This window comes from Camelus dromedarius, chromosome 11 (assembly GCF_036321535.1).
Source record: "Camelus dromedarius isolate mCamDro1 chromosome 11, mCamDro1.pat, whole genome shotgun sequence".
NCBI classification, from domain to species: Eukaryota; Metazoa; Chordata; class Mammalia; order Artiodactyla; family Camelidae; genus Camelus; species Camelus dromedarius.
This window is the reverse complement of record NC_087446.1, coordinates 8,000,812-8,061,416: the sequence shown is the minus strand read 5'-3', so window position 1 is coordinate 8,061,416 and position 60,605 is coordinate 8,000,812. Positions and strand designations below refer to the sequence as shown.

The window sequence follows — 60,605 nt, the reverse complement described above, 5'->3', positions numbered from 1 at the left end:
ACCACCTAGCTGGACCCCTAAGGCCCTGAGAGGGCAGATCCCTTGTTTCAGAGTCCTCCCATGTACCTCTACTCAGAGAGAGACACACTCGCTCAGGCAGTCATGGACACAAGCCCCTGGGCCCTGGGACCGACTGCAGGAAGCACTCAGCTGCCCAAGACTTTTTCACTTCAGCTTTTCCTAAATTTGTTTTGAGGAAGTTGCTGTTGCCTTGGAGCTCTCCCCTCTCTCTCACGCGCTCCAGACCACACCCTTCCCACCCAACTTCTCTGGAAGACTAGAGAACAGGGAGTGGGGAAGACAAACCATAAACATGGTGAATAAGTCCATTCTACAGAGGGTAGCAAGTGACAGGCTGTGGAAAAGAGAAAGGTGAGACCCACGGGGCATCAGGAGTGCTGGGGGAGAAGGCTGCAGCTGCAACCAGGGTGATCTCCATAGCAAGAAAGCAGCACCTCTGTGGATTTCTAGGGGAGGGGCGTTCCAGGAAGCAGGGAGAGCCAGTGCAAAGGTCCTGAAGCAGGACTGAGTCTGCCATGTTATAGGAACAGAGAGGAGGCCAGTGTGGCCTTGGGTGAAGATGAGTGTGGGGAGACAAAGGGAGGTGAGGTCGGGGAGATGGGGGATCCTGGCCCACTGGGATGACCTGAGCTTTAACTCTGGTGACTGGGCATCCGAGGGGAGCTATGCAGAGTCTGAAGCAGAGGAGGGATGACAGTGTGTGTGTGTGTGTGTGTGTGTGTGTGTGTGTGTGTGTCTCTGTGTATCTGTATTAAAGTATCTATAACATAAAACATACCATCCTACCCATTTTTTTCGTTCTTTGTTGTTGTTGTTTGTTATGGTTCCTCCTACCCATTTTTAAGTGCACAGTTCAGTGGTATATTAAATACATTCACCTTGTGCAGCCATCACCACCATCCATCCCTGCCACTCTTCTCATCTTGCAAAACTGAACCTCTATACAGAGGGATGCAACCTGACTTGAGTTTGAACAGGGTCACTCTGGCTGCTGGGTGGAGATCACACAAGAATCTCCAGACAGAAGCAGGGAAACAAGACAGAAGGCGAAAGACAGGACCCCTGATGCCACCAGGGCCACGCTGCCCTGACCACCTGGTGAAATCAGGCAAATCATTTCATTCATTCGGAAGTGTGTTTATTCATGCCTTTGGTCAGTGAGCCTTTCAACAAATATTCATTGACTGCCTACTATGTGCCCAGCACCACACTGGGTGCAGAGGGCACAAGAAGAAGAGGGCAGAGGCAGCCCCTGACTCAAGGAGGTTGCCATCTAGCTGGGAAGATGGACACGGAGCCAAAAGCAGCAAACATGATAGTACAGTGATAGTCCTGGTGGTGGTGTGAGGGAGAAGCAGAGAGAGAGCGTCAGAGGATCCCAGTGCCAGTGGAGGCTGGGGAGGCTTCCAAGAGGATGGGACATTGGAGCCAAGCCCAGAAGGGCAAGTTGGGGTTAGCCACTGCAGGAGAGAGGGAAAAGCATTCCCGGTAGGAGGAACAGCCCATGCAGAAGCTCTGAGGCTTTGGCTTCCTGCTTCTACAAGAGGCTTCCTCTCCTTTCCCTCCTCTAGATCAAAGGGGCCAGAGGAGCCTGAGGGTCAAGCCCAGATTCCTCTTCTGCAAACTGGGAGACCTCGCAGTGCCTGCCGCCCCTAGATGTGAGGAGTAAATGATCCAATGCAGGGCAAGCTCCAGACACACAGCACGTGGACAGGCTATGAGGTCAGCCGCCCTACCCCCACCCACCTCAGCCTGGCCTGGAGAAGTGGGCCCCCTGTGGTGAAAAACAAAGGAAGGTCTCAGGGAAGACCTCCCACAGCCCATCCCCAGATCTCTCCCCAGCTTACTTCCTGCCATGCCTGAATGTCTCTATTACAAATTCACTCCTTTGAACTGTGCTTTCCCACTCACGCTTCCAGAACCATCCATTCCTATTCAGGTTAGCCCTGGGCTGGGGATTGCTCAGCCCTCACAGCTCAGCTCAAGCCTCCCTCTTTCAGGAAGTCTTCCCTGGTTGCTGCTGCCCATGGAGTCTCTGTCTCTCTCTCCTGCCCTCTGCCCTCCCTGCCTCCCTCCCTCTCTCCTCACTCTGCACTGGCCTTTGGCCCTCACAGTCCCTTGGAGTTGAAAGGGGCCTGAGAAATTGTCCAGCACAGCCCTCCAAGTCCCCACACTTCAGATGAGGAACACGAGGCCCAGACACTGAGTCCTCAGGGCAGCTGGTCACTCTCCAATATGCCATGCCGACAGCACAGGTTGGACTTACCATTTGTGTTTTTAAATGAATTATGAACTATTCCACACCTGCCAAAGGCACAGCGGAGGCCGCCCCCCTGTGCAGGTTCATGTGCGGCTGGGGCCGCTTTGTCGGCATGCGCAGGGGACCTCCCCGGGCTGAGGGTCCACGTTCCTTTAGCGACTCTCTGCTCATTGCTTCCAGCTTTGCGCTATCGATCAGGTTTTAGAGATAAAAGCAAAGCTATGAAGCTCTCTCGGATGGCCAAACCGATCATAGTCGTGGGCTGGGCTGGCCCTTGGGCTGCCAACTGCTGCCTCTGGCTCAGTGGGCTTTTTTGCCAGACCAGGCAGAGCCACATGCCGGCTGTGTGAGCCTGGGCGAGTTGGCTGCCTTCTCTGAGCCCTGGTTTTGCCACCTGTGAAACGGAAGTGATCCTGCCTCCTCACGGGGCTGTCCACACACTCAGTGTTCGCTGATGGAGAGTGAGGGCCGGATGCCGAGTGAGGACTCCACGGCAGGGACACATCCTAGGCAGGATCCCACTGAATCCTCCCTACAGCCTCCGAGGGCTGTCGTGGTGCTGGGAAGAGACTGAGCCAGGATCTAGCCCTGAACAGCTCTTTCCCACTCTCCACACTGTGTCACCACAGCACAGCCAGGAGGCCTGGGTGGGACATCGATGGAGGTCCCACGTGACTGAAGCAGGCTCGGGCTAAGTATGAGGAGTCTTGAAGGTGCCTGATGCATTGTGCTTAATAAATGTTATTGATATGTGCACAGATGCATGTACAGTAGGGAGCCATGGAAAGCTCTTGAGCAGGGGCGGGCCCTGCCTTGGATGGTTATGTCTATGTGGGGTGCTGAGGATAATGGCTTTCCCCGAGGAAGCAAGGGCAGAGTTGTGCCGGATCACCGTGCCGGTCCCTCCAGAGCCTACCTCCACCCTTTCACCCCCTGCTCAGTGCCCCAGGACACTGACATCTAGGGACCACGTCAACCAACTCCTCTGCTGGCTTCTAGCTGGGTTCAGTCTTTAGATCTGAAGGCTGAGGCCGATGGTGTGCTGGTCAATGTTTAACAACCAACTCTTCAAGAAAGTGTAGTGTTCACCGATTTCCCTTGTGTAAGTGCCTCCACGCAGGTGGAGATGGATCCATAGACGGATGGGTGAAGTCATGGTGTCTTCAAGGGCCTGCATGTGGCCATACTAGTGTGTTCACAGGCGCCAGTCGTGATGGAAATAGTGTGGTTGTGTCAATGTGGAGGGGTGTTTGTGGTGTGTGAATGGGCTGCTGTGTTCCTGGGAGCAGGTGCCCCTCTGCTAAGGCTCCCCTCCCCCGTAAAACAGGGGTGATATTAAGGCTCCTCTCTTGTCAGGGGAACTCCATGAATGGGACAAGACATGTCCCTGCCCAGCCTGGTGCCCAGAGGGTGGGGAGTCTTCAAGATATCATGACCATTGCCTGGGGCCCTGTGTGGTGCCCCAAGCTGGGTGACCAGGCTCTGAGGAGTGGCTGCTGTGGGGCGGGGGCCTGCTGGAGAAGCCCACGGGGGACGAGGTGGTGGCCAGTGAGGATGGGGAAGTCGGCCAGTTGGCTATCTTTAGCGCCTTCTCTCACAGCCCTTTTCCTCCGCCTGGCTGCATGGGGCTGGGGCAGGGAGCTGGCGGGGAGGGCCCACTTCTCCATAGTCACATGAAGCCCGGTGACCTGGAGGCCAGCTGTGGGGTCAGGGCAGGAGGAGTTGGGGCCGCTTGAGGTCCCTGGCTCCCCTAACCCCACCTGTCTGCTGGCATGCTCCCCCACCTCTCAAGCAAGCATGGGCCCCAGATGTAAGCCTACAAGGGGAGATGGGCAAAGGAACACTGGTGCTGAGGTGGCCGCTGGGGTGTGGTGTCCCTCCCACTCCTCTCCAGGACCCTGCAGGCCCTACTCGGTGAGGGAAGTGCGGTGCAGTGGTTGGCGCTGAGCTTCTGGCGCCCAGATTTGAATCCCTGCTTCAGCACTCCTGAGAGTCTGACCTGAGTGAGGGGCCCTTGCTTCACCTCGCCATGCATCAGTGTCCTCATCGTGACGACAGGAGTGACACCAGGAACATAGACTCACGACTCACGGGGCTGTTACGATCACTCAGTGAGACACGGCATCTAAGATGCCCAGCGGAGCAACACCTTCTAGCTCTGTGACCTGGGGGGATTCTCTGAATCTCTCTGGGCCCCACTTTCCCCATCTGAAAATTGGGAACAGTGGTTGCAAGGATTAAATGAGGTAACTTCAAAAAAGTCTAGCACAAGGCTTGGCATACAGCAGATCTTCAACAAATAGGCACCTGACTCCTCTCTTGAGCCAAAATATGTTTTCCAGGCCCCTAGTAGCATAGGGTCAGGGTGAAGAGATGCCTGGGCTCAAATCCTGGCCCTAATAGATATGAGTGTGTGCCCTTGGGCAAGTTGCTCTTTCTGAGCCTCAGTTTCTTATCTGTGAAATGGGATAATAATAGAAGCTGCCTCAAGGTGTGACCCTGAATATTAAGTCTGTGTATCTAAAGTGCTTAGGACAGTGCCAGATATGTGTCAAGTATTCATAATTATTAACAGCTGCCAGGCCGGGCACTGCCCTCTGGAGGCATTCAAAATCAGTGTGAATGCTGGTTATCAATGGCCGGGGGCAGTGAGGTCAGGCCCTGGGCAGCATCGTGGCTCCAGGGATTTAATAGTTCTGACGTGGTATTAGGCCCTGGAAGCTTCCTGGATGCCACCTCCCTCACTCCTGGGCATGTGGATGTTGCCTTCCTGCTTCCTATGAAGTTTGGGGCAGGCCTGTCTCCTCTCAGGGGTCCAGCCCAGGCTTCTGAGACTGCTGCTGAAAGAACAGGGAGAGCTCTTTGGGCTCCGGGGAGCAGCCCAGGCATCTGGACCCCAGGAGGTGCATGGTGCTGGACAGGTCAGCAGGCCTGGAATGCCAGCCTGAGCAACAGAACGTCGCCCGGAGGGCAGGCGACCCATTGAAGCTTCAGACAAGTAGCTGCATGCTGGGAGCCGATGGAAGGAGGGTGAGGCTGCTGGAAGCCAGGGCTGGGCACCCAGGGCCGGGGGTCTGGGCTGGGGGTGTCGAGGGATGAGGACAGAGGGCCGAGCAGCACAGCCCGCACTAAGGAGGCTGTCAGTGAGGATCCGGGGAGAGCACCTTAGGGTAAGCCCACAAGATGGCAGCTGGCTGTCCACCCCTCCACCCTCCAAGGCCATCCCCAGGTGAGCTCAACGAAGTCACTGGTTCTGCCTTTTAAGGCGATGGTGGCTCCTGCCACCTCCCTGTTCCCACTTGCTCAGAAATTCCCAGCAGGTATTTTCTTTTCTTTTTCCCTTTTTTTTTTTTTTTTTTCCAGGAGGAATGGAATGAGACTTCTTGTTCTGTCACCGCAGGATTCCAGAGAGGCCTGTCTGGGGCTTCTGGTGACAGGAAGCGCACACCGACAGGCACTCCGACACGCACAGGCACAGACTACAGGAGGCAGAGACTGCTGCCCCACCCACTGCAGGCCTGCAGAAATGCCTGGGGTCCCCCATCTGGGACACCCAGACACAAGCGCTGGGGAGTCCCAGAGATTTGGGGAACAACATTTATTGAGCACCTACTATATGTCAGGCCCTGGCTATGGAGGCAGGGGGATCCGGTCCCGCCTGCATGGAGTTCATGCTGACTTTCCCCTGAGGAGCTGCCTCCCTTGGGAGTTGAGATCTGCGCCCAAAAGCCTCTTTCCTACCTCAGGGCCTTTGCACCTGCTATTAGGGTGTTCTTCCTTCAGGTCTCAGAAAGGCCTCCCTGGTCTCACCCCGCCCCTCTGTATCCCAATGGCCTGTTTCATTTCTTCACAGCATTCATAACTTCCGAAATTCTTGTTCACCTGTGTTTCCTACCTGCCCACCCCAACTAGACTACAAGCTCATTGAGAGACAGGCATTTTGAGTTCAGCACTGCTTCCCCAGCACCCAAAGGAGGGCTATGTCCACAGCAGGCACCCAGGACTTCTTGAGAGTGAAGGGGATCCCCCACACGTGTGGGTGAGCCTTCCACTGCCCCCGGGAAGCCCTATTACTCGTCCTGCCCACAGCTTCAACCCATGTGCTGGGGCAGCCTTCTGCATTCGGTCCCACAACCAGTGCCAAGGTAGTGAGTCACCAACCAGATGAAGTTCAGGCTCAGAACTGTTCTGGGATGTGCCAGGGTCACTCCCTGGCCAGGGGCAAGGCAGAAACAAGGATGGGGACATGAGGATGGTCAAGACAAGGACTCAGCCCTTGTCAAGCACAACTGAAAAGGCTTTCTGTGCATGTCACACACGTGGAGACACACAAGATGTGGCTTATCTGCAGTGTTGGGTGCTTGTGTGCATGCCCTCAGCTTGTCCTTCGGACCCCACGTCCCCAGTCATCCTGACCATACCTATAACTGGGCAGTGCCCTGGAAAGGGAGTGAGGCCCAGCCATGACGACCAGCAAAGCCTCTCCTGCCTGGGCTGAATGGGCAGCAGGGCTCCAGGGCTGGTGTAAGGGTGGGGGGAAGCCCCAAGACTGAGGCCAAGGGTAACTGGCATGGGTGAGGGGACGAGGTGGGGTCGCTGCCCAGCTCATCAGCCTCCCAGGAACGACTGGAAAGAAACTCCTGCAGTGACAGAGCCCAGACTGAGGACCAGAAGCCTTGCCATCATGCCTGGCTGTCAGGTGTCTGGTGGCCTTGGGGCAGGTCCTGACGCCCTCTGGCTGTCGACTTGATTCTGGGGTTGCTGGGGATCTGAAGAGACCCCTCTGGTTGGGGAGAGGACTCTACCCGCTCCAAAGCCCAGAACAAGGTCCTCCCGCAAGGTTGTCCCAACAGGGTGCTGCCCACCCTCGCCCCCTGGTGACTCCAGCCTGAAGTGCAGCTCCAGCCAGTCGGCCAATCCTGAGCAGACAGGTGCTGCAGGGGGGTTGCAAACCAGCCCAGAAGTTGGCTTTGAGGCCCACAGTCCCATGTTCAGAAGGGGCTCTAGAAATGCTGGGCAGACATTTGAGGGTCCCAGGCTAAGGACTCTTACTCAGCACACTCCAGCTCAGTCTGCCTCTGCCTCAGAACCCAGATTCCAGCATCCTGTGCTTGACTTTGGATATTCCGTGTTTTGTCTAAACACTCAGTAAGGATGCCATGCTTATTGAGAACTAGAAACACCTTAGGCCATTTCCAAGTCTTTTTGAGACAGCACCATAAACGTGAGCCCCTTCCACCCACAATCACTATGCCTTTCAAATGAGAAAACCAGGGGTCAGGAAGACACTAGAACCCAGGTGAAGAGTGGCTGCAACTAGTTCTCTGCTTAGGTGGGGCTGAGGCAACGCCTGCAACACAGGCACATGTTTTGGGGAGCAGCAATGGTTGGGAAGGGAAAAGTGGGGGAAACTGGCGCACTGGTCACTCCAAAGGGCGGGCCAGACATCACAGGTCTGGGTGTTGGACTCTAGCAGATAAGCTGCTCCCACCCTAGATGGCAGGTGCTCAGCGGAACCAGTACAGCACAGGGACACCTGCAGGGGGTGGGGACTGAGTCAAGTCGCCAGGTCAGACCTAGACTCAAATGGGAATTGGGGTTGACCTCCCCAGCTGGGTGAGCCTTGGCAAAGCATGTAACACCTGCATGCCCAAGTTGTCACTTGCCTAACATTTAAATCAGGGCTTTCCTTGTAAACCCGAGTGCCGGGTGCTGTGCAGGGTTCCATATGACACTCTCAGCTGCCCCCTCCCAGGACCAGACCTTGGCTGCTAGCTACAAAATATCAACAAGCCCTAACTGGAACCCCTCCTGCATGTTGTATACACTCAGCAGACGCAGGGTCTGCCCTGCCCCACCCCACTATGAGCAACATGAACACCAGGTCCTCACCACTCCCTCCCATCTCCCTGGCGGGGGCTGCCACCACCCAAGCTGTGCAAACAACTTCTACAGTGGAGCCCAGCTCCCTGGCCCCAGTGAGGGAAACATTTGCGCAAAGCTCACTCCCCAGGCTGGCCATAACAGTCCAGGCTCAATAGTCCACTTAAATCCAGTCTGCTCCAGACCCCCTTGGCAGGAAGCGGTAGGACAAAGAGACAACCAGGTGTAGGTAAGCGGGGCAGGGGAGGGCAGCATGCCCCAGGAGCTATCAGCCCAGACGGGGAAGGTTAAATCAGAAGCAGATGTCACTGGAAAATAACTTTATTGAGCTTCCACCAGCTGTACAATCTGTTCTGACATTAGGCCCCTTCTTCCTTGGCAATTCGGTCTTTCTTAAGTGGTCCCTGTGGAGAGATGCAGCAGGCTCGGTTAGAGGTGGAAGGCAGTAAGAACATCCCTCAACCCCAGCAGGATCCGGTTCCGGGCTGGTCTCCCCAGTCCCTGTACAGGCACTAGGCGGCCCCTTCTCAGGACCCCGGAGCCAGCCCAGCTGCACTGGCAGTAGATGTGCAGGAGAGCAGCTGAAACACACCCCAACCCCAGTCTGAGGGCAGCAAGGTGGACACTCACCATGAATGCTTTCTTCTCCTCCATTGTCTGGAAGCGGCCATGGCCAAATTTGGAGGTAGTGTCAATAAACTTGAGATCAATCTTCTCCAAGGCCCGCCGTTTGGTCTGCACCAGCAAGGACTGTCGGCCAAGAGGGGAAGATTAGCCAAGCCTTTCTCTGCACCATCTCAGTTCACAGGCCCCTCACCTTAGAGGGCAGAGGTCAACTCAATCTGAACCAACTGTGGAGTTGGGAACCATCCTCCAAATCCCAAACACCTACACAGCCCAGCCATTACCAAAGCGTTTCCTTCTGTGCCAGGCAGAAGGAGGATACACAGAAGCAAACAGCTGGGCCAGGCCAGACAGGGAATTTCCTCCTCCCAGAACTTCAAAGTCAAGGAGCAGCAGCCTCTCCCCCCTTTTCCTTTCAACTCTCCTAACAAAGCTCAGCCCTTCCCCCACCTTTAAAAGCCTCCCCTCCTGCCACAGCCTCACCTTGCGCAGCGTGAGCACTCGCTTCTTGGTTCCCACCACACAACCTTTGAGCATGACAAAGTCATTGGTCACTTCACCGTAGTGGACAAAACCACCCTGGGAAAGAGCAAGGCCCTTTGGTCAGCACAGATCAAGCATGGGGCTGGAGACAGGTCGGACAGCTTGCATGACCCCCACCCCAGGCACTGGTGATCCCAGCCACCGGACCACAACTGTCAGAAGGCAGGCAGCGAGACAGTGACATACAGTGCCCGGTGCTCACTCCAGTGCCTGAGCCTACCCGAGACCCCACTTGTCACCGGCCAGCCCCAACCGTTTACAAGGACTGGATGCTGTGCAGATGTGAACTGTCAACAGGCCTCCCCGCCTGCAGGGGGGCCCATGGGACTGTTTCACTCGAGGAAATCCCCTGCCAGACCAGACATCGAGGCTTATGCAAGGGCAGCTCCCATTACTCACCAGAGGGTTGATACTCTTGTCAGACAGATCGTAATCAGTAGAGGCATTGTTCTTGATCAGTTTGCCATCCTTTATGAGGTAGCCCTGGCCAATCTTATAAATCTGGAGGGGAGATGAGCATAGTTAAGCAGGAAAAAACCAGACAGGAAGACAGCTCAGGGGCCTCTGGTGCCCCTAGATACAGCAGACTGGAGGAAGGGTACGATGATAGCCATCAGGACAAATGACCCCCCAACCTGTGCGTGTGCTAGCCTGCAAAGGATTCTGGGAAAGCAGCTGTGACCTCGGGCCTAGTAATGAGGCACCCATCACGAAGAAAAGCTGGCTGAACCAAAACTAAAGACACTGCTACCCAATGAGATGGATGAGGCCTCTCCAAACCTCATAGGGCAGGAGAGGATAGACACGGCTCCTATCCTTGGCCACTGCACCAGAACCTTCAAGGATGGCACTTTACAAATCACGACACCTGACACCCAAGTGTCAGAACTGTGCCAACCAGACACAAGCAGCTCAGGCACAAGCAGCTAAGTCCATGTGATGCTCCACTACCAGTGGACCAATCAATGGTAAGAGGGACTGGAAACCCCCAACTCAAAACTGGACCACCTTTCCCCTTTGTAGGATTTAAGCCTCCACAAGGCCCTCTCCAAGCACCTCACCTTCTTGTTGATCTCAGTGCGGTGATGGTAGCCCTTCTGCCCAGCCCGAGCCACAGAGAAGGCCACCCGGGCAGGATGCCATGCCCCAATACAGGCAACCTTGCGCAGCCCTCTGTGGGTCTTCCGGGGCAGCTTCTTGGTATGCCAACGGCTGGTGACCCCTGGAATAGATGCATACTGTTGCTCAGGTGCCTGGCACCCATGCCGCTGGCCCTTTGTCCACACAACACCCCAATGACTGAGTAAACCTGAGAGCTTGATCTGCTCGTTACTCTGATCCCCATGATCTCTACCTTCTCATACTTCCACCCAAGTTGAATACCTGCCTAGATGTAAAACTTAGAAATCTGCAAACAGAACAGCCTTGGAGAATTAGCCCTGTTTTAGAACATCACTGTGTGTACTTTAAAGCACTCATGAAGTCCTCCTTTGCATTCTGCAATTGAGCAGATCTTTCCTCTGTCCCCCATACTATCCCCAGCCACCTGACCACAGGGCTGTTCTCAGAAGGAAGGCAGCAAGGAATATTTCCGCAGTCTGACTCGGGCGCTGTGCCCAGCGCTCATTCCAGAGCCTCATCACCGAACAGCTGGGCCTGACACCCACCCCTCTCCCAGGGGCAAACCACAGAAACTGGCCCACTGCAAAGCTCACCTTTGTAGCCTTTGCCCTTGGTCACCCCAATGACATCGATCATCTCATCCTGCCCAAACACTTGGTTCACAGGGACCTGCTGCTCTAGCCTCTCACGGGCCCAGTCCAGTTTCTCGGCCACAGTGCCTCCGTTCACCTGGATCTCCATGAGGTGGGCCTTCTTCTGGCGTAAAGGAAGCAGGCGCATCTAGAAGGGAATGAATCCTTCAAGGTGAGAGGAACTCAGGCTGTGGCACATCAGGCCAACACTTCAGCACATTCACCTTTCAATTCTGGTGCCTAAATCAGGTCAGAACAAGCTGATCTTTACCTTAAGACAGTACAACTTAATGACATCCTGGAACCACTAGCCCAATGTTCCCGATTACTGTCCTCTTGGCCAGTCCCTTTGGGGTACCCTGCCCTGGTTTCCCCTGGCCATCTACCTTGTTCTACTAGGCAACAATACACCACTTATATTTGAGAGCAGAGTAGCAAAGCAAGAATACAAACCGCAAAGGAGATGAATCTAACAAAGCTTTTACAAGCTGCCCAGTGTCACCCTACTCAACTTCATCTTCAGCAACAGACAAGCCACCGATCTCTGGTAACGCGGTTCTCAGTAACCACACAGGACTACTGATCATTTAGGAATCATGGGTATGTACCAGGGATAACAGTCCAGAATGACTTCAAAGGCACCTACTTAAACCCAGCCAAGGGCTCAAGCGCCAACAACAGCCAGCATTATCAACACCATTTCCAGTCAGGAACTTGACAATATTAGCTCCTACCAGTTCCTTCAACCAGTTTTCCTAAAATGGGCTATGGTTTCCCATGAGAACCATTTAGGGACACAGTGCCCTCTGCCGGCAACAAAAACCAACCCTAAGTGTGGGGACACCGGATGTCTTTTTCAGGCCAACTGTCTAATCTGGCTCCAGGAATCCAGGCCTCTAGGCAGAACGTTGGTATTTTTAACAACCCTCACCTCCACTAGAAACGATGTTTAAGGAAGCTGAGTCTTACCACTCTAAAACCCTGTGGCTTGGCACAAATAACTGAGATAACTGAGCCCCCCAAAAGGCACACGTGATCGTGTAGTCATCACTCCAGAGACCAGCAGCAGCGGGGACTGGCCAGTGCTCACCTGGGTGTGGGCAATGACACGGATGACCTGGCAGTACTTCTTCATGCTGCTGAAGTCCCTCTCCAGCTGCTTCTTGCCATCTTCGTCCTGCCACTTCTTGCAGTATTTGGTGAAGGCCTTCTTCTTAGATTTATGCCTTCAGGAGCAGAGCAGAGTTGGGGAGGGGGCCAGGTGCCAGCCTTCATCACCCCTCCAAGGAGTGAGCGGAAGGCACACCGACACCGTGTGGGGATGGGGCTCATTGCCGGCTTCTAAGGAGCCTTTTCCACCGGCAAGCGGAGCCTGGATGGAGCTCATCGGGCAGAGCCGAGCGGAGCTAAGCAGAGGTCCACAAGATTAATGCAAGTCACAACATTCAAATACACAAATTCTTGCTCCAAGTTAGCCATTAACCAGAACACACACCTGGGGGTGTTACTGCTCTAGCTTCTAAGGGGACTCTCAATACTTCCCAACAACCAAGAGGATACTGAACTGAGTCCTCAAGGTGGCACCCACTAAGCTTAACGTTGGAATAAAATGTCTCAAGGTGATGCTCCCAGCCTGGGAAGGTCTGTCAAAAATTACTCTGCTCAAGAGGCAACTGAACCTGCCACCAGAGCAGCTCCGCCCCCTGCTATGGAGCTAAGGCCCTACCTAGCACACTGCTCCTTCTCCCCAGCCTAAACCAGGGTGAGCAGCCTCTGTTCCCTTACCAGTTCTTATAGAAGCGCCTTTTGCACTCATCACTGATATGCTCAGCAAAGATGGTCTTGAAGGTACGGAGGCCTCGAGGAGTTTCCACATAGCCCACAATGCCCACAATCACCATGGGGGGGGTCTCCACGATGGTCACAGCCTCCACAACTTCCTTCTTGTTCACCTCTGCAAAGCAAGCAGACTGTCAGACTTGAGTGGGCTAACTGCAAGTCCCCAGCAAGAGGCGGTCAGTGTTTGGTAGAAAAATAAGTAAAATAGCCAAGTAATAATGTGGCTTCAATTGTGGTCTATCACAATAATCTCCAGACGAGTTCTTTACTATCTAAATAATACAGAGCACTATGTATACCGGGATAGTAATACCTGAGCCCGGGACAGACAATGTTAATTGCTTAACATTATCAACTGTGGTTCAATAACCAGTGCTGTGTCCTGCTGGGTGACTTCTACTTCAACCTCCACAGCCAGCAACATGGGCAGTATTCAAGCTTTGAGGTGAAGCTCAGTTTAGTCCTGCCGCTAAAATGTAAGTGGAGTTTCTATTCGACCCTTACCAACTGCCATCTCCCAAGTTAACATTCTTCTCTATGCTGTGGCTTTGACAAATTTACTCGGCACGTTCCCTGACTTCATTACATCCCTCTGCCTAAAGCAAGCAGTGCCAGCCACCTGTACCGAGAACACTCATCAATCCTAAAACCCGTTACTTCCAACCTGATACTAAGGCTCTATTGATCTCTCCAGTCTGCCCTCTTCTGAGGGCTTGGCCCATCCAGTCAGTTCCCACCAACTCCTACCCTGTCCCCACCAGCTGGGAGGATGCCGTGTGTACTTACTGGACCCTGGCCTATCCACCTCCCTCACAATGTGGGTCATGCCAGCCTTGTAGCCAAGGAAGGCTGTGAGGTGCACGGGCTTAGAGGAGTCATCCTTAGGGAAGCTCTTCACCTTCCCGCGGTGCCGACTGCTGCGCTTCCGAGGCAGGAAGCCCAGGGATCCATGCCTGGGAGCGGAGAACTTCCTGTGAGACTAGGAGAAAATGATCAGCGTTAGCACCTTATAAGTAGCCCTCACTTCAATTCCAGCTGCCTAGGTTCTAAGAGGATTCTCAACAATATTGAATCCAGGCCAGCAACCCAGGTAATCAGCTTACGTGCTGGATTAAGCTGACTTTCTGCAGGATCCCACATCAATTATTCAGGCAACTTTGTGTTGAACATTTATCTCAAACCCTCACTTTAAAAAAAAACCATCCACTTTTTCCTCTAAAGAGAACAAAAGTACACCAAGTACTGGCATTAAAATTCGCGTAACGGGTAGCTTTATTGGCAAGTAAGATCTTGACCACAATGAGAACTGGTCAAATGGCTGGGCAGCAGATAAAGGCACTAAACGTTCCTCGTGCTCCGAACCAGAGCTAAACTGCAAAATGTAGGCCACTAGAACTCGACAGAGCCAAATCAGAACTTGACAATCAGCACAGAGTCTCTGTCCGCCCGTCAATAAGTTCATCACCTCTGGTTTCTGAGAACTCTAGAGGCCCAAATTGTTGTACCAACCGTCCCAGATATTTCACAACGAGGCCTCAACAACTCTGGCCTAGTCTCCCCTGACGCCTACTGCCTGAATTTCTACACCTCCCAGTTTAATAGTGCCAAGCGCTTCCCCTTCGGACCCTCCTAACCAAAGTGCTCATGACTCCAATCTTGTTTGATGACGTCAAGACCCAGATACAATTCGGACAAGATTACTGGGCCTGGGCCCGGGCCCGGGCCCGGACCAGCTGACCGGCAGGCTCAAGGCCGACCTCAGGCCACGGATGTTTTCAAAAAATGGACCCGAATGCGGACCCCGCTGAATCCCCAGTGCTCCTAAAGCAGGCACCCAGCGCCAGGCGAGCCGAGATGGCGGGGATGCGCCGAGGATTCAGGCATGCCGCCGCGGCAAATAAGCAGAAAGCCGCCATAACGATACGTACCATCACGCAGATCTAACGCTGCCCGTAGAGGTCGGAGGACGCCCCGCGCGAGGTATATAAACCCCAGTCTGGCTCCGCCCCTTCCTGCGTGCGAGCGCGCGCCCGCGGCGCACGTCGGGTCGGGGGGCGGGTACTTGGCCCCATTTCCACGTACGCTCGTCCTCGCCTTGCGTTTGCTCCGACCCGGACGTCACCTTCGTAGGCAAGAGATAGAGGCTCTACGGCGAGCGGCTGAGCTCGAACTTAGTGAAAAGCTTCTGAATAGCTGACAGAGAATTGGAGTGCAGCAGCCCTACGGCGTTGGGCAGCAGCCAAACTTGATGAAGCGCGCCGTTACGCTGAAGGAAAATGGCTGCGTCTCTTCTTTTCATCTGAAATGCCGTCACCTCTGGAATTGAGTAATCCTGCTGGGGCTTCAGCTGCAATGCTCTTTCAAACGTGGTATCCCATTTCCATCCCACACAGTAGATCAGCGTTTTTGCTGTGTTGTAGGCATACTGATGTGGGACGAGTTACACCGCTTCCACTGGCTCCATGTTGGAGAGAAAAGACTGAAACCCTGGTTTCCTGGCTCCCAACCTAGGGCCGCTTCCCTATACCAACTTGCCTTTAATGCGTCCTGGTTTCAGGTCCCTCTCCCTCAATCCCTATCTCGGCCATTCGTACCAGTATCGGGCTGCGGGGGCCCGCGCTTGGTTCTGAAGGTCTGAGGCGGCAAAAACATCTTACGACCTGGGGTCACGAGTCCAGCCGCCCGGCCTCACAAAGCCTTCTAGACCCTCGGTATAAAAGACCCTCGCTAAGAATCAAATCTCTTGTTTCTTCTCGTGCCCGGCCCCGGCCCCCCACACCCCAATGCTTCCTGGGGATTAAGCCTTGACTCCTGAGGCTGTCAGCCAAGAACCTGCCCTAACTAGATAGTCCAGCTTCTTCGCTGCAAGCACACACACTCTTTCATTAATCACCTTCCGCCTCCATCCCACCCAGTCATGTTCTTTGATTCTGGGTCTGGCCATTGCTCACACCGTTGTTAAAAAACATTCATTTAACCCTCACACCATCCCCGAGTGGCAGCAATGATAGTCCTCAACCCCTTATTGGAAATCTTTGGGGCCAGATGTGTTTCCAAATTCAGCATTTCTCGTGTTTTAGATAATATTGTGCAATATGGTGCACATACTGTATATTATGCAATCCTCCCTAAGCTCTTTAATAAAATACATTAAATTAATTCTGGAAAGAAGCATGAATATTCCCATGGAGTGGGATAAGTATATAAATAGCCTCACAGCTCAAAGCTAACTTAGCTGCCTCAAAAATTCAGTTTAATTTGGTTTCTTGCCACCAAATGACTTAAGAAGTGTTTTTTCAATTCAGAATTGCAATTTTTACAGAGAAAAGTTTCAGGCAAAAAGGATATAATTTGACAAAAGTCACACAATTAGTGAAGGACAGAGCTCAAGTCTGACTGACTCTGGGTTGGGTTTTCATGACATCAGACTCAGGGTTCAATAGTCCCCCTCCCTGGAAAAGGAGCTCTGGGGTCCGGAGTCACTTATTCACTCAATAAGAAATTCTTGGCGGGGAGGGTATAGCTCAGTGGTAGAGTGCATGCTTAGCTTGCACGAGGTCTGGGTTCAATCCCCACTACCCTAAAAAACAAACAAACAAACAAACCTAAGTATCTCCCCTTACAAAAAAGAAAAAAAAGAAAAATTCTTAATGAAGTTCTGCTCTGGGCTTGGGGGAATGCGGAGGGGAACTAGAGGGCAACTCTCACAGGCCAATTAAGACTAAAATTGTGATGAGGGTGAAAAAGACAACAATGTTACCTAAGATCCTGGACAAATTTGTCCCCTAAAAGGAATTCCCTCTTTGCAGTCAAGGGGAAAAGGAGAGTATCAACAGATCTGCACAGTCATGACAGTTCTGCACATGGTTCACTGGGATATTGCCTTAGGCCTCAGTTTCCCCATCTGTCAAAAGAGGGGTTCATTCATTCATTCAACAAATATGTACTGAGCCTTCTCTGCCTAAGAATGACATTAAAGGGCCAACTAAAGGTGGGGTTAAGGTAGAAGGGCTTTCACTAGTCCATGCAAGCCATCAGGGTGGGTGACCCGGGAAAGGGCTCTGAAGCTGGACATGAGGATGTAGAATCAGGAGATATTTAGGATGGACAGGATCTGGAGACTATATTTGTATGAGTCATCATGGGTGGGGGCAGGGAGGGGCAGCAGAGAGGGCAGGAGTCAAGATCTCCATTTTGGAATATTGGGTAGATAGTGTTACTTTCAGAAAAGGATCGATTATATAGAGATTTGGATTTATTTACAGGGTTAACGATATCCTTTCTCCTTCTAAGAACACGTCAAAGACCCAGCAAGATGTATGCGACTCAACAAGAAAAAAGTAAGGAAGCGAGTGAGGGGAAATAAGATGAAGCCAGAAAGGGATCACACCCAAACACACATTATAGAACTCTGTTTAGGCCAGCATAGTCTTCCCTTTTGGTTTCAAGCCTCTGTGCAGCCAAATAAAAAAGATAAATATGATCAGTAACATGATTCACAATAGCTACAGGATAAAAAACAAACCAGTGGCCAAAGGAATCCACTGTGCCTGAAATAAGGCTTGAAAGAAATGTCGCTGGGGAGACGGGGTTCTCCTAAAGGGGCCAAAATGGGAGGCAGCTGATGACACCCTGAACATCAGGACGCCGTGAACACACAGTGGCTGTGCACCTTCAGTGCAGACCAATGAACTCATGGCAACACACCAAGCTGATCTGTGCGAACTGTTTACAAGAGGTCAAAACAAAGGGGTTGCATTACCCAATTCCAGATTGCTGGTTTAATCCAAGGATAAAATCCAGAGTCTGGAAAGAAATGGATTGACTTTATTTACAAATGGTCTTTCATCAATACTATTTTTCAAAATGGAACTTCTAGGAAGGAATGGAAAAGGATCCAAGGTTTTGCTCAAATCCCTGAAGGGCAGATGCTCTCAGCCGCCAGGGAAAACCTGAGATGTGGACTGACCATGGCATTTCAATGTCCTTCTCTCTTACCGGACTGGAATATCATGGCAGCAGAGACTGTGTCCCACTCCCACAAGGTCAGCATCCCGTGTGGGGCCCAGCACAGGAAAGGCTCTGGCTCAGGTGTGTCAGATGCGGGCATGAACACAGCTGGCCCAAACCAGAACATCACAGTTTCACTTTCAGAGGCTGCCTCCCTTGCCCATTGAAGCAATAATGCCCCCACCTTTGACACGAGCTCACATCCTGATCTTTTGTGCTGTCACTGATTGTTGCAAATGACAAGACATTTGGGCCAAAGGGTCAGTTAATATGAGCTTGTGGCATGAGTGTAGCCCTGTGCCCCCAGAGCGGGAGGCTGGGCACAGAGCCTCTGGGTCATGAAGGCCCCCCTTCCCTGCTCCTCCACCACCAGCTGCCAAGGTGATCCCCCGAAGAATAAGAGCCGGCTGGCCCGAGGCACCTGGCAGCTCCTGCTCCTGCTCCTATGCGGGCCCAGCCTGGTGAAATTCCATGTACCTGTGCTGGGACTGCAGGCCACCATGGCAAGTATGGCTTCCCACTGCCTCTCCGTCTATGTTCTGGGCCTCTGCATCCTGTGGTGCAGGAGTCTGCAGGTGGGTGGGGGGCTCCCGCTCATCCTGGCCCAGAAGCTGTGCGTGGAGCTACTGCTGCCCGTCCAACAGGCCTTGGGGCAACTGCTGACCGTTGCGCGGGGCTGGGGCCTCCAGCTGCTCACCACCCTGATCCACGGAGCCTGCCGCTGCATTCTGTTGTTCCGGCAGCACTTAAGATGGGAGATCAACCTAGCCCTGCTCTCCATGGCCCAGTGAGCCTACGACAGCCTGGTCGACTTCCACCGCGAGAACAGCAAGGCTTTGGAGCTGCTGCTGGGGACTGTGCTGCAGCAGGTGGCTGCGTCTCTGCTGGTCCGCTGCCTGGACAGGCTGTGGGTGGCCATGAGACAGGTGACCCGGGCCATGCGGGGCAGTGGCCTGCAGTCCCTGGGTAAGGCTGGGCTGTGCCCGGCAGCCTCCAAAGACCTGGATGCAGTCACCACCATCCTTCCAGCTCCCACCATCCCTCTTAGCCAGTGCTTCCCTGGACCTGACCCGGCCACCCTGAGCAGGCTCACGCCAGCCTCCATCAACCTGTGCCTAGTGGCTGGAGACAAGGATGCCAGTGAGGGACAAGGAGGCTGCGGTCTGGGGGTTACCAAGGTGCCCATTAGCACCAGGTTCCGGAGCTGTAGAACAGGCAAGATGGCCTTCAGCTCTTCACCCAAGCAGGCCCTCACACAGCAAGTCAAGGCGATCTGTGTTCTCATCATCCTGCTGTATATCTATGCCGCGTGTCTCTTTGTGCAGATCTTAAAATAAATGACAAAATGTAAACCAGCCTCGTATATCCATGGCTTGCTTTGTCAACAAGGGATTGAATGGAGAGACCTGTCCACCCAAGCCTTTACTTGGCTACGGTCAGGGGTGGATGGTACTCAGTATGCAAGCCACGTTGCATAACAGGGGCTGGGCTGGGAGACCTGGTCTCAGCTCCATCACTTCTGTGTGTCTTTGGGGAAGTTCCTTCACCCTCTTGGGCCTCAGTTCCCTTTTCTGTAAAATGTAGATAATAGAGCTCCAGGGAAAAGGGATATAGAAAAACGAGCCATTGGTAAATTGTAGAGTACTCTTCGCACTCAATTATCCTAGCAGAGTGTACAAGGCTTCCTTGGAGAACACTTTTATGTTCTATTAAAGGACATAAAAAGACCTGAATAAAGAGGGACATAGTCAATTCATGGGTGTACTGACCTAATGCCTTAAAAAAGTCAGTTGTCTCCAAATTAATTTATAAAGTCTCTAGGATTCCAACCAAAATCTGAAGGGATTTGGAGGTTGAGGGGATGGGGCGGGACTCATAAACTGATTCTAAGACGTCCATGGAAGATCAAAGTCCTTAAAATTTTAAGGCATTTTTGAAAAAACAGAGCCAAGGTCGAGGACTTTCTCTACCAAATATTAAGACATTACAAAATCACAGTAGTAAAAACAGTGTGGCAGAAAAGCCAGGCAGGTGAATGGAATAAACGGCAGAGCCCAGACACAGCTGGCTGCAAACTGGAACTTGATGCATGAAAAAGGTGGCATCACAAACCAGTGGGGAGAGCAGGAATATTTGGTAGATGGAGTCGGAGAAATTGGTTCACTACGTGAAAGAGTAAATATGGCTCTTCTAGTTGGTTGAATGGTGGTCCCCCAAAGATATGACCACCTAAAGCCTGTGAATGTGGCCTTATTTGGGGGAAGGGTCTTTGCAAAAGAAACTTTGAACTGAGGATCTTGAGATTAGGTAATCCTGGAGTAGGATGGGCCCTAAACCCAAAGACAGGTGACTTTATAAGAGAAGCCAAGGGGAAGAGAAACACAGAAAAGACCACGTGAAGAGGGAAATGGATTAGCCAAGGAATGCCAAGGGTTGCCAGTAGCCACCAGAAGCTAGGAGGGAGGCATGGGACAGTTTCTCCCTTAGAGCCTCCAGAAGGAACAAACCCTGATTTCAGACTTTTGGTCTCCAGAACTGTGGGAGAGTAAATTTCTGTTGTTTTAAGCCACCAAGCTTTTGGTCATTTGTTGCAGCAGCCACAGGAAACTAATACAGATCCCTGCCTTGTATCTCAACTCTATACCTAAGGTCCAAAAGCATTTGCAGCACTGTATCTGTGCAGAGGTTATCTTAATGTGCTGGAGGCAATTACTCTTCTTTGGGAAATTAGCTGCCATTGATTGAAGACAGAACAATCTTTTATTTCATTCGATCATCCAATCAACCCTTTGAGGAAAGCACTCTTTTATCATCTCCATTTTATAGCTAAGGAAACTGTCTCAAATGAAATAAGTAACTTGCTGAGATCACACCTCGGAGCTCATGCCTTCAGCCACAAGATTCTGTGCCCCCGCTCGGGCTTTCCACGTCACCACCGCCTTCACTCCCCGCACTAGCACGTTAGGGGTCTTGAAGATGGGCTCTGCTGAGTTCCCTGCTGTGTTCCCAGGCCTAGGGCGTTTATCCTATGAATGAAATCAGACTCAGTGTCCGCTCTAAGACTCTCCTGCGCCATCCCTACTTGTTTCTGGTTCAGCACACACTTCTGCCTCCTCAACCTTCAACCCACTAAGTCCAGGCCACAGTCTCCTCCCACCTGGATCGCTGAACCAATCTCCAGTGCATCCCCTTGGTCCCCCTCCTGCCCCTAAAATCCATTCTCCACCCAGCAACCAGGTAGATCTTACACTGAGAATCAGACCATTATCCCACCAATTAAGACCCTCCAGCGGCTTCCCATACTATGAGGCCTCCGGGGACTGCCAGCTGGTCCCAGCACATCCCCTGGTTCCTGGGGCCGCCCCTCACGCTGACTTCTCCCATTCCACATGCAGCCCTCTCTGCAGCAGAGCCTTTGTCCCTGCTTCTCTCTCTGCCTGGAACATGGGCTGACTTCTATTCTAGTTAAAGCATAAATGTTAAAATATGATAAAAATCACACTTGTACAGATACAAAATGAACATATGTCAAAGATTTTTATTTAGTTCTTAATTAAGGAGGGAGCCAGGCAGATGCTGTAAGTGGTTCAAAGGAGAAGACCCAGAACCACGTAGTTATATGGAGTAAAGAAATGTAGAAATGAATTTACAAATGGACATAAAACTGGCTTTTTCTACTGGGTCGAGGGGGTGGGGGAGAGGTGTCCTTCCACTGGACAGGATGTATTTGCATGTGTATAGATAAGGATTATTTGCATTGCTGTCCTTTATCTACAGTGTACAGAGCTGCAGAACACTTTAAGGGCAAAGAAGAACCTTTAAACTACGAAGAACTAGATAATCTCTCAGGCTCCAGCTTGATTAAAAGGATAGCCAGTGGTCTCTTTTGCTCATTCCAAAAATCTTTAAATGTTCCTGCATTCTTCAGATCTTACCTTCTTTGTTATTTCTTTGAGAGCCTTCCTCAATCACCTGATCTCTCCCGTCCTCAGACCTTATCCCCCCTCAGAGATGAGGCTATCTCTGTTTTTCCAACACCAAGCCACAGAGGCAGGCTGCATAAATATTTGTGGATAAATGCAAGGGTGAGCCTGTGTGTTTGGGGGAAATGGAAGTATTGTCAGTGGATCCTCAAGCTTGGACCTCCTGGGTCTCTAACAAAAACACATTTCTCTTCCCTGGGGAGTATGAAAATGAGAATATCTATATTCTTCCAGAATATCCAAAAATGCAGTTGTGTGTCTTGGCCTTTATGCCTCTGGAACCTTCCTTTCTTGCCATTCTCCCAAACAACATGCCCATTGCTCCCAGCATTTTACTAGTTTGGCTGGCTGACCTAACAGCCAACTGAGCCATTGTTTCCTCAGGTATAAAATGGGAACAATCACATCTGAATCAAGGGGTTATTCATTCATTCGATCAATGAACACCTAAAGAGTGCCTGTTAGCAGGTACTGTTATTCCCATTACATACAATTCATCATATAATTATAATATTCATTACCTCAATTGGTCTTCAAAATCCCCTGAAACAGTGCTTTTCAAATTTTAACATGCAAACAAATCACCAGGCAGCTTGTTAGAATGTGGGTTCTGATTCAGGAGGACTGGGTGCCAAGGGTGCTAGTCTATGGAGCACGCTTTAAGTAACAAGGTCCTAAGTACATCTTATTCATCATCCCCTTTTACCACCCGGATTACTGAGTCTCAGAGTGGTTGAGGGTCCCACAGCCAGCAGAGGTTGGGAGGGGTTTCGGGGACAGATTAAAGCAGAGATTCTTTAACATTGGCTGTACATTAGAATCACCCAGGAGGATTTTAGAAATTCTGATTCCCAGGCTGAATCTCAGAGCAACAAATGACAATTTCTAAGGGTGAGACCCAGGAAGCAGACATTTTGAAAAAGCTCTCCAAGATGACTCCAAAGTGCAGCCAAAATTGAGGACTGCTGGGCTAGAGAATTTAGGAGGAGAATGGAGTTGTAGGTTTCATCGTTATCCATTCAACCAATCTTCTCTAGATTCCTAACGTATGCCAGGTTCTGCCCTGGGGGTTGGAATTTGGGAAAAATGATTGTATTCAGCTACGTTAAAATTAAGGATGGCTTTTCACTGGAGATTATAATTAACCCTTGCAGAATATTTCCTCCATCCCATTTGTATCCTCATTTCATATAGGGGAAAACGGAGCCACAGAGGGTGATGAGAGCAAGTTCAAGCCCAACTAGTCTGGGTCCACAAACACTTTCTGCTTTCTGTAAAGGGCCAGAGAGTAAATATTTGGGGTTTTGTGGATCATACAGTTATAGGGGTCCAAAATACACTCCAGTGGCATTAAGATTATTTTAAGCTAAAAACATCTGAGCAAACAGCAGCCCCAGAAAAAAAAAAAAAACTTACCTAAACATCTTTGCTGCCTTAAGCAGGACCTCCTAAAAGATTCAGCCACCGTAAATCCCCTATCTGGGAGGGTCACAGTCAGGAAGGAGACTAATCATCATAACCTAAGCATCACTTTGCCAGCTTTATCTGAAGCTGTCACACCTTCCATCTGTCCTTCCATAGAAGCGCTTTCTCCCTGCTCTCTATTCCCTTATTAAGTGGGTCTATAAACCCCTATCTTTCCTTCATTTTTCTTTATTTTTTTCTTAAAGTATAGTTGATTTACAATGTTGTGTTAGTTTCAGGTGTACAGCAAAGTGATTCAGTTTTATATATATATTCTTTTTCAGATTATTTTCCATTATAGGTTATTACAAAATATTGAATATCGTTCCCTTTGCTATAGAGTAGGTCTTTCCTTTACTTGAATTCAGTCATTCTTGAAGCAAGTGAGACAGTGGAATTGAAGCAAGAGTTGGCGGCAGCCCAGTGACACCACCATGGGGATGGGCAAGTAAGATGGTTAAGTACACAATGGGATGCTGGACACCATTCGGAACTGACCACTTAGATGTTCCTGCTGTAACATGGATCAGCCTTAAAACATAATATGGAGTTGAAAAAGGGAAGAAACAGTAAGATTTATAGCCCAATACCATTCATGTTATTTAAAAACACAAACACAGATTGGGGAGGGTATAGCTTGCTGACAGAGTGTGCACTTAACATGCATGAGGTCCTGGATTCGAGCCCCAGTACCTCCATTAAACAAAAATGATAATAAATAAATGAATAAATAAATAAACAGAAAACAAAAAGAAAGAAGAAAAGAAAGAAAACAAAAAGAAATTAAAAAATTTTTTTTAATCCACAAAGACATACATACTTAACACACAAGGCTACGTGCACATTCAGGGAGACCTACGCAAACTACATCAGAGCAAGCACCCAGCAGCAGAATCAGGCTAGGAACAAGGCAGAAACACAAAGGCCCTGCCTGCCAGCAAAGCTGGGCTCCGCGTGCCTTCTCAGCTCTCTGGGGGACGCTGATGCAAACCAACGGACTCAGCTGCTTGCACCTGAGGTGCACAAAGAACAGTACTTACCATTATTATGATGATTTTCGGGAAAGAAAAAAATTTTTTTCCTTCTACTCTTCTAGGTTCTTTACAAACAGACAGAAGTTTATTAACATTTATATCTCATAGAAGCATAAGAGAAACCCAGGGATGAGTAACTCAAAGAGGTGGTTAAAACTTGGGCTTATCTGCATCTTTGACAAAGAACAACACAATTGTAGAGAAAGACAGGACAAAGGACATGGTTTTAAGCTTCCAAGGGTGGCAAACTGTGGGGAAGTAACTATGTGGGGGGAAAATAATGGAATACAGCTTTTTTTTTTTTTTTTTTTTTTTTTCAGATTTTCTGTGTTGTCTCTGGGATAGAAAGAGTCTGGAGTTGTCTCCAGTAAAGTAAAATCTATACTCTAGAAAAGGGGAGGGGAAAGAGAGCTTTTCCTGCATTTGCTACTTCTTAATTGCTTTCAGCTCAAAAGAATTTTTATGTCAAAGAGGCATATTTAGCCGTGACATATTCTGGTTTCCGTCAATGATATTTCTGTACAGTGAAGTGGTTTGCAGCCTGTTAACCAGAATTAGGTAGATCTATATATAGTGACGGGAGAAGACTTTCAAAATACATCATTAAGTTAAAAAAAAAAAGCCATTCATGGAACAGTGCAAATGCTATAATCCTACTTATTTAAAAATTAGATACATGTCCAGGTACATATATTAAGTAAATTCACAGAAAGCTCACCGGAAGGTGGCTTATCAAACCCTGGATACCTTTTAGCAGTGCTGTGGGCATACGGGGTAGGTGTGCAAGTGGCTTTCCCAGATGGTTTTGTGTACCCTGCTGCATTCTTCACAGGAATGCACTCATTGCTAATTACTTGTACAATTTTTAAAAATAAAAATCAAAGTAAACTTCTGAGAAGAAACAAAACAAGAATCATCTGGGATTCTTCAAAATATAGATACCACCTCCAGACCTGCTGAATCAGAAGCTGGGGGAAGGGGAAGCACAGCTGTGTTGGAAAAGAACTCCAGGTAATTCTGATGGATGCACCGCGGTAAGAATCACTCAGCTAGGGACAGTTTGGGCAAATCATTTAAGCTTAAAATCCAAGTAATTGTAAAAGTCTTTTCTGTACACCAAAAAGCTCCTGTAGGACATTAAAAGCTCACATTGGGAGCCTTTGAGCAAATTCCTTCTCATCTCTGAGTCTGAGTCCCTTTTTCTGAAATATGAGGGGGTTGGACCAGAGTCTCTTTAATGGATATTCCCAGGTCCCTTCCACTTACCTTTCGGATTCTAGCTGGGCTGTGTTTCTAATCCAACCAACCAAAACCTACTACTATGTTAAGACAAAACACTAGATAACTGCCCTGCTAATAAACACAGAATAAAAATAGAAAATCACCCCTTTGTAATCCTTAATTAAATCAGGCAAGGATGGTCAAAGAGATGTTAAAACCATTGGGTGAAATGCAGCTGGAAAACAGGATAGTTACACAAAGTATCAGCTACAGATTATTAATTACCAAGGAAAAGTGTACTTCAACAAGGAGGAGACTGATGTCACCACTTTAAGCCAGCAGCACCACTCATACTGGGACAACCTGGCACCAAGTCCCTCTCAATGGGGTGCAGTGGGAAGTGCATGACATCATATGTGGACTACTAGCGTCCAAATGTTTAACACGTGTAATCACAAGGAAACAGAAAAATTGTGCCTTTCTGGCCTCCACTTTTACCCGATCCCTTCTCAAGCTCTCCATTTCAGCCCCTCTAAATGTATTGAAACTCCCACAGATGGGGTTTTCAGTGTCTATAGAGGTGATACCTATGACGACTATATCATAAAGCAGGGAGGGTGAAAGGACTTCTCTGGTGGTGAGATTTTTATATTCCACTTGTATCAGTCAAAGTTTTCCACAGAAACAGAACCAAGAGAACCACTAAAAATTATGCATGACTTACTTTAAGGAATTAGTTCATGTGATTGTGGGGGCTGGCAAGTCTGAAATCTATAGAACCAGACCGGAAACTCAGACTGGAAACTCAGAAAAAGGTTGATGTTGTCATCTGGAGTCTGAATTCCTTCCACTCCGGGAAGCCTTGAGGACTTCACCTGATTTGATGAGGCCCACCCCCATTATTGAGGGTTTTCTACTTAGTCAAATGGCTGTATGTGAATCACATACACAAAATAGTTTCACAGTAACATCTAGACTAGTGTCTTTATAAAGATCTTGCCATGCATCCCCTCTTTAAAATTATTAATAGATTTTTTAAAATGGGGGGAGGGTATAGTTCAAGTGATAGAGTACATGCTTAGCACACACAAGGTCCTGGGTTCAACCCCCAGTACCTCTAAAAGTAAACAGATAAGTAAACCTAACTACATCCCCCAAAATTTAAAAAAAACATTATAAACGGCTCCCTTTTAAATTTTACATTTTATAATTGTTGGCTGTGGGAATATAAAAATATAATTGCTTTTGATATTTAGATATTCTAATTAGCAAATTTACTAAACTTTTGTCAATTCTAATAATTTTTACATTTTAAAGTTTTCTACATACAGCAATTATATTATCTGAAAATAATAAATATTTCTTCCTCATATTTGTACCTTATATATATCTTTTCCTTGTCTTACTGTGCTGGATAAGATTTGTATAGCAATGTTGAATGTTGTGATGGCTGGTATTCTTGTTTTCTCTCAAATTTTTAAAAAGAGTGCTTTTAACGTTTCATCTATTACCAAATCATCCTGTAGGATTTTTATAGATAATTTTCATTAAGTTAAGGATGTTCTATTTTTAGTTTGGTAAGAGATTTTATATTGAATGGGTCTTGATTTTATTGAATAGTTTTACTACATCTATTGAGATGATCATGTAATTTTTATGTTCTAATCTGTTTATATGAGAAATTACATTTATTGATTCCCTAGTAATGATCCAAGTTTGCATTCCTAGGATAAGCGCAATTTGTTCATGATGTATTATCTTTTTATGCATTGCAGAATTAAGTTTGCTAATATCTTCAGCACTGTTTGCAATGATATTTACCAGTGAGATTGGCCTGAACTTTTCCTTACTAGAACTATTGTCTGATTTTGGTGTCAAAGTAGTTTAACTCTATAGAATAAAATAAGTATTCCCACTGTTTCACTCTAAAAGAATTTGTGTAACAATGAAATCATCCTTTTTGGGTGGTTGGTAAAATTCACTCATAAAATTATCTGGGCCTTATGTTTTATTTGCGACTAGAGTTTTAGCCACTGTTTCAACTTCTTTAATGGTTATGGGACTACATAGATTTTTCTTGTCTTATTCAATCAGTTTTGATTGAAAATTATATCTTTCTATAAATACATAGGAAATTATCCATTTTTCTCTAATTTCAAATTTATTGGCATAAAGGTGTTCACAGTAGTCTCTTGCTTTATTATTACTATTGTTATTGTTATTATTATTATTTTAAATCTTTGCAGATCTCACAATGATACTCTAAAGCTCCTTTCTATGGACAATTGGGGACCCTGCAGGCTCAGTTGAGGAGCTAGTGGGAGTCTTGTTTCAGCATTTGGTGGCAAGCTAAATCTTTGTCCTCCTTCCCTGGATCCATTGCTTTCTTAAGTCAGAGTCCCAGGCAGGAATCCCCTGCAGGTCTACTCTTTTCTTCCTTTCCTAGCGGTGGAGTGACACCCTTGTCACTGGCTTCAAGCAGGAGCCTGGCTCAGGTTCTGTCTCTTGTGGAAGTTTTCATCTTTATTACCCTACAAAAGCCAAAGCTTCAGTGGTTACTTGGACCCAGAGCCCAAGCACCCATGGCTTCAGCCCCTTCCCCGTCTTATATTTCTGCTCCACAGAGTTGTTTATCTTTGAGCCATTTTGCTCTGTTTAGTTTTTCCTTCTTGTGTTTTATTTACCATTGCTTTGAGTAGGGTGCAGAAGTCTCTGTTGCCTTGTCATGGTTGTGATCTATTGCTGCATAACAAACTACTCCAAAACTTAATGGCTCAAAACAACAGCCATTTTATTAGATGTTATCGTGTTGTGCCTTGGGGCTCAGCCAAGTAAGTCTTCTTTTCTGTGTGGCATTCACTGACGTCACATGTTGTATTCAGCTGGTCCATGGGTCAGTCTGGAGGGTTCAGGACAATGGTGGTGATGGCTAGAAGGCTGGGCTCAGCTGGGATTCTTGACCTGAGTCTGGATGTGATGTCTCAGCTGTGTCAGCACAGTCAGACTTGTTAATGACAGCTCAGGGCTCAAAGTGTTCCAAGAGATGGAATGTGAAAGCTGACATTTTCTTAAGGCTTGGGCCAGGAAAACAGCACAAAGCCATCCTATTGCTCAATGAATCACAAGCCTGCCCATATTCAAGGAGGGGAGACATAAACTCCACCTTTTTATTGGATGTGCATCAAAGAATTTGTGGCCATATTTCATCCACCACCCTTGTTTATTTTTATGCCTGGACTATGAGATCCTTTAGGGCAGAGACCATGTTCTGTGTCACTGTTGGATCCCAAGGGGTCTTCAGTGACCTGGTGCACAGTGGTGTTACATGTATATTGAACAGATAACTAGACGAATGTGCAGTACACAAGCTTAGTGCTCACTAGATCAGCGTGCACTTCCTACAACCCTTCCTTGGGAAAAGAATGGGATTGTGGTATCTAATGGCACATTATTTATTCAGTTGAAACAAATTGGCAAACAACTCTCCAGAAAGGTACTTCTGGCAAATTTTTTATGTTATGATTATGCTGTGGCTCATCCACTCAAATACAATGAATGCATTGCTCCTTTGCCTAGGCAACGCCACACTCAAGAGAAAACAGACTTAATACCTTCGATACCAAAATGGCCTCCAGGGGGCAGGAGAGAGGGAGCAAAGGCGAGTTTCTGCTCCGCCTGGACTGGGAAGTCAGATGACGGGGCAGAACATGGCATGATCCAGGCAGCTCTGGGTTTTGGAAAGCTGATCTGCAAAGGACAGCCTGACTTCCTCCTTTGGCCAGGCCGATAATGCAGAACACATAAATACAGACGGTAGAAGAGGAGGATGTTTCTATGACCTGCAGTGATAGGCAAAAAGTTGAGGTTCATGGGCAAGTCTGGGAGGCTACAGCTTTCCAGCATTTACAGCTTTGTGTTTCTAAGAAAATGCCTACATACCTTGTACATACCTAACCTTGAAAATCAACGGGGTGGGGAGGCTAATAACGTTTACTGAGCTCATTCTTTGTATCAGGCACTGTTCTAAGCACGTTTTGTGCATTCTCTCATTTAATCCTGACAATAATCCAGAGGTAGGTAACTATGCTTATTTACATTTTTCAGATGAGGAAACAAGCACAAAGAGGTGAGGCCACTTGCCCAAGGTCACACAGTGAAAGAAAGGTCAAAGGAGCCAGGACTTCCACCCAAGAATATCTCAGTCTGAAGCTCAGGTTTCTAAACACTACCTTTTCTGGGATTTAATTCATTAGTGTGATTAAACCTTAGTGCTGAAAGGGCTAGGGACAGTCTCTAAATTCCTCACGCTTATGGCCCTACGCCTGGTACAAAGCCTATTGCAAAGTGGGCTTCAAATAAATATTTATTGAATGAATAAATGAATGAACATGACTCACTGATCTGAGTATTACTCATTGATTCAGTCCATCACCCTTGTACACTTTTTTGTCCATTAAAAAAATTAGGATAATAAATATTGGATAATTAATGGCTACATGATAAGTAAATAAATAATTTAATAAATAATTGGATAAACTAAAAAAAATTAGGTATAACTCATATACTGTGAAAGTCCCCCCTTTATGGACATTTTTGCAAGTTTTAACAAATATATATAGTCAATTGTATAATCATTACCACAAACAAGATATGGAATGATTCCATCATCCCCCTCAAATTTTCCTGTGCTTCTTAGTAGTGAATCCTACACACACATACCCACCCCCTCCTAACCTCACTCCCAGCCCTGGCAAGTACTGATTTGTTTCTTTGTCCATATAGTTTTGCTTTCACAAAAATGTCACATAAAGGGAGTCATGTGGTCTGTAAATTCTTGTCATTTAGTCTTATCATTTGTTCACTCCTCTTTATTCCTGAGTAGTATTCCATTGCATGAATGTTCCACAGTGTGTTTATACAGTCCACAGTTGAAGGACGTCTGGGTTGTTTCCAGGTTTTGGCTATTCCCAGTGAAATTGCCATAAATATTCCTGTACAGGGTATTGTGTGAATATAACTTTTCATGTTTCTGGGGTCAGGACCTAGGAGAGAGATTGTGAGGTCATATGATAAATGTAGACTTACCTTTGTAAGAAACTGCTAAACTGCTTTCATAAATAGCTGTACTGTTTTGTTCTTTTCATGTGCAGTCTACAGGAGTTCCAGTTATTCTAAGTCCTTGTTAACACTTACTGTCAGATTTCTAAAATGTTAGCCATTTTAATAGGTGTGTGGCAGTATCTCATTCTGACTTTAATTTGCATTTCCCTAATGACTAATGATGTTGAGCATCTTTTCATGTGCTTGGTTGCCATCTGTATATCTTCTTTGATGAATTGTGTCTGTTCAAACCTTTTGCCCATTTTTAAAAAGTGGGTTGTTTGCTTTCTTATTATTGACTTTTTAGAGTCCTCTATATATTTGGGATGCAAATCTTTTGTCAACCATACACCTTACAAATATTTTCTCCCAGACTGTGGTTTCCCTTTTCAGTCATTCTTTCAACAATGTCTCTGGATGAGTGTCTTAATTTTGATGAATTCCAATTTATCAATTCTTTTGTGGATCATGCCCTTGGTATTGTATCTAAGAACTTTTAGCCTAACCCAAAGTCAGAAAAATTTTGTTTTCTTCTAGACGTTTCATATAATCATAGTATATATATGTAATCACCTCAAAAGTTTGCTGTATTAAATGAGATAATGTATGTAAAGCCCTTAGTTCAGGATCTGGTGCAGAGTTAATACTCAATAAACAGAGCCTAAGATGGACATTTGTCTATGTGATGTTCTTAAGAGATGCCCTCACGCCCGCCACACAGATCTGGTATCCTGTCATAGAATGCAGGATGTCCTGTCATCACCAGGGCAACAAAAGCCTCTGCAGATATCCTTGTCCATCCTGCTCTTGGAACCAGGGAGACAGAGTCCTGAGGACTATAGGTCATGGGAAAAGCGATACCTGGAAGCCAGCACTCCTCCATGCAGCCTCAGTTTCTATGAAACCTGCAGCTCTAGTAGAGCCAAGCTGTGATGGGGTGATGGGGATAGGGTCTGTTTATTAAGCACCAACTGTGTGCCAGGCCCTTGGCTACAGCAGTGAACAAGGTAGACAAAATCCGCAGACTAGCAGAGAAAGACAATAAACAAATAATTACAGAATTATTTACTGGATTAACGAAAGGGGTAAAGTGCTGGGCGGGGGTATTGGGGGCGGTGGGGGTGTCACATAAAGAATTTATTGCCCTTCCTCAGCTTCTGCCTCTGTGCCAGGTGTCTCCGCCCCTCCAGGATGGGGATGGGGGGTGGGGCGCAGACACGGGGACCCACATGACGTCAGCATAAAAGGAAGGTCCTCTGGGGAGGTGGGGTCTGAGCTTTATAGGGCTCTGAGAGAAGGGTAATTCGTTCTTGGTTCACTCATTCATTAGAGAAATCTTCCGCGATACCTACTGTGTGCCAAGCACCCCGTGCCAAATGCGGCCCCTCCCCGCTCACTATATTGGAGGCAAACAGAGAGACAGGTACTCATCAGACAAGCCTCGGAGGTGTTTCAGCCAGGGCCTTAGGCTCGGAGGGGCTGTGATTGGGGCAGGGCGGCCTGGTAGACCTGCTGTCCGGGGGCGGAGTCAAGTCCCGCATTTGCTGCGCACACACACACCCCCACCCTGCCTCCCCTTCCCCCCTCACCCCCACTTAGCAAAGATGTCACCAAGCTAGCGACAAGCGCGCCCTCCGCCCGGGCCGCAGCACCCGTGCCCCAGCGATCGCGAGCGCGCTCAGCCCTCCCCGGCCCCCTCCCGCCCTCGCCGCGCCCGCCCGGCGCGCACGACGCCCCCTCGCGGGAGCCCTCCGCGGCGTCAGTCGCGCGAGCCGGAGACGGGGTGGGGGGGCCGCGCATGCGCACGGGCCGGCGGCGCGTGCCGAGCGGGGGGCACCGCGCGGGTGCAGCCACGATGGAAGGGGGTGCGTACGGAGCGGGCAAAGCCGGGGGCGCCTTCGACCCCTACACCCTGATCCGGCAGCCACACACCATCCTGCGCGTCGTGTCCTGGGTAAGGACAGCTGGGTGGCCTGGCCAGGCTGGGGGTGGGGTGGGGGCGCGGACAAGGGTGGCACGCCAGGACAGACCCCCAACCCCACCGAGTGCGGGCAGGGGCGCGGCCACCGGCGGGGAGCCGTCCGGCCCGGGTACTGGCGCCTGCCTCTCTCTCCTTCCTGGGTCCCGGGCGGGGGTCCCGGCGCTCGCCAGGGGCTCCCGCTACTGGAGGCTCCCGCTCCTGCGCCCCAAACCCTGGCTTCCTGGCGTCCCCGTCTTGCGCTCCCCTCGTCGCGGTGACCTCCAGGCCGCGATCAGGCACCTCGCGGCTCGGGTTGCGCGCGGCCGCCTGGGCGGACCCGCGCCCGTGGGGACGGAATCCTGGTTTCAGGTGGCCTTTTTTGGGGGGTGGATCATCTTGCTGAGGTGCACGCGCGCTTGCTATGGACGTTGGAGGAGGAAAGGGCAGGAAAGCAGGTTTTTGTGGCTTAGCCCGGACCTTGTGGAGCGATGCGTCGGGAGCCGGATACCTGGCTTCTACCCGGGACCTGCATCTCTGCAGCGTGACCTTGGGCTGGAAACCACTCGAGAAATGTTCACAGGAAACCAGGAGTTAAATTCCGAGGTGGGCAGGGTCGCCTCCGCTCGCCTGCCTCAGTTTCCCGATTTGTAGAGAGGTGGGAGGAGCCTCCTTGAGACCTCCCTGGGGTCTGGTATTTCCAGAATCTGTGCCAACACCTGGATGCCTGGGGGGTGGGGCAGGGACAGCGGTGAGAAAAAGGTCTCCTAGCCCACAGGGAAGAGCAGAGAGGCCCGTTCAGCCTGATGAGGACAAAAATCCCCCAGTGCAGAGGGCTGAGTGGGGTCCCTGTTCAAACCTGGAGAGTCGGGGAGAGGAGGATGGGACAGAGACAGTCAGCACACAGGGAGGGGTTCACATGGCCTGGGCAAGCACCTCAGGGGATGGAGGCCTGCTGCTGTCTGGGGAGGGATGCCTCAGGCCCCCTAGGGTTGCTGGCCATTGCACACACGCCCTCACTAGAGGGTCTTCCCTCTACAGGCCTGAGGCCCATTCCTGTGGGCCCAGACCAGAAGGACCTGGATTGGGGACACAGGGCAGGGACACTGTCAGCTACCCCAAGGGGCTACATCTAAAGCTAGCTGTGGCCATGGGGAGCTCAAGCTCCCTCGCTCCATATTAAGATGTGATGGGTGGGAGAGCTTGAGTGTCTATCTCCGGCCTTCCAGAGAGAAAGGGAGCTACCTTTCCTTCGTCTAAAAACGTTAAAACTTCCTTCTGGTGCTAAAGGAAGTGTGGCCACGTTTAAACCCCTTTTCTTCTCAAGTGTCCACCAGCTGGGGAGCTCTTTGAGTGCAGGGAAGTCCTGTTCTTTAGTCTTTGGGTCCCCAGTGCTGGCACAGGGCCTGACACCTTGGGTACATCCAGCAGGGTTTATGGTGCTGAGTTCATTCCTCTGTGTCATCTCCAGCTCCCCCAGAGACCCTGGCAGATCCTTGGCGAAGGTAGAGCTCTGGGGAATACCTGCCTGATCAGATGGGTGGGCTCTGTGCCCTGTTTCCCTTTACTGGCCACTGGGCCACTGCCCTAGGAGGGTGAAGTCACTGGCTTTGTGAGGGGGTGTGGGCGTTTTGTCTGCTTGGGTCACTTCTACCTTTGATGGCTTCATTTAGCAAAGCTTTACTGAGTCGGCTAGGCCCAGAGGGAAGGCGGCATGACTCAGACACAGCCCTCAGTGCTCAGGGAGCCCACAGTCCTGCTGGGGAGTGAGCCAGGTACCCCGGGGCAGAGGCCGTGAGAGCCAGGAGAGGAATCAGAGAAGCTTCATGGAGAAGGTGATGTCAAATTGGGCCTGGAAGGAAGAGGAGGGTTTACATATGTGCGCATCAAGGTGCAGGGAGAACATTCCAGGCAGAAGGGAGTAAAGGTAACTGACTGAGCATCACTGTATGTAGGGCTGCTCTCACCATTGCCCAGCTGGTACCCCCAATAGCCTTTGTCACACGTGTGTCATACCTGTGTCACAACTGAGGAAACTGGGGCTCAGAGAGACCCAAGGTTACTCAGCATGTAAGAGGCAGATGGAGGACTTGAACCTAAATATTCTTGTTTCCAAGGCACAGTGCTTACTCTGGGTGAGGAAGAGTTCAGAATCCTGGGATTTCAGGACCGGAAAGGGTGAAGGTCATCTGGGCCAACCCCCATCCAGTGCCCAAACCCCTCCCAAAGGCCCCCACAGTGTCCTAGCCCTGCTCACTACCTTTGTGTGAGCAAAGGCATCTGATACAGGCTGATCGACACTTAAAAAATACATAGGTTTTTTTCTGATCATAGAAGTGAATACCTGCCAATTATTGCAAAACATATATCATTTGTGATGGTAGTACAATATATATGTTTAATATCTCTGAACTGTACACTTAAAAATGGTTAAGATGGTAAATTCTGTGTTATGCGTATTTTACCGCAAAAAAAAAAAAAAAGAAAGAAAAAAGAAAAAAAAGCATGTGTGACCCCACCTCTTGGGGAGGGCTGCTGCCTCCTTCCAGGCTTTCTCAAAGGCAGGTGGTGCGCTGAGACAGTTTAATGCATCGGGGGCATGCAGTGGACGCATGTAGCCACCTGCCCTTCGCCCTTGCACTCCTTTGCTCACCGCAGGGTCTGGCAGGCATGAAGCTTCATCTTCGAGCTAATGGAGCCTGGGCATCCGGGACCGATTTGCCCTGGTTTGCCAGAACTTTCCTGGCTTTAGCACTGTAAGTCCCATATCCTGGGAGCCCCTCTGTCCCAGACAGACAAGACGGTTGGTCACTCCGTTGAGGACTCCCTCTGTGCTCCCCAGATCCCATCTGCAGCCCTGGAGGGGCCCTAGCAATGTGTGCATATGGGCTTATGATTTTGTAAAATTTGTAAAAAAAAAAAAAAGATCTTTTTCTGTTACTAGTTTATTTGAAAGTGGGCCCCCAAACCATATAAGCTTTAGGGTGTCACCAAGCCTGGACCCTCCCTAGAACCTGAGCCCCCAGGCCTGGCAGGACCCCCTTATCTCTTGACTGAGGCTTTCTCAGCTCCTCTCTGCCCTTATGCGCCCTGGGCCCTGCACCCCACCCCAACACACAAACATACACCTGGGAGCGTGATTACTCACAGTAGGAATTGAGGAATTGAACCTGTGGGTTAAGGTGGGGAGGGAGCTAGTGAGCCCTCTGGCAGACCCCAACTTGGACCCTTCCTGCCCTGGGTGAGGAGGGGATGGCTGAGCTGGGACAGTGTCCAGGGCAAGCTCAGAGCTGCTTCCTCTGACCTGGGTTGGCAGGGAGGTGGTCTGTGCTGCCTGGGGGCCAGGAGACCTGCCGCCACTCCTGGCTCCCCCAGGCACCAGCTGTGGCCACCCCTGTGCCTCCGGTCTCCCACTAGAACAAGGAGGCTGGGCTGGGTCAGAGGTGCCCTCTTGCTCCGTGACCGCAGCCTGTCAGTGACCCTTTTCTTTGTCTGGAGCCAGGTGGGAAAATGGAGTTCCGGCAGGGAGCTAGATGTCTTCCTGTAAAGGACCACCTTCTATTGGGAATTTATGTCCTTACTTATAGAGTTTTGAAATTATTTATTGGGAAAGAATATGGGAGCTGATAGATGAGAGGGTTTTTTTTTTCTCTAATTAATGCTCTGTTTTGGACAAATAAAACAATAAAACATTTGAAATTTTGCTGTTTTCACGGTTGATCTCTTAAGGGCTTTGGCTGTAACACTAAGGATTCTGTAAGTAGGGTAGGTGTCATCGCCCCCATGACAGAAGTAAGGCGCATGCTGGAAGTGACTTGTCTACTGGCTCGAAACAGAGACTGGGCTCTGGACTGTCAGAGCTGCAGTTTCAACCCTGTCCGTGTCCACATTCAGTGTACTCCCCGTAGCTTCCCGGTCTGAGTTGAAGTGGCACCAAGGGGCAGCTTGAAGGGGTGGTTTTACACCCACATTTTTATCAGAGCCCCTCAGTCACCCCAAGCAAACACTGAGTATGAAAGCTGAGTTTGCTAAGGCAGCAGCTTCAAGATGAGACCCCTTGGGTTGCCTCCCAACCAGATTTCCACACCCTAGCTGTCCCGCGTAGAAATTCTGGAGCCTGCAGGATCTGTGGATAAAAGGGGTCCAGAGTGAAGACAGAGCCTCTGGCCAACTGTGGTGTGCATTCATTCCTTCCACAAACACCAAGTCCGTGCCAGCCTATGTGTCCCACCGGAGATACTCTCAGTCCGGTGAGAACAGAATTGAGTCCACAAGCACCATCCAGGATGCTACAGGAAGGAAATGCAATGGCTACCTCTGCCAGGGGATGTGGAGGGCTTCCAGGGGGAGGTGACTCCTAAGCTGGTTCTGATAAAGAAGTGTTGGGGGGCACTTCAGGTGGGAGAAACAGCATGTGCAAATAAATACCTGGGGCCATGAGGTCTGAGTGGGTCTTAGAAATGATGGTGAGCTCTTGGGGGTCCGGGTCTGTGAGTGAGAGTGACAAGTCAAGAGGCTGAAGGGGCAAGCAGGTGAGCAGCCAAGGGTAGGCCTTGGATGACAGTTTCACAAGCTGGCTTCATCTGAGGGCAATAGGGAGCCTCAGAAAGGGCTTTTAAGCAGAGAAGAGGTGTGTTTCAGAAGCTCTCTGTGGCTACTGTGTGGAGGCGTGGCTTGGAGAAGGCCCTGGGGGCAGGGGTCCCAGCAGGAAACGTGTGGTCTCATCCAGCCCCACCTCTCCCATCACTGAGCAAGGTCCTGTCACTTACTCAGGGAGCTGGGTCCATGGAGGTAAATCCAGTGTTCCTTTGGCATTTATCATCTTGGAATCTTCCTCGCCTCTTCACCTGCTTGTGGCTGACTGTTGTGTTGGCTGGTCCATCTCTCTCAGGTCTAGAATGGGGTCAGTGCAGAGAGGTCTTCAGTAGTTGTTGGCTGATAGGTTTCTACACGTATCTTGGGCATTTCTTCAGGTCCTGGGGCAGTGTGGGAACTTGAGGAACCTTGGGTTTGGCATCAAGAGCAGGGCCACCAGAGAGGGACCTTGGAAAATCCTAGCCTCTCCAAGCCTCATCTGTAACAGGAGACTGGAGTGCTAGGTTTGGAGCAGACTTGGTTTGTGAAAATAGACATTTAAAGGGCTTGCCATCCAATCCGCTCTTGCAGGTGTGTGACATCCCTGTCCAGTGGGTTTTGTTACCCACAACTTCAGGTGAGATGTTGAGGCCCAGAGAGATTAACTGGAGCTGCTGGCATTGCAGCCCACACCTGACTTCCAGGATGTAGCCTCTGCTTCCTGCTTCTGGGAGTCCCCAGCCACATGGGGAGTCCCACGTGGCCACTTGTGTAAGGCTGTTAGGCAGGCCTGAACCTGGGAAGAAAGAACAAAGGCTGGGGGAGGGAGGGCGGAGAGGAGGAAAAACCAGGAGGAGGAGGGAGGAAAGGAAGAGAGCAGATGGCAGGGCTGGCAAGGGAGCCGCATTTGGCACCTACACCGGAAGAACCAGCTGTCCAGTGGGAGGAGAGGCAGAGCATGGGGAAGTGCCTGGGGCCCGGAGGCCTGAGGCCACATTCTGAACCCCCTCTGTCCCTAACTGGTGGCGTGACTTGAGAAGATGCCAGTGCTTTCTGGGCCTCAGTTTCCCTATCTGTCAAATGGGAAAAGACATCAGATTGGGCTGGTGGTTCCTAGCCTTTCCAGCCTCAAAGAACCCTACTCTTGCTCCTAGATAATTGTAGGTTGGGAACTTTGGGACTAGTCAGTGTTTAAAGAAGTGATGTCAAGAACCAACCCCCAATGCTTTATGGGGGCCTGCAGCCGGGCAGCCCTGGGCCCTGGGTCCATTACTATATGAGCAGAACAGTGTCACCTGGAGCTGGCAGGGCGGCTGGTGCCCCTGTGTTTCTGGGGGAGCCTTCCGGTCCAAGAGGGAATTTTGCTCAGCTCCCCTCTGCTGGGGAAGATGGTGTGGGAGGAGGGGAACTGCGGGGAAGGGGTAGCCCTTTGGCTGGGACAGCCCCAGACTGTCAGGCTCAGACCATTTAGAAAGCAATCATTCAGGAACCCCAATAAGCCAGGGCTCCTCAAATAACTCAGGGTCCCGGGGTCAAGAGAACATGGTCTGTTCCCCAAATCTTCAGCCTCCTCTGAACGTCCCTGATGCCTTCTGTAAATTGCACCGTAACCTGGCCTTCCCCCAGGACTGCGCTTCCCCAGCAGCCTTATTAGTGGCGCCTTTCTTTGCCTCATACCTTCCCTCTGCCAGGTCTGGAGATGGGCAGGGTCCATCTGGCTCCTGAGGCGGCTTCCAGACCATTCTCTGTGAGCTTTGAATCTCAGGCCAGCACTGGACCTGCCACTTCCCTCACTGTGGGCCAGCCCCAGGTCACTTCCCCTGTTCCTGGAAGATGCCTAGACTTGGCACCTGCCCTCTCCAGCACCACCCTGTCTGCGTTCCTGGTCACCGTAGTTCCTGCTTCCATGATCCTTCTCACACCCTGGCCTCTCCCTTCTTTGGCCTCCTTCCTCCTACAGTCTTGTCCTCACCACCTGAGCCACTCTCGGCGGGTGTGCCCTGGCCCTGGCCATTGTTCCCAGGAGCTGCGTGAACTCAGGTGTCTGCCTCTCCACCACCCCCTGTCTTTCCAGCTCTCTCGCTCACCTACCCCGATTCCAGTGGTCCTTGGCTTGGGGCCTCTGAGCCATTGACCCTCCAGCTATGCACCAGCCGTCACCCCATCCTCCCTGTCCCCTTCTCCAGCTTGGGCTCCCTGGTGGCCTCAGCCACCTGCTCCCAGCTCTAGCCCTCCTGTGTCGCTGCACTCACCTGGTGAAGCTCGGCTTGCATCCACCCTTGGCCCCCTCACACCTGCCCGTCTCCTAGGCTCTCGCCTGATCTGGTGGCCCAGGCCAGCCTTGCAGGGTCCGCTAGATCCCAGCCATCTGCTCATGGACTCTGATTCCCTCCCTCCCTCCACTCTCTTCTCCTTCCTCCACTCTGGCTCTTTCCCATCAGCTTACAAATGTGTGTTATTTCCACCCCCTGGCCCATTCCTCTGGTCCTTCAGATTTGTCTGTGGTCACCGTCTCTGGTGTCTCTCCTCCGGTTTTCTCTCACATGCACCCCGCTCAGGCTGTCTCCCTCACTTCTCCATCTTGTCAAGATCACCTGTGACCTTCGCGTTGCCAGATCCCGTGGCCCATTGTTACTAATGGCTCTCCCAACTGCCTCTGGCGCAGTGAGGGGTTTATACATCCTCCCATTGGTTCCGACAGCCTCAGGGCACAGACATCCTGTTGTCTTCTCTTTAGCGTGCCTGGTTTTCACGAGAACTCCCAGTCTAGTGGAGGGACATGTGGTGGAGAAACCTCTTACATATGGAGCACAAGACCCAGAGTGAGGAAACACTCACTCGGGCTCGGGACAGTAGAGTTGAGATGAGAGGGATGGGGCCAGCCAGGTGGAGAGGGGGGACGTTCTGGGCAGGAGGAATGGCACGGATAAAGGCCAAGGCCAAGAGGCACAGCAGAGCGGTGAGGAGAGGCTGCTGCCCCTGTGGGCTGTAAGCTCTGGGGGGCAGGGACCACATCTGTTAGGTCACTGTCATAACCCCAGTGCTAGACGGTGCCTGGCATCTTGTAAGGGCTCCACATGTGTGTGAATGAGGCTGGGAACTGCACTGCTCTGCCCTCCCTCTTCCACCTACCATCTAGTCTTCAAGGTCCAACTCAAATATCACCTCCCCCTTGAAACCTTCCAGGATTCCCCCGAAGCTTGCTTTCTCCTCCTCCCTTTCCTTGTGCTCTTCGTGAAGGCTTGTAAGAACTCTAGAAGTGGGGAGCTTTCCCCCTCTGTGTCTCCTCCAGAAGGTGAGGCAGAGCCTGGGACCGGATTATCTCTCCGAAGACCAGGAATTTCCTCAGAGGGATAGAAAGAGTGAACAATGGCAGGCATGTAGGGGCTGGCAGGGCAGAGGCTGGCATTGGGGTGAGGTAGAGCAGACAACTGGTTGGTTAACCCTGCCGTTCTTACCAGCTGAAGGACCTCGCAGAGCTTCAGTTTCCCCGTCTGTGAAATGGGGACAGCAGTGCCTTCCTCCAGGGCTCACTGGTGCATAAATGAGGTCCTTTGGGGAAGGGCTCAGCCAGTACTTGGTTGGTGTTCACAACCCTTTTCCAGAGTGGTATTGCCTGTCCCCCCTCTCCCCCACGTCCTTCCACCTCAGAAAGATCAGAGGTGGCAGGACCTGGGATATGGAAGGTTGTGGGGCGGGGCATCTGGATACTTCTGTGCAGAGCATGAGCCCTGGGCAGGTCAAGCAGCTGGTCTCTGGATCTCAGTATCCCCATTTCTTTGAGACTTCCACCCCCTTGCGGCTACTCAGCCACGGAGGAAGAAGATGAGGAAGCCTTCAGATCAGCGGGCCAAGGCTCAGTACCTCAGGGACAGGCTGGCCCGGCAGAGCCCACTCCCCACCCCCACCGCCGAGAACACCCGGGGACAGCTTGCAGGAAGATTATGGCCTAATCCCCAGCAGGTCACTTCCAAGGCAGCAGAGCGTGGCGCCTGGGCCAGGGAGGAGAGAAGGGCCCTGGAGCCCCACCCGCCCCGCCCTAGCCCTGCGGCTCTGCACGAGGCTCTGGAGGAAGCCGAGTGCCCACCAGATGCCTGTCACACGCCCCTGCGTTGACTTTGGCCGTTTTCCTCACATGACCTGCGAGAGGCAGGGCCCCGTTCCTGTGAAGGCCCTTGCAGCCTGACTCATCCCTTAAACACACAGCTGCCCCTTTCTTTGTCTACCCTTTCCTGGAGCCCAAGAGGCAGATTGGGGACGTCACGAGGACACCAGCAGGAAGGCAGGTTCAACTCGTGGTAAAGGAAAGGACTTTGCAGCCCCTTTTTAGGAAGTGAGCTCCCTGTGGTCTTAGGTATGCAAGCAGAGACCCAAGCCAAGGATGCTGAGGAGAGAATACTCTTTCTCCCAACTCCTGTGCTGCCTGTGCCTCTGCCCAGCTATCAGGCTTGCTGTTCACTCTCCTTGAAACCTTTCCTGACCCTCCTTCTGGGTCTCTAGGGGAGACATGCACCCAACAACTGAAACAGTAAATAAGGAAAAAAGTATATAATGATATTATCAAGAAAATTAATTGAGATAGTGGAGAATATTGTAGATCTGGGATTCAGGTCTGGAGGGCTTCTCTGAGGAGGTGGCTTGCATTGAGATTTGGATGTTGAGAAGGAACCAACAGGAACCAGCCTGCAAGTTCTGGGGAACTCTAGGCATCCCAGGCAGAGGGAACAGCCAGTGCAAAGGTCCTGAGGCAGGAATGAGCTTGAGAGGGAATGAGAGGAGAGTGGCAGGAAAGGCGTCTGAGAGGAAGGCAGGAACCTTGGAGATTCCAGTGGGGAGGGGGATTTCACCATGGGGTTGTGGGTGGGTGGGATGGAGCAGGAGTTTGAAATGATCTAACTTAGGTTTAAAGAGATCTTTCCAGTTGCTGTGAAGTGGACAGTGCAGGAATGGGAGTGGGCACACAGCTTGGGAAACTGCTGTCCTTGCCTAAGAGGCGGTGGTGGCCTGGACCAGCATCGAGGGTATGGAATAAATTGAGAATTGTTTGGGGGAGGGTGAAGAAATAGGCCCAACTGCCAGGTTGGATGGGGTTCAAGGATGAGCCCGTTTTGGAGTCTGAGCAGCTGAGTGGGAGCCAGTGTGCAGATGGATGAGGGACTGGAGGTCACTAGGGGCTGGGAGAGGCCAGAGGTGAGACCAGCGGCCCACGTAGCGGGACCTTATATGTCTTAGGAGCTGGACTTTACCCTCAGCCCCAGCAGGGACTGCTGAGAGTTGGGGGTGGTGGGCACCCCCTGGCGGCGTCTGGAGCTGCCTTGGAGGAGGCAGAGAGGAGGCTGTCCAGAGTCAGGCAACAACATTGCAGCCTGGAAGTGGGCAGCAACGGAGACCATGAAGTGGAGAGCCAGAGAGCAGGTCAGCTGGCTGCCTGCAGCGTGAGGCAGGGGCCAGGAGCTCCTCCCAGCCACCGGGCTTGGGAACAGATGTCCCTGTACAGAGTGAGAGGTGCCATTCGTTGCCGACAGGACTGGAGGGCGTGGGCTTCCGACTTCATCTCTCTACAGCTTACCTGGGGGAAGACTCAGCACGTGCCTAAGGATGTTTAAATCCAGGCCTCTGGGAAGTTCCTGCGAACAGCAGTGACCTCTCCCCCGCCCACCTCTGCACTGGTCCTGGAGCCCGGGTCAGCCTGATGCCCTGCAGTGGCCCAGGCACAGCCTGCCAGCTCTGTATGCGGATGAGGAGTAAAATGGGGCAGGCCCTTCCTGTGCTATGGGATGGTGACATGGCTCGGGACACCAGGGGTTGCTCCTGGGTCTCATGCGGATCCTGAGCTGGGGATCTGGAATTCTCTTCTTCATGGGGAACAGCTGAAGGTGGAGGTTTGGCTCACATCCTGGCATGGGGTGGAGAGGGGTGGACCTGGGCAGGAGGCCCCATACTTACCCGCTACGGGTCGGCCTGCTATGGGCCTCAGTGAGCCTCAATTTTCTTCTCTGTGAAATGGGCTGAATAAACCTGCTTATGGGGGTGTTTTTTGGTTTCTTTTTTCCTTAGAGGTTTTGATGAGGATTAAATGAGGTGGGTTTTGTCAGGCACTCCCAAATGACGCAGGGCCCCTGTGGAGGCTGTGGGCTACAGGCTCAGGGTCTCAGGGGTCAGACAGACCCGTAAATGAGTCTCAAGCAGGAGTGTGTGCAGGGTCAGGGTCAGGGAGAGTGACTGGGAAGGAGGGTGGCCCAGAAGGCGGCTGGAATCTCTGCCTTCGAGCTGGGTTTTGAAGGATGAGAAGGAGCTCGTTCCTATTTGAAAGATGGAAAAGGTGGCAAAGAGCATTCTGGGGTGTAGGAACAGCAGGGGCAAAATGATCAAACAGCCTGTGGCCTTGCCATCACCTGCTCTCTGGGAGTAGGGGAGGGAGAGGTGAGAGACCAGGGAGGGTCTGGCAGTTCTGGGGTCTCCGTCAGTTTCCCCGTGTCTCTGAATGCAGTCGCTCAAGATTCTGAGATTCCTTCCAATTTGTTTTTCTGGTTTGACATAGCTCTGCTCCAAGTGCCACCTGGAACCTGTTTTTCAAAAGACTCAGGATTGTATTATAAAGATGGTGAAAAAAAATAGTCTTGGCCCATTTACCTTGGTGCTTTTTTTTTCTTTAATGTGAGGGGAAGAGGTGGTTTTTCCTGTGCCTGCCAGTGACCAGTGGCCCTTCTGGGTCCTCCCCCAAGGCCACCCTGCATCCTCTCCTGTTTCCGGGCTGCTGGTCCTGCCTCCGCAGACCTGTCCCCTGTCCCTGCAGCAGGTCTGCTCCCTGGGATGAGTCCCTCCCATGCCTCTGCCGCTGTGGCCAGCGTAGGGTTTCATTCCGGTTTAATTTCCGGTTCTCCGGCAGTGCTCCTGTGCTCCTTGCTGTCCCTGCAGACCCGGCCTTGGCAAGTCTCTCCGGAGGCCGCCCAGCCCAGAGCACTGGCCTTGGATTCAGAGAGACTTGGGTTTGAGCCTCCATCCACCCCTAACCAGCTGCGTGACCTGGGCAGGTCCCTGGACAGACGTGGGTAAAATGAGAATAAGGACACAGACCTCGTGGAGTTAAGAGCATGTATTTCGGCCACATCGTGGGTCTTGAGGGAGTCCCGCTTCCTCCTGCCTCAGACTGTGGAGCAGAAACCTGAGGCCCGGGCCCGCTCTTGGGCCCCCCCCCCCCCCTCAAGGTGGGGAGATGGCAGCTAAATGCAGGTGTTAACTCGGGGCTTAGGGGACTGGGAGGGAGTGTGGGGAGTCTGGTGGTGTGTCCTTGGCCCTGCTTCTTCCCTTCCCGGGCCTCAGTTTCTCCATCTGTAAACTAGCACCCTGATCCAAGGGAGGCTCTGCAACCTGGCCCAGCCCGGCGGCCTGCAAGGGACCTGGCTTGGGCACCTCTGTTTCCTGACTCGTTCTCACTCTCCCTCCCCATCCCTGCAGCAGGCCGTGGCTTTACCTCCAAAATATATTCAGTACCTGCCAATTTACACCATCCTGCTGCCCGCGCCAGCCCAGCCCCTCGTCCCTCACCTGGATGCTGTATAGCCCCTGCTGGTCTTCCTGCTTTCACCTTTGTGCCACAGCCTTGTCAAACCTAAGTCAGATCAAGTCACTCACCTGCTCTTAACCTTGAAGTGACTCCCAAACTCAGCCTTCCCTTCAAGTCCCTAGGGCCAGTCCTTGCCTACCTCAGTGACCTCACCTTGCTCACTCTGCTCCAGCCACACTGGCTTCAGCTGTCTCCCCATCAAGCTTATTCATGCCCCAGGGCCTTTGCACTTGTGGTTCCTCCTCCGTGGCCTGTCTCTCCCAGGCAGTTGTATGGCTCTGCCTCACTGCAGTCGGGCTTCTGCTCAGAGGTCACTACCTCAGAGCCTCCCGTTCACCCAGCCTGTCTCCTCCTGCCCTGCTTTGTGTTTCCTCAGGGCACTTGTCAGGGCTTACATGCACGTTTCTCAGCCGTTTGTCTCCCTGGTGAGAACAGGGACCTTGCCGCCTCAGCCTCTCACACAGGGCCCGGCACATCCTAAGTGCTCAGAAATACTGTCGAATGAATGAACAACTGATGACAGGCCCCAGTTCTCTGCCTCTAAGATGAGGCCTCCCAGGCCCTGGATGCAGGGGGCCCTGTGGGTGCAGAGCCGTCAGCAACCTGGATGGCACATGCCGAGCAGCAGGGCCACCTGGCAGCTCTTCCGGCCCTGCAGACGTTAACAGAAAAGTTAGTTATAGCCCAGGACCTGTGGTGCGGTAGAAACAGTCTTCCAGAAAGAAAACAGTGGCAAGGACTAGGGTATGAGGTGGCTGGTGGGAAATGGAGGGAGTGGGGGCCCAGGAGAGGTGGGCGTGGCAGCTACTTAGAGGGCCTTCTCCGCCAGCCCTGGAAGCTTGGACTGTATCCAGAAGGCGGTGGGGATCCACTTAGGTGATCTTCATGCTTCAGGGTGGGGACCGTGATCCACAGAGCCAGATCTCGTCACCCCTGTGACATCTCACTGCATTTAATCTAGTGTCCCCATGGCCCACCAGGCCTTGTCCCCCTCCTGTCCCCTCATCTTCCCCTTCCCATCGCACGCGCCTCTCTAGCCCCAGCTCCCTGGTCACTGCTCCATCCTAGCTCCTTCCCTCACCTTCAGCCTTTGCCCCTTCTGTTCCTCTGCCTGAAACAAGCTTCCCCGATCTTTGTAGGGCTGGCTGCTCTGCTCAGCTCAAAAATCACTCCTTGGGGCTCCCTTCCCTGCCCACTGCTGCCTTCCCCCCAGCATTTGCCACTGAGGGTCACTGTCTTAATGACCTATCCACTTGTTTAGTGTCAGTCTGGCATTTTTTGGGTGCTTACTGCACGTCATATACTGTTCCTTGCATGCGTGACCTCATTCATGCCTCACAAAACATCAGTGATTTAGCTGCAGTTGTTGCCCCGCTTTACAGACAAGGAAACTGAGGCTCAGAGAGGTCAAGTCACTTGCCCAAGATCACGCCACTAGACAAGTGGCCAGGCTAGGATTCAGCAGGCCCAGGTAATCTGACCCAGACTCTTGCCCCCTCATTCCTGTCCATCCAGATGGTCAGCTCCCCGACAGCAGGGTCTCCATGAACCTGATTACCCCTTGATGCCCCCTCCCAGCATAGTGCCAGGTGCCAAGAAGCCTTTGACCTGTGCTGATGACCAAGGCCCGTGTCTGCGGGGCCTGTGGGGTGGAGAGGAGTGTGAGGATTTCGGGGGCTGAAGAACAGGCAGCAGCTGGAAGCCTCCTCCTTCCACTCTGCCTGTGGGCCCCACCAGGTCCTTCAGAGGGTGTTTTGATCCTGCTCCTTCCCCTCTTGGGGACACATTCTCTCCAGCACTTTCCTCTTGGTGTCTCTGAAGACTCCCTGCTTCTCTCTCCCAAGAGGGCCTTCTTAATGGTTCCTCCTCTGCTGTCCCCAAAGCCCAGACTTCCGCCGCCGCCTGCTGCCCTGCCCACTTCCCTGCAGCCAGCTTTTGGAAGGGTCCACCCTTGTTTCCACCTCCAGCAGCAGTGCAGCTGCAGTGTACCTTCCAGCCCCCAGGGAGCGAGTCTGGTAGAAGCGCTGCTCCAGAGGGCCTTCCTGGTGCTCTGCATTCTTCCCTAGGGCCCCTGGAGAAGGGAGTTAACTCTTACTAAGCCCTGACTGTACCCTGCTCTGCTCCAGGATGCTTGCATGTAATTCTCCCATCAGCCCTGGAGGGAAGGTTAATTTTTACAGAGGACCAGTCTGAGGCTCAGAGCGGTTAAGTCATTTGCCAGAGGCCACACAGCATGAGCAGCAGGCCTAGGATTTGAATCCAGCAGGTCTGTGTGACTCTTCAGTGTATGAAGTCTCTCTAATCAAGAGACTTTTTACTATATATAAAGTAGATAAGCAACAAGGACCTACTGTAGAGCACAGGGAACTATATTCAATATCTTGTAATAACCTATAATGGAAAACAATCTGAAAAAGAATATATATATATACACATATATATATGTAAAACTGAATCACTTCGCTGTACACCTGAAACTAACAATGTAAATCAATTATACTTCAATTAAGAAATAAAATTTTAAAAAAGGAGGCTTTTCCATTTTGCAGGATCAGTGACATCTGGTGACATCAGTGCTGGGATTCCCAACCTGGCAGTTTTCTGGTAGGAGCCTTGGACTTGTTTTGGTGCACAGGTCTCAGGGGCTGTGTGAGTGGTAGTTCCTGGAGTTGTGCGGTGCATGGCCCAGGCAGCCGGCTATCAGAGCCAGCCTTCATCTCCCGGTGGCATCTGCCTTGTTGGCTGGACTGTGTCAGTAGCCCAGGATCCCTCGGTTCGAGTTCAGCCTGTACTACTGACGACAATGTCACCTTCTCTTTCTGAGCCTCAGTTTTCCTACTCTGTTAATGGGGGGCAGAACAAATGGCCTTTGCTGCTTTGTGGGGTAACTGTGAAGATCCCGAGCCTGTGACCGTGTAGAATCGTGAGCCAGGAGGCCTGTGTGGGTCTGCAGGTGGCAGTGATGCAGACATTCCAAAGCAGGACTGGCGATGTGTGGCTCACAGACCGCAATTGCCTTCTTTGGTGCCTGTGGCTGAACCAGGACACAGAATCCCAAACCTTTCTTTTTTTTTTTTTTTTTTAGTTGCAGAAAAATTCACATTACCCACAATAGGCTATTTTTAAGTATACAGTTCAGTGGCATTTAGTGCATTCACAGTATTATGCAACTGCCACCTGTCTAGTTTCAGAGCATGTTCATTGCCCCATCAGTACACCCCATACCCATTGAGTAATCACTCCCCAGTCTCCCCTCCCCCAGCCCCTGGTAACCTCTAGTCTTCTGTCTCTATTTTGCCTATTACGGGTATAATACACAAAAGAAACTATAATAGTAACCATTGTGTCTGGCCTCTTTCACTTCACCCATTTTAATGTTCATCCAGCTGCAGCAGGTATCAGAACTCTGTCCCTGTTTATGGCTGAATAATATTCCATTGTATGGATATGTCACAACTTACTTCTCCATCTGTTAACAGACACTTGGGTCAGAATCCTTCTTAACACACAGTGTCACGAACCAGTTGTCTCCAAACTTTTGATCATGCACTCCTTCAGGAGAAATTTTTGAATCAACCCTCCCATTAAATGTGGATTTGAAACCCATGCACTTATGGTCAATTAATCTACAACCAAGGAGGCAAGAATATACAATGGAGAAAAGAGAGTCTCTTCAATAAGTGGTGCTGGGAAAGCTGGACAGCTACACGTAACAGAATGAAACCAGAACATTCTCTAATAGTGTATAGAAAAATAAACCCCAAATGGATTAAAGACCTAAATGTAAGACCAGAAACCATAAAACTCCTAGAGGAAAACATAGGCAGGACACCTTGACATAAATTGTAGCAATAATTTTTTTGAATCTGTCTCCTAAAGCAAAGGAACTAAAAGCAAAAATAAGCAAATGAGACCTAATTAAACCTAAAAGCTTTTGCACAGTGAAAGAAACCATCAACAAAATGAAAAGACAGTCTTCTGGGATTTGGGAGAAAATATTTGCAAATGCTATGACCGATAAGGGGTTAATATCCAACATATGTAAACAGCTCACACACCTCAACGTCAAAAAATAAACAATCTGATTAAAAAATGGGCAGAAGAACTGACCAGACATTTTCTGAAGAGTAGATGCAGATGGCCAACAGGCACATGAAAAGGTGCTCAACATCGCAAATCAGGGAAATGCAAATCAAAACCACAGTGAGATACCACCTCACACCTGTCAGAATGGCCATCATCAAAAAGAACACAAATAACAAATGTTGACGAGGATGTGGAGAAAAGGGAACCCTTGTACACTGTTGGTGGGAATGTAAATTATTGCAGCCACTGTGGAAAACAGTATGGAGCCTTCTCAAAAAACTAAAAATAGAACTATCATCTGACCCAGCAGTAGTCTAGCAATATACAGTGGACTCAGCTGTAAAAAAGAATGACTTTTTGCCATTTGCAGCAACATGTAAGGGTGAGGGTTTAAGAGGTACAAGCTGTTACGTATAAAATAAAGCTACAGGGATATATGGTACAACAAGAGGAATATAGCCAATATGTTATAACTGTAAATGGAGTATAACCTTTAAAAACTGTAAATCACTATGTTATACATCTGTAACATATAATATTATACATCCACTATACTTCAATTTAAAGATGTAGATTTGTTTTATATAGATTATTACTACACTGATATGTCCAGTACATTCTAAAGCCCGTTGTAAAGGGTGGACATCTTAAAAAGATAAGATTCTTAAAATGATGCTTCTCGTATTTTTTCCCACACCTGCCCTGGAGTCACTGCTCATCTTGGGTCTTAGCTAAGGACAAAACTGTGTCTAGCACACACTGAAATTATAGCTTCTTATTGTGGAAAAATTAGAAAGCAAAGTGAAGTGGAAAACGGACAAACAATAAAAATCCCCTGCAGCCTGCACCTGAGGCTCCTGCAGGCCACACCCGGGGGTCCATCTTCTTGTTTGTGTGTGTGTCCATTGGGTCTGGGCCTTCTCATCCTCAGTTTCAGGGGAGGCGAGAGGCAGGAGGAAAAAGCGTGAACTTGAGAGTCAAGTCCCTGGGTTTGAAGCCAGCTCTGCCACTTGGTTGTGTGCTGTTGTGGCCGGTGTATTTTTTCACTCATCACTCTTTCCACTTGTCAGGGCCTGGGCAACAGGGAAGGATGGGACCAAGGACAGGGCTTGAGACCCCAGAACAGCCCGTGGCTCCGCACAGGGGAGGGGATCATAAGATGGGGCTGGACACGTGCCAGCATCTGGAGAAATCAGCCTGGGGTGTGGGGGCTTGGCAGGTTCCCAGAGGGCGAGAAAACGCTTGTTCTGGGAGGCCAGGTCCTGTCGGAGAGGAATTGGTGTCAGGGCCCAGGAAGACCTCTCAGACCTTCAGCAGACTAGAAGGGGATTGGGGCCACATCTGCAGTGGGAGGGTCCTCAGTGCCTGCAGCTGAAGAAGGAAGTAATTAACCCGCCTGTGCTGTGTGACCCCAGGTGAGTTCCCCTCCCTCTCTGGGCCTCTCCTCTGAAATGCCTGCTTAACTCTGGCCATGTGGCTTTTTGGGGTGAAGGGGCTTACAGAGGGGCAGGCAGCAGGCCAAGGGGCTTGGTAGCCTCCCCCTCCCCCAGGGCTGGTATGGGAGGGGGCCTGCCCGGGTCTCATTCCTGCCCCCGCCCCCCCCCACCTCCCCGGCAGGTGTTCTCCATCGTGGTGTTCGGCTCCATCGTGAACGAGGGCTACCTCAACAGCTCCTCGGAGAGCGAGGAATTCTGCATATACAACCGCAACCCCAACGCCTGCGGCTACGGGGTGACCGTGGGCGTGCTCGCCTTCCTCACCTGCCTGCTCTACCTAGCCCTGGACGTGTACTTCCCACAGATCAGCAGTGTGAAGGACCGCAAGAAGGCCGTCCTGTCTGACATCGGCGTGTCGGGTGAGCCCCAGCCCCGGCAGGGACCCCCAGCACAACAGAGTCCACAGGGGGGCGGTCCCAACCATGGTCCCACTTATCCTCATGTACACCTGTGAGGCACCTGCCACCCTTCTCCCCATTTTCCAGATGAGGAAACTGAGGTGCAGGCGGGTGAAGGGACAGACTTGGGGTGACAAACCTGGCAGCAAGGAAGGGTGGGACCAGGCTGGGCCCAAGACCCCAGAACCGCCCACAGCTCAGCGGGGAGGGGAGCAGAGTGGCCTCTTCTGGCCCCTCCCTGGTGGAGCCCTATGAGGACTAAACAGGTTGATGGCCCTGGCGCACAGTAGGTGCCCTGGGGGAGTCAGAACTTGGAGCTGGGAGCTACCTTCAACTGTTGCCCTTGCCCTTCAGAAACGGGCTTTGGCAGTGGTACCCTGCCCTCTGTCCCTCTGCGTTCTGAGAAACTGATGGGAGGATCTCTGGTTTGGTGTCACTGGCCTAGGGCTGTGGTCTCAGGTCTCTGGCTGGGACCTCCCCCACCTCCAGGCCCAGGATTCTCAGGATGAGCCCAGTTACCTGCAGGCATTGAGGCCTGGGGTCCCTTAGACCTGAAGGAATGAGAGTGACATGAATGATTCTCAAACTGTTCCATGGAGCCCCAGGGTTCCTTAGCATTGCCTCTGGAAGGGGCTGGGTTCTAGGCACCACCCTGTGGTCACACACATATTTTTGTCCTGAGCAGCTCCGGGCTTCTCTGTAGACCCCGGCCACCCAGAGAATATCTTGTCACCACAAGTTTCCCACCACTAAACTCCCTGGACCTCGGCTTTCAAAGGGCCCCTTACCAACCTCGGGGCTTTGTGAGGCTGCAAACACATTAGAGGTCGAGACTCAGACCCAGAGTTGAGCCACCACCCTGGCCCCAGTGTCCCCTCATACTCCCATGCCCAATTCTCTGGGAGGCTGCCGTCGGGCGGAGGGCCAGGCGGACATTTCTCCCAGGGAGCTGCGGGCCTCAGGTGGACCATGGGTCCGTCAGGGATTTAGCCGGGAAATCTGTGTTTGACTGAGGTTAGAGAAACACCGGCCTGGGCTGACTGACTGTTCTCTGTCTCTCCCTGCCTCCCTCCCTCTCACCGCCCGGGCCCTCCTGGATCTGCTCCTGGCCTGGCTGGCTCCTTTCCGTGGTCTCTCTCCCGCTCTGCATGTGACCCGCCTCTGTTCTCACCTGCACCTTCCCTGTGCTCCCCACTCTGCCCCGCCTTTGGGGGTGGGGGAGTGTGGGAGATGCTCTCTTGAACCTCACTCCGTTCCTTGGTTTTCCCGTTTCCTCGCCACTCTCGTGGCCTGTTCTGCCTGACCCTGTGGACACCCAGCCTTCTGGGCCTTCCTGTGGTTCGTGGGCTTCTGCTACCTGGCCAACCAGTGGCAGGTCTCCAAGCCCAAGGACAACCCGCTGAACGAAGGGACAGACGCTGCCCGGGCTGCCATCGCCTTCTCCTTTTTCTCCATCTTCACGTGGGTGAGTACCTACCCGCCCTGTTCTGCTTCCTTCCTCGATGCTCACGGCAGGGCTGCTCCTGCCAGCGAGGATAGTCCCGTGGTGATGGCAGACCCTGGTCGTGGTACAGAGCACCCTGCCTGTGGTAACAGACCCCCCTCCCAACCACTCCAGTAGTCAGGTGGTAGGTATTTACTGTCCCCTCTTACAGATGAGAAAGCTGAGGCCTAGGCTTTGAGGCTCAAGGCTGGAAAGAAGCCCCACCCTAGAGTCAGGATGGGTCACATCTTGGGGCTGCCTCTAATTTTCTGGGCCTCTATCTTCCCATCTGTAAAACGGGGAGATTAGACTTGGGGTGGGGGGTGTCACAAACACAGGTGCCCAGGGAGCAGGCAGGGTGTGAGAAGGTGTGAGTGGAGTAGGTGGCATGTGCCCGCCATCCTAAAAGGGCATCTTCTACTCGGCCCCTGTTCTGAAGCAGGAATGAGGACCCACAGAGCCCAAGTCTTCCTGTTTTCCCAGAAAAGCCAGAATTCTGAATTTCTATGTGAAATGTCATCTCTGTGTTAGTGATTTATTCACGTTAAAAAATATACATTGTTTGGGTCAAAAAAAATTTGTCTCTGAGCCCCACCGGCCAGAGGTCACTCTTGCGGGCCTGGACCCGGTGGTCTCGAACCCCCATCAGTGTAGCAGCAAGGCTGGCCCGTCTTTCCCTCTGGTTTCAGGTCCTCTCAGTTTATTTCTTCTCATCTCCCTCCTGAAGATATCTGGGGTCACATATGCTCCGTGCCTCCATCCCAAGGGTTATCCCTTCTCCTCCTGCAGCCCCCTCCCCTCCAGGCCTTCCAGCTGTCCTGGCCCAGCCTTCTGCAAGGAGGAGGCCCCAGAGCTGTATGCGGGCAGCCAGCCCTGGCCCCTCCTGTGAAGCTGTGCTGCAGCCAGGCTTCCTTGCCCCAACCACTCCCAGCCTGTCCTGGGGAGACTTCTTTCTCTTTTTATGGATCCCTGGATATCCATTTTCTCTTGGGGGTAGGGCTCACAGAGAAGGGGTGGGCGATTGGACACCAGGACTCCCAGGGGCGAGTCTGGAAGCCCGACTGACAGGTGCTCACCGGCCCATGGAAGCCAGCTTCCTACTGGCCCCTCTGCCTTTCCCTGTTCTTCCCCACTGGCCTCACCCCCTGCTCTCTCCTGGCAGAGCCTGACTGCAGCCTTGGCCGTGCGGAGATTCAAGGACCTTACCTTCCAGGAGGAATACAGCACGCTGTTTCCCACCTCGGCACAGCCATAGGCCGGCCTGGCTTCCAGAGGCAGGGAGCCCTAATCATGCCTGGTGGCGAGGTTGGGGGGCGTCCTACTGCCTGGACTGGCCGGGATGCCAGGGTGTGCAGGGCAGTGGAAGGCTGGCTTGAGAAGCCAGTTAAGACTCACCACATACTCACTCATTGCCTCTTTTGTTTCTTCTTCATGTGTCCGTTCACTCAGTAAACATTTATTGAGCAACTGTTTTGTGCCTAGTGATGAATCAGATGTGGTCCCTGGCCTCAGGAGCCCATAGGCTGGAGAGGGGAAGACAAAACGAAATCTCCCCCAGATGGACTGCTGCAGGCTGTTGGATGGTTGGAGGTGGCTCCACACATGGGCTGCCAGGGTGCTGAGCTGTGGGCACAGTGTGGGAGCCTGTCCCACAGCTGTGACATGAAGGCCGATTTTACAGTCCCTGTGGAGGCTGGCTGCCAAGGAGGGCCTGGCCAAGGACATCAGAGGGCTCCTGCTCTGGCTGTGTTCCCATGTGCTGTGTGACCCTGGGCAGACCCCTGCACCTCTCTGAGCCTCAGTCTACTTCCCTCAGCTGAGGAGTGATAATAGACCAACTTCTCAAGGCTGTTGTGCAGGTGAAACAAAGGTTGGCACAGGGCTTGGCACAGAGATGCTCAATAAATGTAGGCTCTTTTGTTCGTTCGTTCATTCATTCTCTCCAAGGAGTCAGGGATACCTCCATAATCTCTACTTTGAGAGTGATTCCCATGTGGTGAGTCCCTGTTCTTCCAAAGGACTTTGGCCTCCAATTCTACACAGGTTGCCTTTTGGGGCCCTCAGCTGCCTGGGCAGGAACCCACCTATCCTTCCACTCTCTGCAGGAGTTGAGGAGGTGATGGAGCACAGACTGGTCCCCAGAGCAAAGTACTGCGTGGTGGAGATGCTGCAGAGAGTACACCTGCTCTGAAGAAGCAGGGCCAGGTGGACCGCCAGGTCCCTGGGCTCTGAGCAGAGCTCCCAGCCTCCCCTCTGCACCTCAGTCCAGCAGGGACCCACCCCCTTGCATAGCTCCTGTCTGTGCCTCCTTGAACACAATGGCCAAGGGAAGCCTTGACTAAATAGGGACAGAGGAGTGACCACAGAGATAGCACTAGGTGCTGGTAGCTACAGGCCCCTCCCTGGAAGGGTCCAAGGTCATCTGCTCCAGGCCTTTGCCTCCATGCAGGACACTGGCCTGGACAGCGAAGCCAGGGAGCTGCGGGAGGACCAGGTCTGCAGAAGTTCCTCTCAGGGACTCATTCATTCATTCCCTGTGTGCTCTTGTGGACTCGCTGATGGCTCAAGGATTCTGAAGATGTGGCCCCTACCCCAGGGGGGCTTTCCACCTCCTGCTTCTCCAGGCTCCTGCATCTGAGCCCCTCGCAGCCAGGACCTCATCCTAACATAGTGGAAAATACAAGAGGACCACTCCTGATTTTCTCAGCCTGTCTCTTTGAGGCCTGGCCTGCCTTTCCTAGACCCCTGGCACTTTGTTTTAAACAGCCACTTTCCAGGGAGGGCTGCCCCTCTGACCTTTCTCCAGTGACATAAATTAAAAGCTAATGCATAGTCACTGGGCTTCTGGAACTTTCTGGAATAGAATGCCAAGCACACTTCACCCCCTGCCTCTCATCTGCTGGCCCTTTTGGGTTCCTGGTTGACTTAGATACTGATCAAAAGGAAGGAGGTGGTAAGGGCCCTGGTCTGGGAAGGGGCAGGAGCCCTGTGTCCCAGATCTGGGTTCTGGTACTAACCCTGCCATGAAGCCTCCCTTTTCTAGGCCTCAGTCTTCCCAGGCCCCAAATGGGAGTATGTAGGACATTAGCACTTTTCCATCATAAGCAGATAACCTGGGTTGGGAAGATCTCTGGATAAGGTTCACTCTCTGGTCTGGTTCACTCTCAAGTGAACCTATACAACATTTTCTTTTAATGACAGATTTGATTTCTTTCCTAGCTTGGTGTGGTCAGTGTCGTTGTCCTTAATAACAATGTAATTGCTTTTAATGAAAAAGAATTTTCTACCTATGCATTTGTGCTGTAGACAAGTCCTTCCTAGCTAGGTCCTATGAAAGAAGGGCTTCAGTGGTCAGATAGGGTTGGCAAATGTTGCTTGCCTTAGATTCCCCCAGCATACATTAAACAGTCAAGGCTCTGACAAATCCTATGGTCCTGAAACTTGTTTCTTTCTCTTTAACTCAGGTTCCCAATCTTGTTTGACCAAGTATTTCAATTAGAATTAGGTTCAGCAGCAAATGACAAAAATTACAAATAACAGTGGTTTAAACAAAGCCCAAGTCTGGGAAGACGGTCCAGGGCTGGCATAGGGGCTCCAGAAGTCTTTAGTGGCCCAGACCTCTTCCATCCCTACAACTGGCTCATGGACCTCATGGTTCATTATTGCAACTAGAGCACCAGCTATCACATCTGCATTTAGGCATCAAGTCAAAGGGTGGGACAAGGAACTTAAGGGAGATCCTTTGGCCAGAACTTAGTCATATGGCTATGCCTAGGTGCAAGAGAGACAGAATAGCTCAGAATAGCTTTTCGGAAATACCAACAGTTCTCTGTCCCACCAGGAAACTTTTTTTTCCCTTTCTGCATAACACCCTGAAAACACAGTTTGAGAAGGATGCTGTGGCCTTTGGGCCATTTTAACATCCACGTGGAAACTCTAGAATTTCTGGTGGCTCAGCGTGACCTCTGGGATTAGGGGACATGGAGCAGGTGATTTCTGAAGTTATTTCTGGCTAGACGATGTAGTTCTGGGCTGGCTGCCAGGACAGCCTTCCTTCCCCCAAGTCAAGCTTGGTTTTATCTTGGGTGCTTTGAGGATATTTAACCCTCTACTGCATGTGTCCTGTGAACTAACCTCCACTAACCCAGTGCTCTTGTCTGTCTCTCCCGTAACCATCCCCTCCCGCCTGTCCTTGTCCTCGCCGGCCCCCGTCCCCAGGCTGGCCAGGCTGTGCTGGCCTTCCAGCGGTACCAGATTGGCGCCGACTCGGCCCTCTTCTCCCAGGACTACATGGACCCCAGCCAGGACTCCAGCATGCCTTACGCCCCCTACGTGGAGCCCAGCGCCGGGCCAGACCCCGCCGGCATGGGCGGCACCTACCAGCAGCCGGCCAACACCTTCGACACTGAGCCCCAGGGCTACCAGTCGCAGGGCTACTGAGCCGCAGTGGCCGGCTGCCCCTGCCCTACCCCAGCTGCCCCCTGCCCTCTCCCTCCACACCCAGCCCCCTGCTCCCTCCCAGGCTGCCCTGCTTAGCACCTCCAGGTGGTTTCACTGAGGTCCAGGGCAGCTCGGGTGGGATGGGGCAGTAGGTGTTGGGGCGATGTCCCAGTAAGTTGTGTCCAGCAGGGCCCTGGGGGGTTTGCATTCATTCTTTGTGTCTTCGAGCAATCATTGAGCACCTACTGTGTGTCAGGCCTGTTCTGGGCAGAGTGGCGAAAGACAAATGGTTCCTGGAAAGGGGGAAGAGATGTGGAGGCGGCCCTGAGGGTACCAGAGGGAAAGGTCGACCGGGAATATTTGGCTATGGTGTGTGACTGGGGGCTGTCACCCACTAGGATTGACACAGTCCCCCTGCTTGGAGTGTTGGGGCCGTCTCCATGTTATGGTTGAGGAAACTGAAGCGTGGAGAAGTCAAGAAGCCCAGGGTCACTCAGGCAGCCAGTGATGGAGGTGCGACCAAGCCCAGGCTGCCCAACTTCAGAGCACCTGCTGTCCCCTGTCCTCCCTGCCTCCCCCTATCCCTGAGCCAGGGGCTCCACTGCTAGTGCTACTGTCATTCTAGGAGGCCTTGGGGACCTCAGCCCGTGAGACACCCTGATTCTGCTGCAAGCCAGGGGCCTGTTCTGCCCTGACTGTTCCCCCTAGCGGGACAGCCCTGCCTCCAGGCCCCTCTCCCCACATCTCACGACCCCTCTCCGGCCTCCTCCCAGGGCAGGAGAGCCAAGAGGGCTCGCCTCACTCCCTCGGTCCCCTGTCCTGCTCTGTGCTGTGCGTATCCCATTGGGAGCTCCAGCACCCCTTCATGGTCTCCTGAAGGACTGACCGCTGTCCCTGCCTCTAGAAGGGGCTTGCTAAATCCCTGCCTGGGGCTGGGTGGACAAGGAGGCCCAGAACGGGGAGCGACCGGCCCAAGGTCACAGTGAGTGAGTGGCAGAGCTGGGCTTGCTACCTGGGCTTCTTGGCCCCAGCCACCCAGCAGGTGCCCCATTCCCTGCCCTTGTGACCTCCCAGGAAACAGAGCTGATCTGGGACACTATGTCATCTTCCCCTCATCCGGGCTCAGCCAGGGATAGCCAAGGACATGGAGGGTCCCTCTTCTGGCCTTCCAGAAGGCCTGCCAAGGGGCTGGTCTTTCTGTGGGAGGACAGGGGCTCTAGACCCAGCAAGGCCAGCCTGCAAGCTGCTGCCATGGGACAAAGTGTCCCCAAGGTGAACGGTGAGAGCCCTTGGTACATATGAAAGGCTCAGGGAGGCCACAGGCTGAAGGGGAGAAGGGCAGGTGTCCCCAAGGGCACAAGGAGGGTTGTAGAGGGCAGGGAGGGACTCTGGCACAACCTGTGCTCTTCACTGAGTCTTAACGGATGAGGAGGCCTTGAAGAGGGGAGAGAGGTGTGGGAGGCCTGGGGCCCAGCATCCACCAGCCAGTCCTCAGGGAGCAGGGCAACAGGGTTGTGGACGTTCCCACCACCAGCCCCCACAAGAACCCGAAGAGGCAGGTAATACTCACCTGCCTTTTTGTTCGGCAGTTATGAGACACCTGTGCCAGGGATAGTATGAGGGTAGGGTCCCTGCCCTCAAGGAGCAGATGTCAGAGATGAGCATTAAACCGATATCTGTACCCAGGGTCCATTACAGGGTGAAGTGCTATTCGAGTGCATGATGAGCTGAGGGCCCTGAGGAGCGGCCCTGCGGATGGGCAGGAGTTAGCCTGGCAACCAGGGGAGGAGGGGGGATTTCCCAGGCAGAGAAGTAGCGTCATTGTCCCCGCTTAACAGAAGGGGAAAGGCTCAGAGCCCATGAGTGAGTTAGTGAAGCATGGATTGGGTCTGGTCATGTCCTCCCAAGGGACAGCAGTGACAGGAGAGGACCCCAGGCAGCCGAGTGACAGCTGCTTGTTGCTGACTTCGATTTTCCATGTCTGGGGAAGGGGCTGTATCTATGGTTCTCTCCCTTGGGTGGCCCAAGTAGGGACAGGATGGGATCATAGTATCTGCCAGGCTGAGCAGTGGAACCTGTACCAGCCCAGAGGGTTGTGAAGCAGATGAAGGTATGAGTGGGCATGGGTGTTTCTGGCAGAGAGAAGTTCTGTGCCAACGCAGGATGCTGTGAAAAGCCCACCCCCCTCGCCCACTCCCCACCAAAAGCCTCCCTTGCTGATGGGCAGTGGAGACCCCAGGGTGCTGCCCATCTGTTCTCCCTGGGCGCTGACCAGCTGCTGATGATGCTGGGCTAGAGGGCAGGGTACCATTTAAGCTTCACCCAATCCCTGGGTGTTTATTACAGACTCTCCCTGCCACCCCAGAATGGGAAAGTTTACAAGACCCTTGCCAGGAGTAGGGGCTGCTGAATCATCTCCGCATCCTCCACTCATCCTGGGTGCAGCCCAGACAGGATTGATCCTACTGTCAAGCCGTGCGGTAGGGAAGGCAAGAAACAGTGGACGAGAGATTTGGAGGGCAGGATATGATTGCGACCCGGGGCTCCTGACTCCCCTGCGGAATGGCTGGTGGGGAAGCCTTGCCCCTGTTGGCTGAGGACAGCCCCCTGGGGGCCCCAAGCTTAGAGCCTGTGCTCACAGGCCAGCGGTATCCCCTTTTCCCTTCCTGCTGCCCTATTCTGCCTCCCCCTTGCTTCCAAGCCCTTCCTTGGAGAAGGGCACCCCTGCAGACTGACCTTGCTGAGTTTGGGCTCCCTCCTTCCCTCAAGCGCAAGAGAGGGCCAAGGAAAACTGGGTTCCACATAAGCTTAGAGCTGCAAGGATGCTTAGATGTGGAGAGTTGGGCCAGGAAGACAGTGACTTGTCCAATGTCAAGCACAGAGCTAGAGTTTCGGGGTCCAGGTCTTCTGCCTCTGAATTGACACTGATCCTGCACAGTCACAGGCCATCTGCCTCGGTGCGGCTCCTGGTCCACCTGGGGGTGTAATAGCTGAGGGACTAATTCCCAGAGTACCGGCTTCTGTTCCCCACTCCAAACTTCCCTGGTGATTCTTGACCTTCAAAGACTCTTGGGGGTCCCAGGCTTCCCCCATGTAACCAAGAGCCCCCATATTACCCTTCAGGGGCCCCCAACCTTGGCCCAAGACCCCTTTGGTTCTCTTAAGGAGCACAAAGGGGGAACACCTCTCCTAAGAGTTCGTGGGAGGATGGACTTGTCCATCCATCTCCCAGCGCTGCCCCTTGATGTGACACTCCCCATCCCCTGGTGCCCAAAGCCCTTGTCTGGGTGCCCCAGCCCTTCCCGCAGCATTACTGCCTGTGTATAGTATAAATATATATATTTTCTATATATAAGATGTATAATATAAGGCTCCACAAATATATCTGTGTGTGTGTGTGTGTGTGTGTATGTGTGTGTGTGTGTGCAGTGAATGGCGGTCCCCATCCTGGGCCCCGACTCTAGACTCCCCCACCACCTGGTTAAGTCTCAAGAGTGACTCCAGTGGCCCCTTGGCACCCTCCTTTATGACATCCATCCATTTGTGGTGAATCAAGTGAAGGTGGTGACTTCCGGTGACATAGTAATAAAGTGAAGACTCAAAACCCACCAGCGGATTGCAGAGTGTCACGGTGTTTTTTTGTTCTTCGTGAGTGTGGCTTGGCATTGCCCATCCCCTCTGTCTCCCCTGACCTGGAACATACTTTATTTGTTCATTATAGTTTGCTGAAAAGTAAAATCATTACAGTTGAAGCCAGTGCCCCACAACGTTACGTGTAGTGCACCACTCCCTATCCTGGTCCCATCCCCAACCGCCAGAGGCAGCCAAGATTAGGAGCTTGACCTCATTCCTTCCAGACCATTCCCA

The 60,605-nt window shown here is 51.6% G+C and overlaps 2 protein-coding genes and 3 non-coding genes across 7 annotated transcripts; 1 reads left to right on the top strand and 4 right to left on the bottom strand.

Annotated features, from left to right (window-relative positions):
- Positions 1-8,469: 8,469 nt before the first annotated feature.
- RPL3 (ribosomal protein L3) lies at positions 8,470-14,926 on the bottom strand. The gene is made up of 10 exons (XM_010983560.3): positions 14,853-14,926; positions 13,711-13,903; positions 12,871-13,039; positions 12,176-12,311; positions 11,047-11,233; positions 10,393-10,553; positions 9,731-9,832; positions 9,272-9,367; positions 8,795-8,914; positions 8,470-8,568 (listed from the first exon to the last, which is right to left on the bottom strand). Exons 1-10 carry the CDS (start codon positions 14,853-14,855, stop codon positions 8,524-8,526), a joined length of 1,212 nt encoding a protein of 403 aa, XP_010981862.2. The 5' UTR covers positions 14,856-14,926; the 3' UTR covers positions 8,470-8,523.
- On the bottom strand, positions 10,889-10,982 carry LOC116156644 (small nucleolar RNA U83B). Its single transcript, XR_004140487.1, has one exon. It is a non-coding gene; the product is annotated as a small nucleolar RNA U83B (small nucleolar RNA).
- LOC116156596 (small nucleolar RNA U82P) lies at positions 12,312-12,366 on the bottom strand. The gene has a single exon (XR_004140446.1). It is a non-coding gene; the product is annotated as a small nucleolar RNA U82P (small nucleolar RNA).
- LOC116156632 (small nucleolar RNA SNORD43) lies at positions 14,331-14,394 on the bottom strand. The gene has a single exon (XR_004140477.1). It is a non-coding gene; the product is annotated as a small nucleolar RNA SNORD43 (small nucleolar RNA).
- A 17,600-nt stretch (positions 14,927-32,526) lies between the features above and the next one.
- On the top strand, positions 32,527-60,346 carry SYNGR1 (synaptogyrin 1). 3 transcript variants are annotated; one of them, XM_031463301.2, is made up of 4 exons: positions 32,527-32,690; positions 50,539-50,776; positions 52,135-52,280; positions 54,748-55,722. In XM_031463301.2, exons 1-4 carry the CDS (start codon positions 32,535-32,537, stop codon positions 54,934-54,936), a joined length of 729 nt encoding a protein of 242 aa, XP_031319161.1. In that variant the 5' UTR covers positions 32,527-32,534; the 3' UTR covers positions 54,937-55,722. The 3 variants fall into 3 exon arrangements, with proteins under 3 accessions (XP_031319161.1, XP_031319160.1, XP_031319163.1); XM_031463300.2 differs by lacking the exon at positions 54,748-55,722 and adding an exon at positions 56,517-60,346 and having other exon boundaries at positions 32,529-32,690; XM_031463303.2 differs by lacking the exon at positions 54,748-55,722 and adding an exon at positions 53,461-53,765 and having other exon boundaries at positions 32,534-32,690.
- Positions 60,347-60,605: the final 259 nt, after the last annotated feature.

What these genes read in the sequence shown, in the direction of transcription:
- RPL3 (XM_010983560.3), bottom strand. An exon ending in AGGCGCTTCTATAAGAACTG is followed by an intron (nt 12,312 to 12,870) that starts GTAAGGGAACAG and finishes CTGCTCCTGAAG; the next exon opens with GCATAAATCTAAGAAGAAGG. An exon ending in GTGTCATTGCCCACACCCAG is followed by an intron (nt 11,234 to 12,175) that starts GTGAGCACTGGC and finishes ATTCCCTTCTAG; the next exon opens with ATGCGCCTGCTTCCTTTACG.
- SYNGR1 (XM_031463300.2), top strand. Translation starts at nt 32,535, where the DNA reads ATGCGCACGGGCCGGCGGCGCGTGCCGAGCGGGGGGCACCGCGCGGGT. An exon ending in TCCTGCGCGTCGTGTCCTGG is followed by an intron (nt 32,691 to 50,538) that starts GTAAGGACAGCT and finishes CCTCCCCGGCAG; the next exon opens with GTGTTCTCCATCGTGGTGTT. An exon ending in TTTTCTCCATCTTCACGTGG is followed by an intron (nt 52,281 to 56,516) that starts GTGAGTACCTAC and finishes CCCCGTCCCCAG; the next exon opens with GCTGGCCAGGCTGTGCTGGC.